Raw genomic sequence first — 72,089 nt, 5'->3', positions numbered from 1 at the left:
CAAGACCAGGGTGTGTGTTGATTACCGTGATCTCAATAAGGCGAGCCCTAAGGACAACTTTCCACTGTCAAATATCCATATTCTGATTGACAATTGCGCCAAACATGAGATTGGGTCCTTTGTGGATTGCTATACGGGCTATCATCAGATCCTAATGGATGAGGAAGATGCAGAGAAGACAACATTCATCACACCATGGGGAACATACTGCTACAGGGTCATGCCTTTCAGTTTGAAAAATGCTGGGGCAACTTACATGAGGGCAATGACAACCATATTCCACGACATGATACACAAGGAGATCGAGGTTTATGTGGATGATGTGATCATAAAGTCTATAAAGCAGTCTGACCATGTCAAGGATTTGAAAAAGTTCTTTAAAGGCTTCGCATGTACAATCTTAAGCTCAATCCTGCAAAATGCACATTTGGTGTGCTATCTGGAAAATTGTTGGGATTCATAGTCAGCCGTCGAGGTATTGAATTGGACCCGTCAAAGATCAAAGCTACCTAAGAATTTCCACCCCCAAGGAACAAAACAGAGGTGATGAGTTTGTTAGGGAGGTTGAATTATATCAGCAGGTTTATTGCTCAGCTTACGACAACTTGTGATCCTATCTTGTTGAAGAAAGATGTTGTGGTCAAGTGGACAGATGAGTGTCAAGAAGCATTTGATAAGATAAAGGGGTATTTGTCAAACCTACCTGTGTTGGTGCCACCAGAACTGGGGAGACCTTTGATTCTGTATTTGACGGTTTTGGATAATTCGTTTGGTTGTGTGTTGGGTCAACATGATATCACCGGTAGGAAAGAGCAGGCCATCTATTATCTCAGCAAGAAGTTCACATCTTACGAGGTTAAGTAAACTCATCCGGAACGGACATGTTGCGCCCTAACTTGGGTGGCACAGAAGCTGAAACATTATTTGTCATCTTACACTACTTACCTCATCTCTCGTTTGGATCCGTTAAAGTATATCTTTCAGAAGCCTATGCCTACAGGGAGGCTCGCAAAGTGGCAGATCTTGCTCACAGAATTTGACATCGTCTATGTGACCAGGACCGCGATAAAAGCCCTGGCATTGGCCGATCATTTGGCTGAGAGCCCAGTGGATGAAGAATATGAGCCTTTGAAGACTTACTTCCCTGATGAAGAGGTAATGCATATGGAGGTGTGACAGCTCTGGCGACTCTGCTGGGGACCGAACCCAGAATCTTTGGTTTAGGGTTCAGAATTCGAACTTAGATGAATTGTTATAGTTGGCTTTATTGATTATCTGATTTTGTTACATGTTTGGGCCTAATGTGCTAAGTGTTGCTTTTACCGCTTTGATATTCTGTGAACTGTATATAAACTTCTACGAAACCTTTCTTCTCTCTGAGTCTTCTAAATCATGGAGGAGTGTGCACTTCGTGTGACTTCTCTTCTGTTAGAGTCATATCCCAAATTTTAGAACGAGGTTCAGACAAGTTGCAAAGCCGGTGAAGCTTCTGTATTCCCGGTACGCTGCCCCCCTAGGCTCGAGTTGTCCGCTCGGATAAGCCAGGTCTAGAACAATAAACCCAGGTTTTAAAACTAGTATAACAAGACCTCATACCAGATCCGAGTAGGAACGTTTGCTTGCATCACATGCATTTGACTTTGGAGACTCAACACAGGGATTGGGTCTGTCTAGGACAGGTGTACCAAAAATGAAAAGACCATCCTGATGCATCTTACTTGCTACTTGTGCATTTATTTGATTTGGATTTGCATGATGACCGGCTTTTGAATAATGGGAGAAAGTTGGGAAAAAGAGAATAGCAATGTGAGGGTTGAGTGAGTTAAATCACCTGTTTTGGAAAGCCAATGTCCAAATAGTACTGAAACTCTGCCGAATTTTTTGAATTTTTGAAAAATAGTTGGTTTTATTTTATTTGCCCGAACTACGCCAGTTTGATTCTCACAGGGTATGAGATACGTAGGCAACCCCCATCGGGTCTAACTTCCTTTTTTGCAAAAATAGTCCAAAAAGAACAAAAATTTTAATTTTATTACAAATAAGTAAGGTGATGTCATTCTTGTCTAAAATAGCCAAATGTCCCCAAAAGGGCACCGGAAGGCCGTTTTGCAAGAATAGCCACCTTTGGTCATTTTTCAAGGTTTTGTCGGTTAGCGAACACAGCCTTAAAATCTTCGTTTCCGGAGTGCTGAAAGGCCGTGTTGGCAAATCCGGATATTTTTGTGGAAATTTTGAAAAAAAAATGGTCGTTTTTCTTGAGTCAAAATGAGTCATAGTTTTCTTTTAATTAAAATCACCTTAATAAATGTGCAGGATGAGCACAATTCAAAATGAACCTTTCTCAGTCTGTGAACAGATCCCGTTGGAGCTACATATGTGGTGGAATGATTTGGGGGACGATAGCAAAAAAGTTATGACAAACGTATTGGGTGATCTTGTCGGGCTCTTGAAGGTTAAGCATAGAAAGGACATAATTGAGGCCTTGATACCATTTTGGGACCCAGCACATAATGTATTTCACTTTGCTGATTTCGAGTTAACTCTTACACTGGAAGAGATAGCAGGCTACGCGGTTTCGAGGGGAATCTTAGAAATCAATACCCGGTAGCACCGAGAACAGTAACCTCTCACAAATTTTTGGACTTGTTAAGCATCAATCGGGACATCCGAGACAGAAATTTGGCCAAAGGGTTCTGTACCTTCTACTTTTTGTACCGACGTTACGGGAATCCCCGTGGCTTCAAGACGCTAGATACCGGTCTTACTCACGCGGGAAACCAAGACAAGTGGGAAGCTCGGAGAGGATTAGCTTTTATAATGGGGTTCTTGGGTACTTTGATTTGCCCTAGAAAAGACGGGAACATAGAGTTGGGACTCGTAGGGATAGCCGATTTTATGATGAAAAGGGCAAATGGGACCATAGTGTCGCTGATCTTGGTAGAAATTTACTGAGCTCTGACCCTCTACCGAGAAGGAGGAAAGTTCTTTGAAGGGTGCAATATGTTATTACAACTATGGATGGAGGAACACCTTTGCCACCGTCCCGGATACTTGAATTGTGGTATGACTGGCCTCGAGTGCATTGAAAAACATGAAAAGCGGGTAGAGAGTTATGAGTTCCCAGATGGTACAAAACAATGGCATGCCCACTCAAGATCCTTGATTGCAAATAAGATCGAATGGACGTTTGGGTGGCTCTCGGTCATAGAAGTAATTTATATGTCGGTTGAGGTGTGTTTTCTGCTGTTTACGGGTCTTCGGAGTATCCAGCCTTATGCTCCGCATCGAGTTTTACGTCAGTTAGGCCGATATCAGACCATCCCACATGATGAGGATTTGAGTCGATAGGTTATTGAGTTAGAACCAAAAGCCGCTTTTCTAGAAGAAAAAGTGTGCCAGATTTGGCACCAGTGCAGATTCTTAGAGCCTAGAACTCAAGCACGAGATCTATCCAGAGGCGAGGTAGAGCCTAGTTACACTGCGTGGTATGGTAAAAGATCCCGAGTTCGTCAGGAGCCCTAAAGGCCAACAAAGAAACCCCATGTCCAACAATTTACCGATGGAGCACAGGTGCAATGGGATTGGTTGACCTAAGAAAATGAGTACCGAGCCACCATAAGCAGGCTAGAAAATCAAGTCACGGACCTTCAGTTTGAGAATGGGTTGCAAACCGCCGCAGATGAAGGCGAGAAGAAGAAGTTAACTTAGGAAAATGAAGCCCTCAAAGCTCAAATCCGGAAGTTGAAAATAGCTGCTAGAAACCCGGAAAGAAGCCGAGCGGATGAGAGGCTTATAAGCAGTCTGAAAAAGAAAGCCCTTAAGTGTCAAGATGACCTAGAAAAGTCTGAGGCCAGTCTGGCGAAAGTTCGGGCTCAATTGGCAGAAAATGCAAAAGGTCGGACACAGTTTGTGCAACAATGGAGAGAAAGTATGAAGGGACAATCACCAGCCTGAAAAGAAAAGTAACTACTCTTGAGAATGAGGCAGCCAAGCGGGCAAAAGATTTCAAAGCTGATAGGGAACACTGTTATGATTTGATGGCTCGATGGAGGAAGAAATGCAACAGTTGCAAAATCAACATCTCCATGATACTAAGGTGTTAGAAGCCCGAAATCAACAGGTCGGGCGTCTGCTTCAGGAAAAGGGTAGAATCTGAGAGCGGGTCAGAGCCATTGCCGACTACATTGTCGTAAAATGCCAAGCATGTGAGGATATGACTCGCACCACTTTCTTCGCGATAGTGATGACATTTGTCTGACAGATAATGAGTTATTTGGAGAGGCTTCAAAGGGATCTTGCATATAGGCTCGTGGCGAGACCGAATGATGTCCCACGGGCCCCAGGAGCATTTGAGGCATTAATGTATTCATTATTTTCATTAGAGTCTGCGAGTCTGTATTTTCTTTTATTGGAGTCTATTAGTTGGTTTTCGAGTCTGTTGTTTTCACCTTTCTATCAGAGTCTGTTGGTCTTGTTTTGAGTTAGAGTCTATTAATTTCCCTTTTCGAGTCTGTTAATTTTATAATTTGGTAGAATGAGTGGTTGTAATCAAAACTGTTTTATTTTATGGAAAAAATTTGAAAATCCCACAATGTTTTGTTATTTATTTTATGCACTTATCTCCAAGAACTACGCTTGGTCTGATTCATGCGGGGTCATGATACGTAGGCAATCTCCATAGGATTCAACCATAACCAAAAGAAAAAAAAAGTGATAAAAAAAGGAAGAATAAAAGAGAGAAGGAAAAGAAAAGAGAGAGAAAATAAGAAACAGTGAGAAGGAAACAATGGCAAAGCAAGAAAGAGTTATGAGAGAATAAAAACAAAGAGAGACCAAGCAAGGAAAGACAAGAATGAAAAAAAAAAGAGAAGAGAGAAGTTGCAAATGGAAATAAGGAAAAGCCGGGATGACGCAAGCAACCGATCAAATGCATAATAGAAACGGTTAAATGCTTAGGTGCATTCACTCCTCAAATGTGCGGTTGCTTATATGTTAAAGCCCTAATCACTAACAAGTTTGTTATTGATGAAATTATAGTTCAAGCAGGTGGTTAGTTTGATTGGCATTCTGGCAACTCACTCCTACAACACCCGGTCCAAAAACAAGCTGAACATGGCTAACCAGGAACTTGAGGCAAGTATTGTCGATCCGTCAAAAGAGGTGGAAGAATCAGAGATTAATCTGAAAGATGAGTTGTATAAGCTAAAGCAGCAGATGGCTGAAATGTACCAAGCATGGGCAAAAGGGCACCCACCACCAGTTTACCCCGCCAACCCTGCTTTTATCCTACCATTGGCTAAGACCCAGGAACCTCCCACTGTGAACTCATCTCCGGCCTTTCCCCTCTACCAATAATGCTACGACACCACTTCCCATACATCACAAGCTCCACCACCCAAACAAGTCCCGTACCCTCCTCCACCAATCACTCATATTTTTGTGGCACCCTTACTTGCTGCATTACACCAATCCTCCAGCGAGCCTCTGTTCCAGACTCACAACAACCAGTATTACCCCCCGAGCCCACTTTCAAGGTTCCCGAACCCTATTCCTACTCCTCATTTTGACCTCCTTGTGGTTACCGAAAAACCATCTAAAAATCCCGAACAAGAGGAGATGTTCAGGAAAGTTAAAAGCCTGGAACAGTCATTTAGGGACATGCGGGGGTTGGGAGGTCAAGTAAGTGTGGCTTACAAAGATCTATGTCTATTTCCAGATGTGCAATTGTCAGCAGGGTTTAAGATACCCAAGTTTGATTTGTATGATGGGCAGGGTGATCCAGTAGCGCATTTGAGAAGTTTCTGTAGCAAAATAAGGGGAGATGGCGGGAAGGATGAGTTGCTAATGGTATATTTCAGTCAAAGTCTGAGTGGTTCGGCGCTGGAGTGGTACACTCAGCAGGACCACGGAAGATGGTACACATGGGATGATCTAGCCCAGGCATTTGCTTGCCACTTCCAGTACAATCTCGAGATTATTCCGGATCGTCTGTCTTTGACAAAACTTGAGAAAAAGCACAACGAGAGTTTCAGGGAGTATGGTTTTAGGTGGAGAGAACAGGCAGCAAGGGTTGACCCTCCAATGAAAGAAAGTGAAATGGTGGATTATTTTTTACATGCCTTAAAACCTACGTATTACGGTCATCTGGTATCAGCTACAGGTAAGTCCTTCAATGAAGTGGTAAAGATGGGCAGTATGATAGAAGAAGGGCTCAAGACAAACAAAATCATGAGTTATTCGGCTATTAAGGCAACCACCTAGGCCATTCAAAGCGGAACTGGGGGAGTAATTGGAAAGAAGAAGAAAGAGGATGTAGCAACGGTTGATTTAGGATCTTGGTTTGGACCGAGGGGCCTATCACATTACTATAATCAACCTCGACCCCACTACCAAACCTACCCTCATACCCCATATAGGCCACCACAACATTAATACCCATCACTAGACCCCTATTTTTCTGTCCACCATGCCCAAACATACAGCCAACCTCCGGCCCACGCACAATGGCATGCACAGTCCCACAAAATGCGTACCTAGCTCCACAAAATGCCTATCCACCCCAAGAGCCTACCGAAACCCTCCTGGATCAAGTTTCCGGCCCAACCAATCATTTAAGAATGAGAGGTTGCAAAAGAAGAAAACTTTCACTCCATTGGGAGAATCCTATGCTAGTTTGATCCATAGGTTGCGACAATTGGGTATGCTGAGTCCGATCGAGCCAAAACTGCCAAATCCTCCCCCGAGGAACCTTGATCACTCTGTGAATTGCGAATATTATTCTGGTGCTCCGGGGCATGACACAGAGAAGTGCTGGAAATTGAAAAGAGCTATTCAAGAGCTCATTGATACTAATCGGATTGAGGTCCAAGCTCCGGAGGCACCCAATATCAACCAGAATCCGTTGTCGACCCATCCTGAGACAAATATGATCGAGATAGTGCATAGGGGAGTGGAGACCAAGAAGCCTTTACAGACCGTCATGATGATTCGGTCCAATGAAGTCAGGCTGGCTGAAAAGCCAACAAGTGAGAAACCAGTGATCCGGTTGAGCAGGGCAAATAGTGAACCATTTACAGTAGCCAAGAAGAGGACCCCAAGTGATGTGGCAATAAAACAAGAAAGAGCAAAAGTGATTGTGCCAGGAGTGGCGAACAAGCCTATTGCAATTGTGGAGGGTGCTCGCACAGACCCGGTCATTATCAAGCCGGTAACTCAATTACCAATAGTCAACAGCAAGGCGGTCCCGTGGAATTATGAACGAGTGACAGTGACTTAAAGGGGAAAGAGGTTAAAGAAGAAGTTTGTGAGACCCATGGTTTGACTCGATCGGGGAGATGTATTGCCCCCGAAGAGTTGAGAAAAGCTAAGATCTCCAAAGATAACCCGGTGCTAGTGAAAAAAGCTATGACCGAGGAAGAAGCAGAGGAATTCTTGAGAAAAATGAAAGTGCAGGACTATTCCATTGTGGAGCAGTTGAGGAAGACACCGACTCAGATTTCACTATTGTCATTATTGATCCATTCAGACGAGCACCGGCGGGCTATGATGAAGATCCTGAATAAGGCCCACGTTCCTGACAAAATCTCAGTAAACCACTGGGAAAAGATAGCTAACAAGATATTTGAGGTAAACAGAGTCACTTTTTCTGATGATGAGTTGCCCGTGGTGGGTACTGAGCACAATAGAGCCCTCTATCTCACGGCGAAATGTGAAGATTCCGTGGATACCCGGATACTGGTCGACAATGGTTCCAGTGCGAACATTTGCCCTCTCTCCAATCTAAACAAATTGAAGGTGGATGATGAAAGAATTCACAAGAACAGTATCTACGTTCAGGGATTCGATGGTGGAGGGAAAGATTCAGTCGGGGACATAGGGCTTGAGCTTACAATAGGGCCTGTTGAATTTACCATGGAGTTCCAAGTGCTCGATGTGGCTATTTCTTACAATCTGTTGTTAGGTCGACCCGGGATTCATGCTGCCAAAGCGGCCCATCTACTCTGCATCAAATGGTCAAGTTTGAATGGGATAAACAGGAAATTGTTGTGCACGACGAAGATAATTTATGTGTTCCCAACGATGCCGTTATTCCGTTCATAGAGTCTAAAGACGACAAGGGGCCATGGGTTTATCAGGCTTTTGACATGGTATCGGTAGAGAAAATTCCAGAAGAGAAGTGCGTTCCAACTCCGAGGGTAGCTGCTGCATTAGTCATGGTAGCCGTTGAAATGTTGAAAATGGTTTTGTACCGGGCAAGGGTTTGGGTGCATCTTTTTAAGGTATCGTACAGCCGGTGTCTCTCCCCCAAAAACTTGGATACATTTGGTTTGGGGTTCAAGCCCACAGTTGCGGACGTGAAAAGAGCCAGAAAGTTGAAACAAAGGGCCTGGGTCCTCCCAAAGCCCATTCCACGACTCTCCAAATTATTTGTCAGGCCCGACACCAAAAAATGCCCAACAATAACAGTTCCCAGTTCTGTGGTTGGTCCTGATAAGGAGTTGCTTAAAAGGTTTGAGAAATTATTCGACGAGGTGAACATGGTGGAAGCTGGAGAGGGTTCTAGCAAGGCGGATAAGCAATTTGTTGGGCCCAGTGCAACGATTAACAATTGGGAAACTACTCCTCTCCCCACCAGGAAGGAGTTTTGGTAGTTTGCTTTGATTTTCTTTCAGTTTATCTGGATTATTCCAGGGTTGTAATTCAAATTCTATGTTCCGTCCATTTGGATGTATAAACCTTGTTATCTTTCAATTTTAATGAAATGCAATTTCCCTTTTTCCTCATTCCTGACAGTTTTATTTTTGTTTTCTTTTCTTCCTTGTACAGTTCTTTTTATGCTGGTTTCAATAACATGACATGCATGAGGAATCTTCGGCCCAGTCTTAAAAGCCAATCTAATTCTGACATAGTAATTCAAGAAATAGAGTGTGATGATGAATCGGAATACGACGAGGATGAGGCTTTTGAAGAGATTAGTAAAGAACTAAGCTATTTTGAAGAAAAACCCAAGCCTAACCTGAGTGATACAGAAGCAATCAATTTAGGATACCCAGATAATATCATAGAAACTAAGATAAGTATCCATCTTGAACCTCAACTCAGGGAAGAGATAATTAAAGCGTTACTTGAGTACAAAGACGTCTTTGCATAGTCATATGATGACATGCCGGGTTTAAGCACTGACTTGGTGGTTTACAAATTGCCCACTGACCCGGATTCCCTCTTTCCAAGCAGAAGCTGAGGAAATTTAAGACTAATATGAGTGTGATGATCAAAGAAGAGGTCACCAAGCAGTTTGATGCAAAAGTCATTCGGGTCACTCGGTATCCCACTTGGTTAGCCAATGTAGTACCTGTTCCAAAGAAGGATGGCAAGACCAGGGTGTGTGTTGATTACCGTGATCTCAATAAGGCGAGCCCTAAGGACAACTTTCCACTGTCAAATATCCATATTCTGATTGACAATTGCGCCAAACATGAGATTGGGTCCTTTGTGGATTGCTATACGGGCTATCATCAGATCCTAATGGATGAGGAAGATGCAGAGAAGACAACATTCATCACACCATGGGGAACATACTGCTACAGGGTCATGCCTTTCAGTTTGAAAAATGCTGGGGCAACTTACATGAGGGCAATGACAACCATATTCCACGACATGATACACAAGGAGATCGAGGTTTATGTGGATGATGTGATCATAAAGTCTATAAAGCAGTCTGACCATGTCAAGGATTTGAAAAAGTTCTTTAAAGGCTTCGCATGTACAATCTTAAGCTCAATCCTGCAAAATGCACATTTGGTGTGCTATCTGGAAAATTGTTGGGATTCATAGTCAGCCGTCGAGGTATTGAATTGGACCCGTCAAAGATCAAAGCTACCTAAGAATTTCCACCCCCAAGGAACAAAACAGAGGTGATGAGTTTGTTAGGGAGGTTGAATTATATCAGCAGGTTTATTGCTCAGCTTACGACAACTTGTGATCCTATCTTGTTGAAGAAAGATGTTGTGGTCAAGTGGACAGATGAGTGTCAAGAAGCATTTGATAAGATAAAGGGGTATTTGTCAAACCTACCTGTGTTGGTGCCACCAGAACTGGGGAGACCTTTGATTCTGTATTTGACGGTTTTGGATAATTCGTTTGGTTGTGTGTTGGGTCAACATGATATCACCGGTAGGAAAGAGCAGGCCATCTATTATCTCAGCAAGAAGTTCACATCTTACGAGGTTAAGTAAACTCATCCGGAACGGACATGTTGCGCCCTAACTTGGGTGGCACAGAAGCTGAAACATTATTTGTCATCTTACACTACTTACCTCATCTCTCGTTTGGATCCGTTAAAGTATATCTTTCAGAAGCCTATGCCTACAGGGAGGCTCGCAAAGTGGCAGATCTTGCTCACAGAATTTGACATCGTCTATGTGACCAGGACCGCGATAAAAGCCCTGGCATTGGCCGATCATTTGGCTGAGAGCCCAGTGGATGAAGAATATGAGCCTTTGAAGACTTACTTCCCTGATGAAGAGGTAATGCATATGGAGGTGTGACAGCTCTGGCGACTCTGCTGGGGACCGAACCCAGAATCTTTGGTTTAGGGTTCAGAATTCGAACTTAGATGAATTGTTATAGTTGGCTTTATTGATTATCTGATTTTGTTACATGTTTGGGCCTAATGTGCTAAGTGTTGCTTTTACCGCTTTGATATTCTGTGAACTGTATATAAACTTCTACGAAACCTTTCTTCTCTCTGAGTCTTCTAAATCATGGAGGAGTGTGCACTTCGTGTGACTTCTCTTCTGTTAGAGTCATATCCCAAATTTTAGAACGAGGTTCAGACAAGTTGCAAAGCCGGTGAAGCTTCTGTATTCCCGGTACGCTGCCCCCCTAGGCTCGAGTTGTCCGCTCGGATAAGCCAGGTCTAGAACAATAAACCCAGGTTTTAAAACTAGTATAACAAGACCTCATACCAGATCCGAGTAGGAACGTTTGCTTGCATCACATGCATTTGACTTTGGAGACTCAACACAGGGATTGGGTCTGTCTAGGACAGGTGTACCAAAAATGAAAAGACCATCCTGATGCATCTTACTTGCTACTTGTGCATTTATTTGATTTGGATTTGCATGATGACCGGCTTTTGAATAATGGGAGAAAGTTGGGAAAAAGAGAATAGCAATGTGAGGGTTGAGTGAGTTAAATCACCTGTTTTGGAAAGCCAATGTCCAAATAGTACTGAAACTCTGCCGAATTTTTTGAATTTTTGAAAAATAGTTGGTTTTATTTTATTTGCCCGAACTACGCCAGTTTGATTCTCACAGGGTATGAGATACGTAGGCAACCCCCATCGGGTCTAACTTCCTTTTTTGCAAAAATAGTCCAAAAAGAACAAAAATTTTAATTTTATTACAAATAAGTAAGGTGATGTCATTCTTGTCTAAAATAGCCAAATGTCCCCAAAAGGGCACCGGAAGGCCGTTTTGCAAGAATAGCCACCTTTGGTCATTTTTCAAGGTTTTGTCGGTTAGCGAACACAGCCTTAAAATCTTCGTTTCCGGAGTGCTGAAAGGCCGTGTTGGCAAATCCGGATATTTTTGTGGAAATTTTGAAAAAAAAATGGTCGTTTTTCTTGAGTCAAAATGAGTCATAGTTTTCTTTTAATTAAAATCACCTTAATAAATGTGCAGGATGAGCACAATTCAAAATGAACCTTTCTCAGTCTGTGAACAGATCCCGTTGGAGCTACATATGTGGTGGAATGATTTGGGGGACGATAGCAAAAAAGTTATGACAAACGTATTGGGTGATCTTGTCGGGCTCTTGAAGGTTAAGCATAGAAAGGACATAATTGAGGCCTTGATACCATTTTGGGACCCAGCACATAATGTATTTCACTTTGCTGATTTCGAGTTAACTCTTACACTGGAAGAGATAGCAGGCTACGCGGTTTCGAGGGGAATCTTAGAAATCAATACCCGGTAGCACCGAGAACAGTAACCTCTCACAAATTTTTGGACTTGTTAAGCATCAATCGGGACATCCGAGACAGAAATTTGGCCAAAGGGTTCTGTACCTTCTACTTTTTGTACCGACGTTACGGGAATCCCCGTGGCTTCAAGACGCTAGATACCGGTCTTACTCACGCGGGAAACCAAGACAAGTGGGAAGCTCGGAGAGGATTAGCTTTTATAATGGGGTTCTTGGGTACTTTGATTTGCCCTAGAAAAGACGGGAACATAGAGTTGGGACTCGTAGGGATAGCCGATTTTATGATGAAAAGGGCAAATGGGACCATAGTGTCGCTGATCTTGGTAGAAATTTACTGAGCTCTGACCCTCTACCGAGAAGGAGGAAAGTTCTTTGAAGGGTGAAATATGTTATTACAACTATGGATGGAGGAACACCTTTGCCACCGTCCCGGATACTTGAATTGTGGTATGACTGGCCTCGAGTGCATTGAAAAACATGAAAAGCGGGTAGAGAGTTATGAGTTCCCAGATGGTACAAAACAATGGCATGCCCACTCAAGATCCTTGATTGCAAATAAGATCGAATGGACGTTTGGGTGGCTCTCGGTCATAGAAGTAATTTATATGTCGGTTGAGGTGTGTTTTCTGCTGTTTACGGGTCTTCGGAGTATCCAGCCTTATGCTCCGCATCGAGTTTTACGTCAGTTAGGCCGATATCAGACCATCCCACATGATGAGGATTTGAGTCGATAGGTTATTGAGTTAGAACCAAAAGCCGCTTTTCTAGAAGAAAAAGTGTGCCAGATTTGGCACCAGTGCAGATTCTTAGAGCCTAGAACTCAAGCACGAGATCTATCCAGAGGCGAGGTAGAGCCTAGTTACACTGCGTGGTATGGTAAAAGATCCCGAGTTCGTCAGGAGCCCTAAAGGCCAACAAAGAAACCCCATGTCCAACAATTTACCGATGGAGCACAGGTGCAATGGGATTGGTTGACCTAAGAAAATGAGTACCGAGCCACCATAAGCAGGCTAGAAAATCAAGTCACGGACCTTCAGTTTGAGAATGGGTTGCAAACCGCCGCAGATGAAGGCGAGAAGAAGAAGTTAACTTAGGAAAATGAAGCCCTCAAAGCTCAAATCCGGAAGTTGAAAATAGCTGCTAGAAACCCGGAAAGAAGCCGAGCGGATGAGAGGCTTATAAGCAGTCTGAAAAAGAAAGCCCTTAAGTGTCAAGATGACCTAGAAAAGTCTGAGGCCAGTCTGGCGAAAGTTCGGGCTCAATTGGCAGAAAATGCAAAAGGTCGGACACAGTTTGTGCAACAATGGAGAGAAAGTATGAAGGGACAATCACCAGCCTGAAAAGAAAAGTAACTACTCTTGAGAATGAGGCAGCCAAGCGGGCAAAAGATTTCAAAGCTGATAGGGAACACTGTTATGATTTGATGGCTCGATGGAGGAAGAAATGCAACAGTTGCAAAATCAACATCTCCATGATACTAAGGTGTTAGAAGCCCGAAATCAACAGGTCGGGCGTCTGCTTCAGGAAAAGGGTAGAATCTGAGAGCGGGTCAGAGCCATTGCCGACTACATTGTCGTAAAATGCCAAGCATGTGAGGATATGACTCGCACCACTTTCTTCGCGATAGTGATGACATTTGTCTGACAGATAATGAGTTATTTGGAGAGGCTTCAAAGGGATCTTGCATATAGGCTCGTGGCGAGACCGAATGATGTCCCACGGGCCCCAGGAGCATTTGAGGCATTAATGTATTCATTATTTTCATTAGAGTCTGCGAGTCTGTATTTTCTTTTATTGGAGTCTATTAGTTGGTTTTCGAGTCTGTTGTTTTCACCTTTCTATCAGAGTCTGTTGGTCTTGTTTTGAGTTAGAGTCTATTAATTTCCCTTTTCGAGTCTGTTAATTTTATAATTTGGTAGAATGAGTGGTTGTAATCAAAACTGTTTTATTTTATGGAAAAAATTTGAAAATCCCACAATGTTTTGTTATTTATTTTATGCACTTATCTCCAAGAACTACGCTTGGTCTGATTCATGCGGGGTCATGATACGTAGGCAATCTCCATAGGATTCAACCATAACCAAAAGAAAAAAAAAGTGATAAAAAAAGGAAGAATAAAAGAGAGAAGGAAAAGAAAAGAGAGAGAAAATAAGAAACAGTGAGAAGGAAACAATGGCAAAGCAAGAAAGAGTTATGAGAGAATAAAAACAAAGAGAGACCAAGCAAGGAAAGACAAGAATGAAAAAAAAAAGAGAAGAGAGAAGTTGCAAATGGAAATAAGGAAAAGCCGGGATGACGCAAGCAACCGATCAAATGCATAATAGAAACGGTTAAATGCTTAGGTGCATTCACTCCTCAAATGTGCGGTTGCTTATATGTTAAAGCCCTAATCACTAACAAGTTTGTTATTGATGAAATTATAGTTCAAGCAGGTGGTTAGTTTGATTGGCATTCTGGCAACTCACTCCTACAACACCCGGTCCAAAAACAAGCTGAACATGGCTAACCAGGAACTTGAGGCAAGTATTGTCGATCCGTCAAAAGAGGTGGAAGAATCAGAGATTAATCTGAAAGATGAGTTGTATAAGCTAAAGCAGCAGATGGCTGAAATGTACCAAGCATGGGCAAAAGGGCACCCACCACCAGTTTACCCCGCCAACCCTGCTTTTATCCTACCATTGGCTAAGACCCAGGAACCTCCCACTGTGAACTCATCTCCGGCCTTTCCCCTCTACCAATAATGCTACGACACCACTTCCCATACATCACAAGCTCCACCACCCAAACAAGTCCCGTACCCTCCTCCACCAATCACTCATATTTTTGTGGCACCCTTACTTGCTGCATTACACCAATCCTCCAGCGAGCCTCTGTTCCAGACTCACAACAACCAGTATTACCCCCCGAGCCCACTTTCAAGGTTCCCGAACCCTATTCCTACTCCTCATTTTGACCTCCTTGTGGTTACCGAAAAACCATCTAAAAATCCCGAACAAGAGGAGATGTTCAGGAAAGTTAAAAGCCTGGAACAGTCATTTAGGGACATGCGGGGGTTGGGAGGTCAAGTAAGTGTGGCTTACAAAGATCTATGTCTATTTCCAGATGTGCAATTGTCAGCAGGGTTTAAGATACCCAAGTTTGATTTGTATGATGGGCAGGGTGATCCAGTAGCGCATTTGAGAAGTTTCTGTAGCAAAATAAGGGGAGATGGCGGGAAGGATGAGTTGCTAATGGTATATTTCAGTCAAAGTCTGAGTGGTTCGGCGCTGGAGTGGTACACTCAGCAGGACCACGGAAGATGGTACACATGGGATGATCTAGCCCAGGCATTTGCTTGCCACTTCCAGTACAATCTCGAGATTATTCCGGATCGTCTGTCTTTGACAAAACTTGAGAAAAAGCACAACGAGAGTTTCAGGGAGTATGGTTTTAGGTGGAGAGAACAGGCAGCAAGGGTTGACCCTCCAATGAAAGAAAGTGAAATGGTGGATTATTTTTTACATGCCTTAAAACCTACGTATTACGGTCATCTGGTATCAGCTACAGGTAAGTCCTTCAATGAAGTGGTAAAGATGGGCAGTATGATAGAAGAAGGGCTCAAGACAAACAAAATCATGAGTTATTCGGCTATTAAGGCAACCACCTAGGCCATTCAAAGCGGAACTGGGGGAGTAATTGGAAAGAAGAAGAAAGAGGATGTAGCAACGGTTGATTTAGGATCTTGGTTTGGACCGAGGGGCCTATCACATTACTATAATCAACCTCGACCCCACTACCAAACCTACCCTCATACCCCATATAGGCCACCACAACATTAATACCCATCACTAGACCCCTATTTTTCTGTCCACCATGCCCAAACATACAGCCAACCTCCGGCCCACGCACAATGGCATGCACAGTCCCACAAAATGCGTACCTAGCTCCACAAAATGCCTATCCACCCCAAGAGCCTACCGAAACCCTCCTGGATCAAGTTTCCGGCCCAACCAATCATTTAAGAATGAGAGGTTGCAAAAGAAGAAAACTTTCACTCCATTGGGAGAATCCTATGCTAGTTTGATCCATAGGTTGCGACAATTGGGTATGCTGAGTCCGATCGAGCCAAAACTGCCAAATCCTCCCCCGAGGAACCTTGATCACTCTGTGAATTGCGAATATTATTCTGGTGCTCCGGGGCATGACACAGAGAAGTGCTGGAAATTGAAAAGAGCTATTCAAGAGCTCATTGATACTAATCGGATTGAGGTCCAAGCTCCGGAGGCACCCAATATCAACCAGAATCCGTTGTCGACCCATCCTGAGACAAATATGATCGAGATAGTGCATAGGGGAGTGGAGACCAAGAAGCCTTTACAGACCGTCATGATGATTCGGTCCAATGAAGTCAGGCTGGCTGAAAAGCCAACAAGTGAGAAACCAGTGATCCGGTTGAGCAGGGCAAATAGTGAACCATTTACAGTAGCCAAGAAGAGGACCCCAAGTGATGTGGCAATAAAACAAGAAAGAGCAAAAGTGATTGTGCCAGGAGTGGCGAACAAGCCTATTGCAATTGTGGAGGGTGCTCGCACAGACCCGGTCATTATCAAGCCGGTAACTCAATTACCAATAGTCAACAGCAAGGCGGTCCCGTGGAATTATGAACGAGTGACAGTGACTTAAAGGGGAAAGAGGTTAAAGAAGAAGTTTGTGAGACCCATGGTTTGACTCGATCGGGGAGATGTATTGCCCCCGAAGAGTTGAGAAAAGCTAAGATCTCCAAAGATAACCCGGTGCTAGTGAAAAAAGCTATGACCGAGGAAGAAGCAGAGGAATTCTTGAGAAAAATGAAAGTGCAGGACTATTCCATTGTGGAGCAGTTGAGGAAGACACCGACTCAGATTTCACTATTGTCATTATTGATCCATTCAGACGAGCACCGGCGGGCTATGATGAAGATCCTGAATAAGGCCCACGTTCCTGACAAAATCTCAGTAAACCACTGGGAAAAGATAGCTAACAAGATATTTGAGGTAAACAGAGTCACTTTTTCTGATGATGAGTTGCCCGTGGTGGGTACTGAGCACAATAGAGCCCTCTATCTCACGGCGAAATGTGAAGATTCCGTGGATACCCGGATACTGGTCGACAATGGTTCCAGTGCGAACATTTGCCCTCTCTCCAATCTAAACAAATTGAAGGTGGATGATGAAAGAATTCACAAGAACAGTATCTACGTTCAGGGATTCGATGGTGGAGGGAAAGATTCAGTCGGGGACATAGGGCTTGAGCTTACAATAGGGCCTGTTGAATTTACCATGGAGTTCCAAGTGCTCGATGTGGCTATTTCTTACAATCTGTTGTTAGGTCGACCTGGGATTCATGCTGCCAAAGCGGCCCATCTACTCTGCATCAAATGGTCAAGTTTGAATGGGATAAACAGGAAATTGTTGTGCACGACGAAGATAATTTATGTGTTCCCAACGATGCCGTTATTCCGTTCATAGAGTCTAAAGACGACAAGGGGCCATGGGTTTATCAGGCTTTTGACATGGTATCGGTAGAGAAAATTCCAGAAGAGAAGTGCGTTCCAACTCCGAGGGTAGCTGCTGCATTAGTCATGGTAGCCGTTGAAATGTTGAAAATGGTTTTGTACCGGGCAAGGGTTTGGGTGCATCTTTTTAAGGTATCGTACAGCCGGTGTCTCTCCCCCAAAAACTTGGATACATTTGGTTTGGGGTTCAAGCCCACAGTTGCGGACGTGAAAAGAGCCAGAAAGTTGAAACAAAGGGCCTGGGTCCTCCCAAAGCCCATTCCACGGCTCTCCAAATTATTTGTCAGGCCCGACACCAAAAAATGCCCAACAATAACAGTTCCCAGTTCTGTGGTTGGTCCTGATAAGGAGTTGCTTAAAAGGTTTGAGAAATTATTCGACGAGGTGAACATGGTGGAAGCTGGAGAGGGTTCTAGCAAGGCGGATAAGCAATTTGTTGGGCCCAGTGCAACGATTAACAATTGGGAAACTACTCCTCTCCCCACCAGGAAGGAGTTTTGGTAGTTTGCTTTGATTTTCTTTCAGTTTATCTGGATTATTCCAGGGTTGTAATTCAAATTCTATGTTCCGTCCATTTGGATGTATAAACCTTGTTATCTTTCAATTTTAATGAAATGCAATTTCCCCTTTTCCTCATTCCTGACAGTTTTATTTTTGTTTTCTTTTCTTCCTTGTACAGTTCTTTTTATGCTGGTTTCAATAACATGACATGCATGAGGAATCTTCGGCCCAGTCTTAAAAGCCAATCTAATTCTGACATAGTAATTCAAGAAATAGAGTGTGATGATGAATCGGAATACGACGAGGATGAGGCTTTTGAAGAGATTAGTAAAGAACTAAGCTATTTTGAAGAAAAACCCAAGCCTAACCTGAGTGATACAGAAGCAATCAATTTAGGATACCCAGATAATATCATAGAAACTAAGATAAGTATCCATCTTGAACCTCAACTCAGGGAAGAGATAATTAAAGCGTTACTTGAGTACAAAGACGTCTTTGCATAGTCATATGATGACATGCCGGGTTTAAGCACTGACTTGGTGGTTTACAAATTGCCCACTGACCCGGATTCCCTCTTTCCAAGCAGAAGCTGAGGAAATTTAAGACTAATATGAGTGTGATGATCAAAGAAGAGGTCACCAAGCAGTTTGATGCAAAAGTCATTCGGGTCACTCGGTATCCCACTTGGTTAGCCAATGTAGTACCTGTTCCAAAGAAGGATGGCAAGACCAGGGTGTGTGTTGATTACCGTGATCTCAATAAGGCGAGCCCTAAGGACAACTTTCCACTGTCAAATATCCATATTCTGATTGACAATTGCGCCAAACATGAGATTGGGTCCTTTGTGGATTGCTATACGGGCTATCATCAGATCCTAATGGATGAGGAAGATGCAGAGAAGACAACATTCATCACACCATGGGGAACATACTGCTACAGGGTCATGCCTTTCAGTTTGAAAAATGCTGGGGCAACTTACATGAGGGCAATGACAACCATATTCCACGACATGATACACAAGGAGATCGAGGTTTATGTGGATGATGTGATCATAAAGTCTATAAAGCAGTCTGACCATGTCAAGGATTTGAAAAAGTTCTTTAAAGGCTTCGCATGTACAATCTTAAGCTCAATCCTGCAAAATGCACATTTGGTGTGCTATCTGGAAAATTGTTGGGATTCATAGTCAGCCGTCGAGGTATTGAATTGGACCCGTCAAAGATCAAAGCTACCTAAGAATTTCCACCCCCAAGGAACAAAACAGAGGTGATGAGTTTGTTAGGGAGGTTGAATTATATCAGCAGGTTTATTGCTCAGCTTACGACAACTTGTGATCCTATCTTGTTGAAGAAAGATGTTGTGGTCAAGTGGACAGATGAGTGTCAAGAAGCATTTGATAAGATAAAGGGGTATTTGTCAAACCTACCTGTGTTGGTGCCACCAGAACTGGGGAGACCTTTGATTCTGTATTTGACGGTTTTGGATAATTCGTTTGGTTGTGTGTTGGGTCAACATGATATCACCGGTAGGAAAGAGCAGGCCATCTATTATCTCAGCAAGAAGTTCACATCTTACGAGGTTAAGTAAACTCATCCGGAACGGACATGTTGCGCCCTAACTTGGGTGGCACAGAAGCTGAAACATTATTTGTCATCTTACACTACTTACCTCATCTCTCGTTTGGATCCGTTAAAGTATATCTTTCAGAAGCCTATGCCTACAGGGAGGCTCGCAAAGTGGCAGATCTTGCTCACAGAATTTGACATCGTCTATGTGACCAGGACCGCGATAAAAGCCCTGGCATTGGCCGATCATTTGGCTGAGAGCCCAGTGGATGAAGAATATGAGCCTTTGAAGACTTACTTCCCTGATGAAGAGGTAATGCATATGGATGAGTTGGAACAAGTTGGAGATCTAGGTTGGAAACTTTTCTTTGATGGAGCTGTTAATATGAAAGGCATTGGGATAGGAGCTATATTGATTTCTGAAACAGGACATCACTACCCTATTACGGCTCAGCTTCGTTTCTACTGTACTAACAACATGGTTGAATATGAGGCATGCATTTTAGGCTTGAGGTTAGCTGCAGACATGGGTGTCCAGAAAGTTTTGGTCTTGGGGGACTCGGACTTTCTGGTGCACCAGATTCAAGGGGAATGGGAAACACGAGATTTGAAACTCATACCGTACTGGCAATGTTTGCATGATCTTTATCAACGATTTCGATCAATAGAGTTCAGACATATTCCAAGGATCCATAACGAAGTTGCTGATGCTTTGGCTACCTTGGCGTCAATGTTACATCATCCAGATAAGGCTTTTGTTGACCCGTTGCATATTCAGATCCATGAGCAGCATGCTTACTGTAATGTGGTAGAAGAAGAACTTGATGGAGAGCCTTGGTTTCATGATATCAAGGAATATACTAGGATGGGGGTGTATCCGGTACAAGCCACAGGTGATCAAAAGAGAACAATTCGGCGATTAGCTAGCGGATTTTTCTTCAGCGGAAGGTTTTTGTACAAAAGGACTCCGGATCTTGGATTGTTGAGATGCATAGATGCTAGACAGGCCACAGCTATCATGACCGAAGTACATTCTGGAGTTTGTGGACCGCATATGAGTGGGTACGTGTTGGCAAAGAAGATCCTCCGAGCAGGTTATTATTGGCTCACTATGGAGCGAGATTGTATCAGTTTCGTGCGCAAGTGTCATCAGTGCCAAGTGCACGAAGATTTGATTCATTCTCCACCATCTGAATTGCATACAATGTCTGCACCATGGCCCTTCGTTGCTTGGGGCATGGATGTCATTGGACCAATTGAGCCAGCAGTATCCAATGGGCACAGGTTTATTCTGGTGGCCATTGATTATTTCACCAAGTGGGTTGAAGCTAAAACTTTCAAGTCTGTGACCAAGAAAGCAGTGGTCGATTTTTTTCACTCAAATATCATTTGTCAGTTCGGGATCCCAAAGGTGATCATCACAGATAACGGTGCTAATCTCAATAGTCATCTGATGAAAGAGGTATGTCAACAGTTTAAGATTACACGTCGTAATTCCACCCCATACCGCCCTAAGGCGAATAGAGCAGTCGAGGCAACTAACAAGAGCATAAAGAAGATACTTCGGAAAATGATGGATGGGTCCAGGCAATGGCATGAAAAATTGCCCTTTGCATTGCTGGGTTATCGCACTACTGTTCGTACGTCAGTAGGGGAAACTCCTTATTTGTTGGTATATGGCACGGAAGAAGTGATACCCGCAGAAGTTGAAATCCTGTCCCTTCGGATTGTCGCAGAAACCGAAATTGACGATGATGAATGGGTTAAAACCCACCTGGAACAATTGAGTTTGATTGTTGAGAAAAAATTAGCAACAGTGTGTCATGGTCAGCTGTATCAATAGAGAATGTCAAGAGCATATAATAAGAAGGTGCGTCCACGGAAGTTTGAAGTGGGTCAGTTAGTATTGAAATGCATTCTTCCTCATCAAGCTGAAGCAAAAGGCAAGTTCGCCCTAAACTGGCAGGGGCCGTTCGTCGTGACAAGAGTGTTGTCCAATGGTGCTTTGTATTTAAAAGATATAGAAGGCAAATGTGTAGAAATGGCCATCAATTCCGATGCGGTCAAGAGATATTATGTATGATTTCTTTGTTTAAATTGTAGTTGTTTGTACTTGGCATGTTTGAATATTGGAATGACGAAGGCATTTTGTTCTGCTATCTAAATACTTTATCCTTTGTTATCCCTTTAAGCCTTATTTATTTCTTTTTCATACCCCTCTTTTGAAATCAGTAGTAAAGTTCAGAAACGCAAGTGCAAAATGTAAGTAAAGGACAAAGAGAAAAAGAGAAGAAAAGAATGAAAAGAGAAAGAAAAGAAAAAAAAAGAAAAAAGAGAAAAAACAATAAAAAGAATAAAAGAAGAGAAAGAAAAAGAAAAGAAAAATTACAACAAACAAAGTAATTTCTATGACATGAACTACATTCGACCTGATTCCTTTTAAGGATACGTAGGCAGCCTCACGGTTCAGTCCCATCAAAATAAAATCCCAAAAAATCCCCAAGCAAAGAAACTGGGGCAGAAGTTGTGATTGTTGCAAGAAATCGGATTCCAAAAGTTGTAATTTTGAACCCATTTGAATTGTTTTGAGCCATTGATACCCATTCTTTCTAACCCTATCCAAAAGCCCACGTTACGGTCCAAAGAAAGACCTTTTGATCAGTCTTCGAGAGATGCCAAGTCGAGAAAGTAGAAGTCATTCATATCAGGGGCAACAATCTGGTCCAGGCAGGAAAATAAAAATGAGAGAGTCTTATTGGTGAAAACTCTCACGAGCACTATAGGGCGACGGGAGCCGCGAGAAATCAAAAATAAGAGAGTCTTATTGGTGAAAACCCTCACGGGCATCGTAAGGCGACGGGAGCTAAGAGAAATCAAAAATGAGAGAGTCTTATTGGTGAAAACCTTCACGAGCACCTTGAGGCGAAAGTGAGTTGAGAGATGAACAAATGAGAGAGGTCTATCAGTGAAAACCCTTCAAGGCACCGCATGTCAAACAAGGTCAAGGTTCTGGCAAAGAAATTGGGTTTTGAAGACCTCAGAACAAAGTATGGCAACTGAAAGATTGATTGGTGGGACAGATTGTGCCGATTAATTCGAAATGCATGTCATGATCATTGGTGCTAGTTGCTCCACTCAGATAAGTCTCTTTTCTTTTTCCCCTTCAGATAGTCTTCCAGTTTTGGATTTTTCTTATCCTTAACTCTGAAAGTCATTGCATTTCATTTCTTTTGAGTTTATTTCTCTACGATGTTCCCGATGTCAGTTCTGTTTAAGCAAATAAGAGGGAATTTCAAAGCTTACTCCCAACTTCCAAAATTGCACAAGGCACAGGGCGGCCAAGGCATTGCTAGATATAGTATGATATGAAATGGGGTATAAAAGGCCAGAGGAAGTTCCATCGGTGAAATGGTTTGGTAATTTCGTGGGAAATGCAGAGGTTCAAACAGATGGGGCAGAGATGTAACACAACGGTTTAGGTATAGAACACTCGGGTCATCCGATGTCACGGGGTTTGAAAGTCAGTCGGAAAGTCAAGCGGTTCTTGGCCAGTTCAGGGGAAGACAGTCAAAACAAAGCACGACAGCGAGGAGGCCACTTTCAGCAAGAATTCCACAAACTAACCACCACATTTAAAACTGATAAGATTTTTCTTTGATTGGAACAGGAAGTTTTCGATTGTTCGGGGAAACTCTCCGTAAGGAAAAGCAAGCACCATACAGGTTTGACTTTTGATTTTCAAGACCCTCCTGGAAAATGGGACCTAGTTTAAAATTCAAAACAGTCCTGAATAGCAAAATATAGCATAAATGTATCCCAAGGAATATAAGTCGATTTCAAAATTTTGCATGTTTAAGATAGGATTTAATTAAGAGTTGTCAGGACCCTCCTGAATAACGGGACTTAGCTTTAAGATTTCCATTAGATAACAAGATTTAGCGTAAGTTCTGTTGAAGGGTATTATAATTCAGCCGTAAAAATTATCACTTTTAAGATAAGACCTGATTGTTGATTTTCAGGACCCTCCTGATAATGGGATGTAGCTTTAATGCTTTCTTAGATAACAAGATGTAGCGGAAGTAATACCTTCAGAAGATATAACTTAGATTTAAAATTGTCGTTTAATTAAGAGTTGTCAGGACCCTCCTGGATAATGGGATGTAGTTTTAAGATCGATTTAGATAACAAGATGTAGCGAAAGTAATACCTTTAGGAGATATAATTTAGATTTAAAACTGTCATTTAACTAGGAGCTGTCAGGACCCTCCTAGATAACGGGATCTAGCTTTTAAATTCTTAGTAATATTTGGTAAATATGACTCAGTTTAACACTCACATATGTGCCCAACTACCAAACTGGGGCAGAAAATTTTCTTTGTTTTGTCTATTTTTGTTGAAATCAGGTACCCACTTGGAGAATAGGGAGAAGCAACTCAAATTCAACAGTCAGGCGCCCACCTAGAGAACACGAGAGTACAGTTCAAGTTCAGAAATCAGGCGCCTACCTGGAGAGCACGAGAATACAGTTCAAGTTCAATAATCAGGCGCCCACCTGGAGAGTACGGGAATACAGTTCAAGTTCAGCAGTCAGGCGCCCACCTAGAGAGTACGGGAATACAATTTAAGTTCAGCAGTCAGGCGCCCACCTGGAGAGCACAGGAATACATATCAAGTTCAGAAGTCAGGTGCCCACCTTTAGAGCACGGGAATACAATTCAAGTTCAGCAGTCAGGCGCCCACCTGGAGAGCACGGGAATACAGTTCAAGTTCAGTAGTCAGGCGCCCACCTGGAGAGCATAGGAATACAGTTCAAGTTTAGCAGTCAGGCGCCCACCTGGAGAGCACGGGAATACAGTTCAAGTTCAGCAGTCAGGCGCCCACCCGGAGAGCACGGGAATACAATTCAAGTTCAGCAGTCAGGCGCCCACCTGGAGAGCACGGGAATACAGTTCAAAGTTCAGCAATCAGGCGTCCACCTGGAGAAAAGGGAAAGCATCTCAGATTACAATTCAAGTCAGCAACAAAGGAATTTCATGCGGAGAGGACGGGTCGACAAAGCAACAAGAACTGCAAGATCAAATTTGAAGATATAGATAGGATTATTGTAATTCATAGATCATAGGTTAGTCTAGCTTCTTTTTATTTTGTCATGATGTAATAAGGGGTTCAGTAAGCAGTAGCAGCAACTGTAAAATCACAGCTTCCTGGTAGTCCCAGCTACCAAAACTTCCCGAACTACACTGACCTGATTCCTTTATAGCCAAGGATATGTAGGCAACCTTAGAAGCAGGGTGCGGTCAAATCTTTCAAAAAATGCTTCCCACGGAATATTCAAACGGGCAAAAATCGCTCGTATCCGCTCACTTTATCTTCGCACGAAAACTCTTCGTGTTTCCGAGCAAAGAGGGGAAGCTGCGAGCACGTGATTTTTGCCCTATATGAATTACTCCCACAAATTCAAAACAAAATAATATTTTCCGTTGTTTGTAATTTTGTGGATTTTTGCAGCATTTTTGTTAATTGCTTGCATTTGTCTGTGCACGTTTATTTTATTTAATTCATGAAAATACATTGCATGTGCATTTAGGATTTAATTTTGCATTTTAATTAATTAGTAATTTAGTTGTGTTACAAAAATAGAAAAATCACAAAAAATAACTCATTTTTTGTATTTAGTGTCGAATTTTGCGGTTTTCTTTTTAATTTGATAATTAATTAGTTGTGGCAAACATTATTTTTAGTTAATTAATTTAATTTGGCAGGATGATTTGGGTTCGGATTTAAGTTAGATTTTATTTTTATTTTTGTTTTTAAAAGACAAAGGAATTAAAATAATTTTGAAATTAAAAGAGAAGGCAAAACAAAGAGAAGAGTCTGAATTGGGCTAGAACCATTTAATTTCCCCCAGCCCAATGAAATTTCCGTTCAGTCCAGCCCAAACCCATACCCAACCCGGTCCGATTTCTACACTTAACCAAACGACACCGTTTGAGATCTCCTCATCTCAACCATTGGATCAACAAGATCCAACGGATCAGAACTGATCACTCCCCCCATATAAAAATGTCGGAACTCTCCTCTTACCCCCCCTCCCCCCGCCTTCATCATTTCTCTCTCACCCTCATCTCTTCAGAGACCAACCCCGAAACCCTAACCCGCTACCCTTTTGCCCCACCTCGAGCCCGGCGACGCCGGTCCCAAATGACCTCAAATCCACACCACAGGACCCCCTTCACCTCCTCTTCCCTAATCCCTGATTCTTTGCCCTCGAATACCCCTAGAAATCGTCGAATTTTGAATCATAATATGAAACCTAAAATCCTAAAATCGGCAAGCTTAGTGAAGATTGAGGGCGAAATTGACCTTGTTTATGTGTTTTCGTTTGAGAACACATGATTAAAACCCATTTCGGTCAAAATCGAAGGCTCGAGGAATGACTTCAAGGTCTGGCCAGCCCGGTTAGGTATTTTCAGCTTTTTTTTTTCTTTTCTTATATTTTTCTATTTATTTTTCCTTCTTCATCTCTTTTTCTTCATTATGTGTTCGTGTTCAATTTTGTAAATGCATAAGTAGATTAATAATCAAACATTGTTTATTTTGTTTTGATTTTTGTTAGTTCATTTCCCTTTTCTTTTGGGTTTTGGGTTTCGTCTTAAAGGTTCTGGGTTTTTCTCCTAACCCGTTAAATTGGGATTTTGGATTAGGGCTCGATTTGAATTCGGAAATTAGAAAGCCCAAAAAGGGATTTGACCTGAGACCCCTGGTAATTTGATTTGGGTCAACTTGACCCATACTTGTTTGGTCTCCAAAGTAAAAATAGGGCTCTTAAGGGATAATCTAGGAAATCTAGGTGAGGGAATAATCTATAACTAGCTGAGGGAAGCTTCCTAGAAGCTGTCATTGGGACCTAAACAAAATCTGAAATTTAAATTAAGGGTATGTGAGCAAAAACCAAAAGGGAAAAAGGTCTTAAGTGCAAAAATGAGCTTACTTCTGCAGCCCTAAAAACTTCGCTTATAAAGGCATCTTACTTCAAGCTCAAGTCAGAGAAAAAATAGGGATTGAAAAACACAATAATTTTGAAAACGGCTAGATATTTTCTCTCAAGTAAGAACACTGAAAATTATTTAAAGTTTTGGCTTGGTTTTAGGGTTTTCTTTTCCTTTGGAAAATCAGAATTTCAAGGGTTCAGTAGAATGGTTCAAACTGGGTTTTAAAAGTCTGGAACTGATCAAGGCTTTGAAACTTGTTTTTCTGATTTTATACTGTTTCATTGCTGAATTTTAAGTTGGTTTCTGCTGCTGCTCCTTACTAATTCTTTGCCTCTTTGTTCCCTTTTAGTTCCCAGGTACATGTTCTGAATCTTATCTGATGTGAAGCTCAATTTGAAGATGGAAATGAAAAACAGAGTTGAGAGCGTAGTAATAGCTTTATTTATGATTCAGTTGTGTTTTCTTCATGATATTTGTGTCTCTATCAACCTGATTCAATGTATATTCTAGTTGATTTTGTTTTGGATAGTTGAACTCTTATAATCGTATTTGACTTTGGGACTGTTAAAACGTTGTGTTAAAAGACTCGGTGAATTTACATATGTCTTAGATTTGCTTTAGTCTCGGACGAAATAGGCATTCATGCTTGGTGACAATTTCATGTTGAACTGACTATGGAGGAGTTAAGGATGAAATGAGGATGTGTAGTATGCTACTTGAAGGCACTGTGATGGATTGTTTTGCTCAGAATTATTTGTCTTGTGAAGTGTGACTATAAACTCATGTTGAGAATAATTTTATTTGCCTATTAGTCTATGTTAAAGTTTGGCATGAATCAACTTAGTACTTGATATCTTGTGAAATGAAAGTTTAAACCTATTAGTTTTTTTAGATGTTGTTGAGAATCTTTGTGCGACTTTCGGGATCCAAATAATTCACCTGCTAATTTTCTGGATGGATAATTGTTGGTATTGAGAAGAGTTTAATTGATTTAAGTTTCTTTGGTAGTAGCTAGTGCAAAATCATGTGAAAAAAAAGGGAAAAATGTTTTAAAATGCCTCTTTGAGAATAGAGGCAGACATTGATCTATTTTGGTTTTGCTTAGGAGCATGTTTAGGATAGATTTGGTTGCTTAAAATTCAGAACGTCAGTTGGTTGTTCTGTGCTCGAACAGTTAAAATTCAGAATCAAAATGTTAGTTTAATCATTTGTTCCATACAGTTCTAGTTGATTGGCATCTAATGGATTTTGTACAATTCTTGGTTTGAAAGTTAGGCCTAAAGCTGGCCCAACTAATAAGAGTGCAATGTCAGACCTGAGTGCATGATTCTATGTCGTTTGGTCGTCCATTCTCTCGTCATAATTAGGCTCAGTTTGAGCCCAAGTCCGAGGGTATTCCTGAATGAGATTCGAACCTGTTTTGTTTGGTTGAGCCCAGTCTTCCATTAAGTGTTTATGATGGCATAAGTCACTTATTTAACTGATTGACCTTTTTTTTCTTTTAACGCAAGTTTTTTTAGACAAAATCTCAATTCCCTTAATGGTTAATAAAATAGATTTCAGCAAATAGATTTGAGGTGTGCCATGGCAAATAAAATATATTTAATGGCTCTCAAAGTTTAGTCTGAGTTTTTCCTTAAAAATTGGAATCGAGGTGTGCCGTGCCAAATAAAATCTCAAAATGCATGTTCCTCGCTTAATTAATATTTTAATCCTTTAGAAATCGAGGTATACCATTTAGTTGAATTTTTCATGGCCCTCGCAAAGTTGAAAGAGCGTGGTTGCTTTAGGCGCGCTATTTAAAAACTACTTTCCTAAACTCGGGTGTGCATTTCATGTGACCCAAATCCAATTCTCAACAACGTTAAATAAATTGTGTCGCGGACCGCATGTGCATTTCATGTGGCGCAGTTCAAGACGCATTTTAGATGACGTTGAATCTTCCTAAAATTAACTAAAAGCGGCTAATAAGTTAAAATATACCATAGGCTAAAGCATGTATTAAAATCAGATAATAGGCTAATTATAACAGTTGAGCGACCGTGCTAGAACCACGGAACTCGGGAATGCCTAACACCTTCTCCCGGGTTAACAGAATTCCTTACCCGGATTTCTGTGTTCGCGGACTGTAAAACAGAGTCAATCTTTCCTCGATTCAGGATTTGAACCGGTGACTTGGGACACCATAAATTATCCCAAGTGGCGACTCTGATTTTTGTTTAAATAAATAATCTCGTTTCGATTGTCACTTTAAATTGGAAAAACTCCCTTATACACCCTTACGGGGGTGTAGTAAAAAGGAGGTGTGACACTGCAAATATTAAGAAGCCTGCCCGAAAGATGGTACAGGAAGAAATGACCCAAAGTGTGAAAAGCTTAGAACAACGGTTGAAAAACATGCAAGGGTTGGCAGGTCAAAAGAGTGTTGCCTTCAAAGATCTATGTATGTTCCCCGATGTCCACTTGCCTCCTGGTTTCAAGACTCCCAAATTTGAAAAGTATGATGGACATGGAGACCCATAGCTCACCTGAAAAGGTATTTTTCAATCAACTGAGAGGTACGGGAAGAAACGAAGAATTGCTGATGGCTTATTTTGGAGAAAGCCTTACGGGAGTAGCATCCGAATGGTTTTTGGATCAAGACCCATCTCGCTGGTACGTCTGGAATGACATGGCACTGGCCTTTGTTAATCAGTTCCAATACAACATCGACATTGCCCCAGACCGCATTTCCCTTTCAAACCTAAAGAAGAAACCAAGTGAAAGTTTCAGGGAATATGCCATTAAATGGAGAGAGCAAGCAGCTCGAGTTAAGTCACCCATGGATGACCACGAGCTAATCACTATCTTCCTTCAAGCGCAAGAGCCAGATTACTTTCAAAACATGATGTCCGCAGTTGGCAAATCCTTCTTGGAAGCAATCAAAATGGGAGAAATGGTAGAGAATGGTCTTAAGACATGCAAAATTATAAGTCAAGCAGTTTTTAAAGCCGCAACTCAGGCTGTCCGAGTTGAGTCTAATAATTTTAGCGACACAAATGAGAAGGTTGAAGAAATCATGATGACATCAGGGTCGAGAAGAGGTCCCAGTAGAACATCTCGAAGGTATGAGCAGCCTCCTCAAGTTTTCCATGACTCCCCTGAGCAGTATTATCCACCTCAGAACCTTCAATACTCTGTCGCTCCACCTCAGTATGTTGTCCAGCCAACAAAACACCCCAGAAGGTGAGCACGAGCATCATGAAATCTCCAACAGCCTCCACAAAATTTTCAGGTACCTTATAAGCCACATCCAAGCCAGAGGTATAAAAGGGAACAAAGGTTGAAAGATAATTTTACCCCAATAGGAGACTGTCGGGATTTGAAAAGAGAAATAGAAAGGATGATCCAGGAAAACCTAATTGTGATCCAAGACAGTGACATCCAGAATATCGCGCAGAATCCTTTACCTGCACATCATGATGCACACTTTGTAGGGATGATGCCTGGTGACATGGAGTATGAGAATCCTCTCGGGAACTTGCTAACTGAAGTTAATGATGTTGAATTGGAGAAGGCTCTACTAATTCTGATGAGCAAATTTGTGGCTAAATGCCAAGCCTAGCAATTGAAAAGTCATTTCCTCCTCATTAGGAAGGAATCTTGGTAGCTTGTTTTGATGTTTTTTCTATTATCTATGTTATTTCAGGGTTGTGATTTAGATTTTATTTGTTTTATTGAGTCAAAGCCTTCTATCCCTCCATTCTGTTTGTGTAAGTCTTGTCTGTCTATTTTGTTGTTTTTTTCATTATTCGGGTTATTTTAAGGTTGTAACTCGTATTTTAGGTTGCTTGTTTAGTTGTAAAACCTTTCATCCTTTACTCAATAAAATACAGTTTGTCCTTTTGTGTCATTTTGTTCCTAGTTCTTTTCTCGCTAGTTCTAATGACATGACATGCATGCAGAAATTTTGGCCAGATCTTAGGAACTGATTTAATCTGGAATTCGATAACTAAAAAAAATACTTTTGAGGATGAATAAAGAGTTGGAGTACTTTGGAACTAAGGTCGAGTAAAATTCACCTTCAAATCATTGTAAAGATTGGGTTTGAGGATGTTTAATCAATTGAAGTTTGTTGGAAAGTTTGTCACTAAGGGATGAAAAAATGTCTTGTGACCACGGCACACCAAGAAGACAGACATGTTCGTTAATACTGTGATCGTGAAAAGATACCATGTCTGACGTTCTTAAGGTTGGGAGGTCATTTTTCTGCTACCCAAACACTTTATATCCTTTGCTACTCCTTTTGAGCCTGTGTTATTTTTCGTTGACTGCCCTCTTTTGGAATCAAGTTTAGAGTCAAAAAAAAATCTATGTCCCAAGAGTACAAACTGGGGCAATTCTTAGAAAGTTCAGAGGAAAAAAAAGAATTGTCAAAGGTCCATGCTCTCTAAAATAGAAGTTGGGGCAAACAAAAAAAAGAAAAAAGAAAAGGAAAAAAAAGAAAAAAGGAAAAGAGAAACAGAAAGAAAGATAAAAAATAGTTTAGGTCAGATGTTTGAACTACGTTAGACCTGATTCTTTTAAAAAAGGATATATAGGCAGCCTCACAGTTCGGTCCAACCAAATAAGAATTCAGAAAAGAAAAAAAATCCAAAAAATCCCCAGTATCTGAAACTGGGGCAAAGATTTTATTTTACTTTTGAAAGAGTCGATTCTAAGAGTTGTAAGTCTATACCGCTCCCCCCTCCCCCTTTATTTTGAGTCTACGTTGAGCCTTCATGCCGATCCTTCTGTCCAACCCTATCCAAAACCTTCTAAATAAAGACCTCCCGATATGCCTTTAATAATGCCAAGAGAAGCATGCAATGAGCAACGGTTGTCACGCGACATAGAATACTGTCAAGTTGCTCGCGCAAGAAAGCAAAAGAAAATGAGAGTCTTACTAGTGAAAACCTTCACGGGCACTGTAAGGCGATGGTAATAATAGATAAATAAATGAGAGAGACTTGTTGGTGAAAACCCCTCGAGGCACCACTAGTCGAAAGTGAGTTGTGAAGCTGATGCAAAGGATTGGCAGGAACAAGCCCGACTTCAAGGTCATAAGAATGGTAAAAGGGAAGATTGGATTAGTTTGATAGATCAGGTCGTTGACTCCAAAATGCATGTCATGATCATTAAGGCTAGTTATAAAAAAAAGAAAAAAAAAAGAGAAAAAAAAACCTTCCTTTTATCCTTTCGATAGGGGGCATTTCTTTTAATATCCATTTCTTTACATCTTTGTGTCCTTCACTCTGAGTCAATCCTTGTCAAAACAAGCAAGAAAAGATTTCAAAATCTGCTACCAGTTTTTCAGTTGCATAAAGTAAATTTGGCCAGCACACTCAATTGTTACTGTTAATGCACCTTGAGAATTCATGCAAAGGCTATCTCAAAAGACTCTTGTCAGCCAACTTGGCACAAGCAAAGATAACTGGTAATTATCTCTCACACACAAATTGCTCAAAAGTAGGAAGTCATTCAAGATATCAGAAAAGGTCACATGAGCAAAGATCTCCCATTGGGATAAGGCTGATTGAGCCACAGATACAAATGGTAATGGGTGTGAAACAATCAGGGTTGATGCAGAATAAAAGTCTCTTGCGACCGACTCAAGCTGATTGAGCACAAAGCCAAGATTCCAAAGACTCAAGACCACAAACCGACCACCACCTTTTAAAACTAACAAAATTTTCTTTGTGTGAAATAGGAACAAAGCATTGCAAGGAAAGTGGTTCAAAAAAAACAAAAAAAAAGAAGAAAAAGAAGAGAAGAGTCGACAAAAGGAAGTTTCTCAAATCTTTGCCTTTATTTGCCTTGCTATTGTGCATAAAATCTTTCCATTGATCTTCACATTTTTCCTTCTAGGATAAAAAATTCCTAGTCTGATGGATTTTTCTCCCAATAGAAATCTTAGTCTGATGAATCTTTCTCCTAAGATAACAAAAAAGGGACCTAGTCTGATGAATTTTCTCCTAGGATCAAAATCTTAGTCTGATGAATCTTTCTCCTAAGATAGAAGACCTAGTCTGATGAACTTTCTCCTAGGATCAAAATCTTAGTCTGATGAATCTTTCTCCTAAGATAGAAGACCTAGTCTGACGAACTTTCTCATAGGATCAAAATCTTAGTCTGAAGAATTTTTCTCCTAAGATAGAAGACCTAGTTTGATGAACTTTCTCCTAGGATAGAAATCTTAGTCTGATGAATTTTTTCCTAAGGTAAAACCTAGTCTGATAAATTTTTCTCCTATGATAGAAAACCTAGTCTGATGAATTTTCTCCTAGGATCAAAATCCTAGTCGGATGAATCTTTCTCCTAAGATACCAAAAAAAAGAGAAAAAAAAAAGGACCTAGTCTGATGAATTTTCTCCTAGGATTAACGTCTTAGTCTGATGAATATTTCTCCTAAGATAGAAAATCTAGTCTGACGAATTTTCTCCTAGGATAATAATTTTAAAAAAAAGAAGGGGGAAGTCTGAATTTGAAAAAAGAGGGGTCAATTTTTAGTTATCAATGTCTAGTTTTCTTGAAATCAGGGGCCCCGCCTAGAGAATAGGGTCAGTCTTTACTTTAGTCAAGCTTAGTTTATAGTTTTTCAAGTCTATTCATTAGTTTACTCTCATCATTGCATCAATAATACAAGTGGTTTACAATTTTGCTAACAACTCACAAATCTTCCTAGTGCAAACTGGGGAAGAAAAAATTTCTTTTGTTTTGTCTGTTTTGTTGTAATCAGGCGCTCACCTGGAGAACAAGGGAAGACAACTCAAGTTTCAAGGGAAACCAGTTTCGAAGGAAGACAACTCAAGTTTCAAGGGAAAACAGTTTCGAATGAAGACAGTTCAAGTTTCAAGGGAAAATGGTTCAAGGTGCAAGGAAAAACAGTGTCAAGTAACAAGAGAAGACGGTTCAAGTTCAGCAATCAGGCGCCCGCCTGAAAAATAAGAGAATTCAATTCAGAATGCAATACAGGTCAGCAACAAAAGAAGCTCGCGTAAAAAATACGAGTCAGCAGTCCGAGATAATCAACAGAAGTTAGTCACAATCCAAAATAAAAAGAAAAAAAACAAAATGAAAGACAAGAAGTGAATCCAAATGCAGAAGTTAATGAAAGATGTGAGCTGCTCAAGACATGACTGAGGTCACAAGCTCTGCATGTCCCGTCTTGATTTGAAAAGCTGAAGAAGATTGAACCAACACCTGTAGCTAACAAGCATCAAGATTCAGATTAGAGTCCGCATGAAGAACCAACCAAGACTCAAAATCAAGCTTCAGAAGACTCATAGATAGGAATCTTGTAACTCGTAGCTGATAGGCTTAGTTAGTCTTTTTCATTTTTGACTTTGATGTAATAATGGGACCGCGGACCGGAACCTCAGCGGAACGGCATGTCGCTCGGCTCTCAACCTCGGCACACTCCATCATCTTACTCACTTCTGAACTACACGTGGCCTGATTCCTTTATAGCCAAGGATGTGTAGGCAGCTCAGATACCAGGGCTCGATCACATTTCCCTTTTCTCTTAGTTTTAGTCTCTCCAAATAAGGGTCGGGTCAAAAAACCTATCTAGTCGTTCTTTGTCTGAAAATACTTCGTCTTTCCAGTCAAAGAGAGCAGCTGTAGACATGTGATTTTTTACCCTCCCCAAGATTTTTTATACTTTAGCATGTAAATATTTAACTTAGGTCTAATATCGCTATTTCAATTAATTTTGACTCTTTTACCTTATTTTATTACAAGAAAATAAAAATTACAAAAATATTTTATTTTATGTACCTTTCATAAAGTAAAAAAAAATACAAAAATAGTACCTTATTTTTATCTTTATATAATCTTGAAAAATACAAAAAAAAAATATAATAGTTTCATGTTTTAATATAGTTTAGTTTAATTAATTAGAATTTGTTTTTGCATCATGTAGTATAGTTATCTTATATTAAAGGAATTTAGCTATGGTTTTGAATAATAATTTTGGAGTCTTCTTAGCCCAAAATTGAGACACAAAAAGACATGGTCCAACGCAATTACCCTTAGCCCATTCTTCCCAACCCATTAACCCATTTAAGTGCAAGATTTAATCTTAGCCATCTATTTCCTTCTAATCCAATGGACATCATCCCTTCCCACTTTCATATAAAGTACCCAGTTATAGAAACCCTGCCCTAAGTTTTTCAATTCCTAGACCTAAACCCTAGGGAGATGAGCGTCGTTTTCTGATAATAGAGCCCTACCTATCGTTTTTTCTTCTTCAGGGAACCAAATACACGATTTCCTCCCATCGTTCTTCACCATCTTCAGCATCTTCAAACCTTCAACACACACTCAAATAATGACCCCACCCCGCCGGTCTTCTTCTTCGTCCTCACGTCCACCAACGACCATTCTCATGCATGAACCAAACAGTCATCTCCACCTTTCTCCTTTAACCATAACACACCCAAAACTTAGAAAAGCTTCAGCCGTTTGGACCCTTTGTTTCTAACAGAAAACAGATCCTAAGACTTTAAGAGCTAGAGTCGTTTGGTTTCAATCATTTGGACACCCTGGAGCATCCCTTCTTCCTCTCTTAAAGAACAGATCGAGTAACAGAAAAACCGAGTAGGGAACGGAAACTGAGGTTCGAGGTTCAAGTCAGTCGCCGGTTCGAGTTCGGGTCCGGCGCTGTCAACTTGTCGAGGTTAACGTTCATAACTCCGATGCTGGTTCTGTTTACTTTTGGTCAGTTTTTCTTACCTCCGATTATTCTGTTCAGAAGTATTATTCATGAGTTTAATGTACCGTTTGATCAATTTTCTTGTTTGGATTAGTTAGTTTATTTGCTTCAATTTAATGATGATTTTGAACTTTCATAGATGTGTTTTTGAGCTTCTGTCGTTTTCTGCTCTGGAAGGCATTCCTTGGTGTGATATTTTTCATTGTATAATTGGCGTTGTTGCTTGAATAAGTTTATCAGGGAACTTTGTGGATAGTTTTCTGTTACTAGGATATGTTTTGTTTCTTTGTAAAGAGCACTTTGTTGGTTGTTGAGTGTTTCATATTTTCGTTTCTTATGGAAAATTTATAATCTCAAAACCTATGGCCCTCGCTTATTAATTTTAATCCTTTAGAAATCGAGGTATGCCATTTAGTTGAATTTTGCATGGCCCTCGCAAATTTGAAAAAGTGCGTAGTTGCTTTAGGAGCGTAATTTAAATTACTTTTCTAAACTCGGGTGTGCATTTATGTGACCCAAATCTAAATCTCAATAACGTTAGATAAAATGTGTCATGGATCGTGGGTGCATTTATGTGACGTGGTTCAAGACGTGTTTTAGATGACGTTGAATCTGTCCTAAAAATATTTAAATAAAAGAGATTTTAAAGTTAAAATTGCACCATAGGCTAAAACATGTACTAAAATCAAGTAAATAGGCCAATTATAACAATTGAGCGACCGTGCTAGAACCACGGAACTCGGGAATGCCTAATACCTTCTCCCGGGTTAACAGAATTTCTTACCTGAATTTTTGTGTTCGCGGACTGTAATACAGAGTCAATCTTTTTCTCGATTCGGGATTTGAACCGGTGACTTGGGACACCATAAATTATCCTAAATGGCGACTCTGAATTTTACATAAAAATAATCCCGTTTCGGTTGTCACTTTAAGTTGGAAAAAGCTCCCTATACCCCCTTTCGGGTGTAGGTAAAAAGGAGGTGCGACACATATGCCTCGAGAGTGGTAAGGGCCTTAGTTATGACACCTAGGCTCAATTCTTGACTCTTAAATACGTGCCCTAAATCGTATGATTAAAACTGTTCTTAACTACTTTGACTAAGAGTGTCTTGATTAGTCCAATCCTGAGTGAGTTATGTGCCATGTGTGTCTAAGGTTTTGTGTTATTCTGTGCATTGCATTTGATGCCTATAACTTGTCCTAAGTGTTTACAAAGCGAAATAGTAGTTTTGTTCGGTCTTGGAAGTGAGATAGGCATTTCTTTGTTGAGCCATATATACATATTTTACCCGCCTATGTGATGTATCGTAGTTAACCCCTTTGAGCCTATAATCATGTTTCTTTGGCAAGCACATTATAAGCCTTACCCAATTTTTTTAATTGACCATATATTTGAACCTTTTCACCTCTCATGAGCACTTGAATTGTTATGAACTTTGCAAAAGTTAAAGTGTGGGGTGGTTGGTTGGGCTTTTGAGTGGAACTAATGGAATAAAGAGAAAGGTGCATTGTGTTAAAAAAAAATAAGAGCCACTTGAATTGAAAAAGAAAGAAAAGAAAAGGAAAATATATATATATATATATATATTCTTTGATAGTGGTGGCTCCGGACATAACTGTGCTTAAAGATGTAGGGAGTTAATCTAGATTGATGTGAAGGTGGATTTTTGGTTTGACATAAGTGGGGTTTGAATGTTAAAGTATATGTATTAAAGTGCTTAGGGAGGTGTAGTCACTCTTACATCTAAATGTATCCTACCCGTCCTACAGCCTACATTACAACCAATTAAAGTCCTACTTGATCCTAGACTAAATGAGCTTGATTAGTAGAGTAGTACACTACGGGCAAGCCTATGGTGCATCTTTTGTGGCATATGAATGTTATTTCTGAGAGTGAGTGAATTCTTTCTATCTCGAGTTCCTAAATATTCTTAAATTTTATTATGTGGGACTACTCTCTTTTGTTGTGTGAGGGCACTTGATTCATGAAGGAGAGGTAATGTCATTGGGCGAGTGACTAATGCATGGTACTTTGAGTCGAATCTTGAGGGTGGGATGTTATTATAAGGTGCTCAGTCTACTTTAATTATTCTTGGCATGATGTATCAGGGAAGTTATTTGATGAAAGGTTATCCCTAGGTGCAGTGTAGTTCAAATGCTCGAGGACGAGCAAATGTCTAAGTATGGGGTGTTGATGTTAGGCTAGAAACCCGTGTTTTAGCCGTGGTATTACATTCCAATGATTGCATTTTTACGTGCGTTTGAGCTCAAATGATAGTGAATTACACTTAGTACATGTTTTATGCCTTGCAGGAAGCGATCCGGAGCTCAAAAGTTAATTTGGAGCTAAATTGATCAATTTGGGGCTTTGAAGTCTGAGTAAAAGCCCAATACATTAAGCCGGGATCGTGTTTGGGGGTCGTGTACCAAGTCTGGATGTTAAAAGAGGACGAACTAAGTTCACTCTAATAAAATTGCACTGCTGCGCCGCAAGGCGCGGCGCAACAGTGTAAAATTGTGCCTAACTCGAAATTATGAGGCTGCAGATAAAATGCACTACCGCGCTGTATGGTGCGGCGCGGCTGTTCAATTTTTACAGAGTTAAGTCCTAGTTCGCACAGGAAAGGGTTTTTCCGTCTGGGCCCGACCCTATTTGGTATAAATACATGTAAAAACGCCATTTTGAAGACATTGACATATCTTAGACCTAGGGAGGCTATTGCGGAAGGGAGAAAACGTTTGGAGCAATTTCCGGAGGAGATTGGCATCAAATTCTTCATTCCTTCATATTTGCTTTGTAATTTAATGATGCAATTTATTTGGAAAATTATGAACACGATTATGAGTAGCTAAATATTCATTCTAAGGTTTTGATGGAACCTATTGAAGGATGAACTTTTTGTTATGTTAATATAGTTTGCCTGGTTTAATCTCTATTTGTTTAACTACGTTCTTGTTGTAGTTAATTGATAGGATCCTCAATTAGCTATGCCTATTTAGTATGCATAACTCGGAAGAGAGTGTATATTTAGGTAATTGTTGAACAACACCACTCCCAGAGTATATGAGGGATCAATAACCGAGGTTCTAAAGGTGGGATTAGGGTTAACGAAGACTTGGGTGCAATCAAAAGTGAGCTGTAATAAACAAAGTCAGCTAGCGTAACTCGGGAGAGTGCATCTAGTGAATTGTCGTGATTACTCAGGAGATATTTACAGTAATAAGAGTGCTCTTGATTGATAGAGACGATTAGGCAAATCTATGTGAAACATAACCGGAAGGGATTCCATCAATAGGGGAAATTATAACCTTAGAACCTTCTCTTAATTGTTTACAACTTAATCATAGTTAGTTTTCAGTTGCTTATTTACTTTCATTCTTAGTTAGTAGAAATACCATCAATTGTTATTGACAACATTTGGGAAGTTGATTCTGGAGAATTTAGTAAATCCAACGAAAGTAATTGATAGGTTAATTCCTTGTGGGTTTGATTCTGGGCTAAATACTCAGATTATATTTGCAACGTCCACATGTCCTTTTAATAAGGCATAGTTAGGCGTGATCACGTCCCTTTTTCCCGGGCCCTGCATCTCACGATGCAGGTAATGATTTACAGGTTGATGATTCAGAGCGATAGGATTCTTGTACCAGCTATTTGGTGATCCCCAGTTCTTTCGGGGCATTATCATTACCTTACAGTCTTTAGTATTGTCAGATAGTCAGTGTTTTCAGTATTTCATTAGAGGCTTCATAGACTAGAGTAACAGTTAGACAGAGTCTCAAGTTTTTCATGTTAAGCTATATTTGCTACAAATACGTTTCAGAAATTGTATTAGTATTTTCCTACTTTGATTTATATCATTCAGACTTTCAGTATATCAGCATGTGTTAGTTTATCTTCCGCATTCAGTATGTTATGATATCACATGTTGATTTGGCCAGCCAGTTGGTTCGCTCGGTCACATGTAGTCAGGCACCGAGTGCCGTGTTACTTCCAGGCCCAAGTTTGGGGCGTGACAACAACAATTTGTATCACCCCAAGAGCATGATCATAGAGTGGAATCAAAACTTGGGGTCCAATTCATAAGTTCGAAGTGGAAGAAGAAAGTGATTCACGTCGTGCTGCAACGTTAAATCAAGCGCTTGTTGGGAGACAACCCAGCTTTACTAATTTCTTTTATTTTATTTTATTTTATTTTTTAAATTTGATTATTTTTGTAGTGTCGATTTTTAATTTTCTAGGAGCATGGAAAGTAAAGTTATTGGAAGGATGCAACAGCAAACCAGATTGTTGGAACTAAGTGTAAGGTACCGGCACGAAGGACCAGACCTAGGAGAAGTCTGAGTACCCCATGAGCTGCTAGTGCTTTGGCATTTGGCCTACCAGGGAGTTTCTTTTACCTTCTTATTAGTTATGGTGTGCATTGGGGACAATGCACAATTTTAAGTGTAGGGTGAGGAGATTGTCTGAGTGACTTTTTATGCTATTTTAGCTGTGTTAGTTTAATTGTTTTAGAAAAATAAAAAAATTAGACTTTTCCCGACGATGGATATCCTAGACAATTTTCTTGAAGGTTTAAAGTTTGACAAAAAAATAGAATAATCCAAAAATATTTTTTTTATTTTTGTAGGTAATAATAATCCCCCGTGATTTTTTTTTTTTTTTGTGCCTAGGTTCTTTTCCATGGGATGTAGTTTGAACCAGGTCATAGTTTTTTTTATTTTTAGAGTAGAATAGGATTTAGGGAATAAAAGAAGTAAGATGAAATTCCTAGGCACTTTTTGACTTGTTTGATAGTAGCGTATTTAGCCTCTAGCATTTGTATTACCTTCCCTATAGTTTGAAATCTCTTATGATGCTTTGTTGAGTTAGATAGCATGTTTATTGACGCATATGTCTCGTTTTCTTGGCTTGTGTTTACTTTGTACTTAATGCTTAATATATTGTGGCTCTGTAAATACTTGTAATTGTTTAAGAATCTAAATGGAGTCGTCCTTAGTGAGTCATGTGCCATGTGTGGTGAGAAATTGTATAGTCCATGTCATTGCATTAGAGTCTAGAACTTGCCTGGCACGCATGTGAGTTGAAGCAAAATTTTAGGTTTTGCTCTGTTTGAAAAATGATTTTAGGCTTTCTTCGATCCTTTTGAACTTAATGTCTACCACAAATAAATCTATCCCTACTAAACCCTTTTGAGCCTATAGACTTTTATTTGGCACCCACATTACGAGCCTATACCCTTTGTTCGTAATTGTCACTGTTTTGATCCTTTTACCTCTTAAAATACTTTTATTTTTTTGATCCTTGTACCTCTTAAAGAACTTTAATTGTAAAATGAGCGCTGGAAAAAGTAAGAAGGGAACTTGGGTGGTTTTTAAGTGGAACCAATGAAGAGAAAAGGTGCACACGTTTTGCAAAAGAATATACTACTAGCGGGAGTCGCAAAGGAGAGAAAAATTACAAAATAAATAAATAAATAAATAAATAAATATGGACGAATAAATTGATATAGTATCCTTGTTAGTAGGTGTGAAGTAAAGTAGTGCTTAAAGAAAAAAGGGAAAGCTCTTGGGATGACATTGTTTGTGAAATTGAAGTGGATTGAAGAATTTGCGTTTAAAGTTTATTTTGTGATGTGTTAAAGTGCTTAGGAGGGTTAGTCAATATTCCTAAATTTATCCTACCCGTCTTTTAGACCACATTGCAATCATAAAAAGTTCTAATTGATTTTAGATTGAGCAAGCCTACATTAGTAGAGGTTTATATAATGGGCAAGCCGATGGTGCTTTGTGCATGCATGTGACTTCTTTGTGAGAGTGAGGAATTCTTTGATATATGTGAGTCCTTAAAACATATTTGAGCATTTGATTCGAATGTGTGGATTCAATTTACTCTCATGTTCTTGTTGTATGGACACATGGTTTCGAAAAGGATAGGTGACATTGTTAGATTTCTCTATGATGTTAAGTGTTCAAGCCATGAATGCATTGTGATACGGAGTCGGTTTGTGAGGCTAGGATTGTTATAAACATGTTGCCTTGTGTTGAATAAATTTTTGAAGTATGGCATAAAGTAAAGGGAAATATGTGTTGAACGTGTATGCTAAAGTTTAATTGTTGCTATCAACCATAGTCATAGGTATGGTGTGCTTCGGATGTGCTAAAAGAAAATAAAGTGCTCAAGGTTAGTGTGAATTGGTGGTTGACTCGAGGACGAGCAACATTTAAGTGTGGGGTGGTGATGTTAGGCCAAAATGTTATACTTTTAGTACATTACACGCCCTATATTTTGTTAGTTTAGTGGTTAATTGTGCGATGTTTGAGCTAAATTACGTTGTTTTATGTGTAGGAGTATTGGAATACAAAGAAGAATGAAAGTTGCACAAAAAGAGGACAAAATGCAAGAAAAGAGCACAAAAGTATCAAGTACCCAAACCGTGCTACACACCAAGTAAAGCTAGCTCTATAGCCTGCTCTACCGTGCTACAGACCATGCTTCGCGAGGTCTATAGCCAGCTTGACCACGCTACGGACCAGGCTTCGCGAGGTCTATAGCCAGGTTGACCACGCTATAAGCCTGGCCTCGCGAGGTCTATAGCTCGGTAATTAAAAGTCGCAGGTTAAATTCCGACCCGGATTTGAACTCAAGGACTTCAACCCTATCTTAGAAGGGGAGACGTTTTTTAGAGCAGATTCAACCTAAAGAGGATGTTTTCGAAGAGGGGATTCGACCTAAGGAGGCAAGAACACACTAGGAACAAGGCAGAGAATTCTTCTACGAGTTTTTCACTTCCTTCTTCCTATTTTTATTATTAGTTGTGAATTCTAGTATTGCAGTTATGCATACTATTATGAATAGCTAATTTGTTATCTAAGGTTTTGATGGAACCTTTTGAAGGATGATTTTTCTGTTGCGTTTAATATTATTTTGTCGTTGGATTTTCTCTTCTTGTTCAACTACGTGATTATTTTAGTTGATTGAAGGGCCCTTAATTGACTGTGCCTATTTAGTGTGTATTGCTTGGAAAAGGATACATATTTAGGTAGTTGTTGAACAACATCACTCCTAACGTATGTGAGGAATCAATACAGAGGGTTTAAAAGTGAGATTAGGAATAATGAAACCTTAGTGCGATCATAGTGAGCGGTGAATTAGTACCAGCTAGCGTAGTTCAGACGAATATGTTTAGTAAATTGTGGTAGTTGCTCGGAAGAGAACTAAGACATCCGAAGTACTCACAATCGGTAGAGAATACTTAGGCAAAATTATAAAAGACGTAGCGTAAAGGATTTCGATAATTGGGAAAATCATTCTAGGCCTCCTTAATCTTGTCTTCAACCCTTAGTATCCCTAGTTGTTAATCTACTAAGTTAATTTGTTAGTTAATTAGATACAAGAATCTTAATATTTATAACTTAGGAATAGCTCGAGTTTATTTTCTTAGTGATAGTAAACAGTTGTAGCTAAACTTTAGTTCACTATGGGATTCGACTCCGGACTTTTAGACCGGACTATATTTATAGCGACTGTTTATCCCTTTTAAGACTAGAGTTAGGCGTGATCACTGTCTATAATGCTTTCCTGAATGGTGATCTAGTAGAAGAAGTCTATATGCAGCTTCCTCGGTGTTTGCGTGACAAGGGGAGAATCTGAAGGTCTGCAAACTGCATAAGTCCTTGTATGGGCTTAAACAAGCACCAAGATAATGGAACAAAAAGCTGACAGAAGCTCTAGTTCAAATGGGGTTTCAACAAAGTCATTATGACTACTCTCTTTTCATTAAGAAGGCAGGTTGTGATATCACCATAATACTAGTATATGTTGATAACTTATTGATTACAGGCAATAGTCAACAGCTTCTAACTCAGACAAGGAAAGACTTACAAACCAAGTTCAAAATGAAAGACTTGGGAGAATTGAGATTCTTTCTTGGCATTGAGTTTGTAAGGTCCAGAGAAGGAATTGTTATGTGTCAAAGGAAGTATGCCTTTGAGCTTATTGCTGAATTAGGATTAGGGGGTGCAAAACCTGCAGGTACTCCTCTAGAGTTCAACCAAAACCTCACTTCTGAGGAATATAACAAGTCTATTCAGAAGGGCACTCAAGAGGATCTCCTCAAGGATCCAGGGCCTTATCAGAGACTTGTAGGAAGACTACTTTATCTCACTATGAATCGACTTGACTTAGGATTTGTTGTTCAAGTACTAAATCAGCTTATGCACAGACCAAAGGTTTCACACATGGCAGCTGCCCTTAGAGTGGTGAGATATGTTAAAGAGGCACCAGGTCTGGGCTTGTTCATGCCTGCTCAGAACACCAATCATTTACTGGCCTATTGTGACTCAGATATGAGAGGCTTGTGTACAAACTAGGAAATTAGTAACAGGGTACTTAGTAAAGATTGGAGATGATCTAATCTCATGGAAGTCAAAGAAGCAATGGACAGTGTCCAGAAGCTCTGCTGAAGCTGAGTTCAGAAGCATGGCATCGTGCACAGCTGAGATTATCTGGTTAGTAGGACTATTCAAAGAGCTGGGAGTTGAAGCACAAGTGCCAGTGAAGCTAATGTGTGATAGCAAGGATGCAATCCAAATTGCAGTTAATCCTATTTTCCATGAAAGGACAAAACACATAGATATAGATTGTCACTTTGTAAGAGAAAGAATAATGCAGGGCCTATACAAATTGAGCATGTGTCAACTAATGAACAACTAGCAGATATTCTTACAAAAGGTTTGGGAAAGGCACAACATGATAACCTGCTCCAAAGACTTGGAGTGAAGAATTTGTATTCAACTATAAGCTTGACGGGGAGTGTTGATTATGGTTAAAGCTAACAAGCTGATGTAAGTAGAGTCAATTAGCAGTGAGTAGGTGGTTAATCTTATTTAGTCAGTTAAGCAAGTTAGCTAGCAGTTACTTAGAAGGTTCCAGAAGTTAGTTAACACTGTAGGTATATATACACTGAGTGTACATATTAAGTTTTGATATTTTACAAAATCGCATCCTCTCCTCTCAAGCTCGTCTCGCTTCTAGCTCAAAAGTCAACAGATTGATAAGTCTCAATTAGCAAATACGAGTTATAAATCTCAATGCCGACTTATAAATCTCAATGCCGACTTATAAATCTCAAGCAAATTCTAAATAAGTCGACATTTCTCAAATGCGACTTATTCCGAATGCAGTAATTTTTCAATTGTTCTGAAGTCTAAACAAAGTGGATATAGTTGTCCGACATTTCCAAAGAAAACATTGTCGGTCACTCTCCATTCTCAACATAACTGAAAGTTAAAAGGAGCAAGATGGAACAAATAGAGCACAAATACGTTGAAGTAAATTGGCTAAATCTTCATGTAGCTGAAACCGGAAGTGGGAATTCCCCGGTTGTGGTGTTCTTGCATGGATTTCCTGAAATATGGTATACTTGGAGGTACCAAATGATAGCTGTGGCCGAAGCTGGTTTCAGAGCTATTGCACCCGATTTCAGAGGACACGGGTTATTGGATCAGCCACCCGAGCCCGAGAAAACCACTTTTCTTGACTTGGCTAATGACACCCTTGCACTTCTTGATGCTCTTGGCATCTCTAAGGTATTCATCTTCTCAAAATTTTGAGAAGAAGAAGTTATTTTCTTACTGTGTTAAGCTTAAAGTTCTTTCCTTTTCCCTTTTCCTGGTGGCTGCTGCTAAAGATCGAAATTCATGGATTAATATTTTATAATAAAACATAAGTATAGTTTGAAATTACTTAAAAGAGTAGTACTTATAAATCAAAACAATTATCAGTTTAAAATATTTGTTGAAAAAAATTGAAAGGAAAAACCGATTGACTCCTCAAATAGCGATAGGAAGTTTCTAAGTGCTGAAAAAAATTGATTTATGGTTCAAGGGATGACTGCTATCCTTATTTAGATAGGAACCTAAATCGGGTAAGCAAATTAGTGTATTTGAAGTAGGTGGAACATGTTTAGATTGCTTGAGTTAGCATAAATAGAATCTAGCCTTCTTTAGCTTCTAATAATTAAATACACTAGGATTTGCAGGTGAATCTATACGCATTAGTTAGTTGCCACATTATTTTAAGTTTGTACAAATCTCTAGTCATTCTTGTGTTTTATGAACTTGCATCTTTTTCAGCCAAAAAAAAAAACATTGCATATTTTGTTGTTAATGTAACTTGAAAGGTTTTATTTTTGTTAGATTTTTTACCAACTTCCTTTTTTGTTATTTTCCTCAAAGAGCTTCAATTTTGACGTAAGTGAAGAAATCACAACTTGTATATTGGATGAAAAAGAAAACGCAATGATTTTCGAGCATTTTTGTGCTTGCAAATGATTCTACATTACATGGTCTAAGCTCATAATCTTAAATACATTGGTAGTTGTTGGCTAAACTTCATGGGAGTATGAAAATTTGAAGAAGTATAGGTGAAACGGTAATATCCTGGCAGTATTAGGAGTTTCTAGTGGAATTTAATTTAGAGCCTGTGTTGTTATAACTCAACCAATTGATCTTTTCATATTCTGCGTGAAATAAGAACTTGATATAGGCTGGTGTTTATATCCTTGTTTCTTTGCACTCTCTCTCTTTCTTGGCATGTGTCGTACTGATATCTATATATGTGCAATAATGTAGGCTTTTCTCATTGGCAAAGACTTCGGATCTGCTGTCATTTCCCTATTTATCCTTCTCCACGGGGAGAGAGTCTCTGGATTTATTACCATGGGAGTACCATTCTTGCCCCCACAACCTTTCAAGTACACTGAATACCTCCCTGAAGGCTTCTATATTTCGCGATGGAGGGTACGATTTTGCTCTCTGATTTACATTCCATGATATCAATCTTAGTTCTCTTTGATCTCCAAGAAATTTTCTTTCCAGGAACCTGGTAGAGCTGAAGCTGATTTTGGTCGCCTTGACGCTAAAACAGTAGTGAGGAACATCTACATTCTTTTTTCTAGAAGTGAAATACCAATAGCCAATGAAAAGCAGGAAATCATGGACATTGTGCAACCTTCGACCCCTCTACCCCCTTGGTTCTCTGAGGAAGACCTGGAAATATATGGAGCTTTGTATGAGAAATCTGGTTTCCAGACTGCATTGCAGGTTCCCTATTGGTACAACGACAATCTATGTCTATTTGAGCTGTAAAGTCCCTTTTTTGACAGCTTTTTCTCTATTTTACACAGTTATTATATGTAGCAGACCAACAAAGGATTTTATTTTGATGTCATTTACGGCTGTGGTGAGGAAGAGGCAGACTTAATAAAGTAAATAAGTACTATATATTAAGCTGAAGTGCTAACTTCAATCACTGTGTGTGTTCACATTCGTAAGATGACATCAACTTCGAGTTATAGGAATTACTTCGATGGTTAATTAGCTACTGAACTCTTCTTTTTCTCTCTTTTTCCTGGTTGTCTATGAATTTCATCATGCAATAGGTCACTGCTTGAACAAGCCAACATTAAAGATCCAAGAGTTCATATTCCGGCACTGTTTATTGTGGGTGACAAGGATTATTTCCTCAAATTTCCAGGAGTCAAAGACTACATAAGTGGAGGACTCAAAAGTTTAGTCCCTAATCTGCAGATGGCTAACTTGCCAGAAGGAACCCATTTTGTTCAAGAACAATTACCTGACGAGGTCAATCAACTCGTGCTTGACTTCCTTACGAGGAATAGCCAATCTTGAAAATCATCAATAAGGCTTTGTCCGAAAGCTTTCAACAGTTCGGTTGTTGCATCTATTCGGATGTGTGAATGAGTAACTCCATCTGTGATGTTCTATCAAGTCCTAGTTGTTTTCTACATCTAAAGTTGTACTGCAGTAAGCAGTGACCCTAGAGTTTTTAGTCTACATCTTCAATATGAGCCACTAATACTGCATTAGGGTAGGCTGTCTACATCACACCCCTTGGGGTGCGGCATTTCCTCGGACCCTGCGTGAATAGGGATGCTTTGTGCACCGAACTGCCCTTATCTTCGATACGAGAGTGTCTGTAATAATGTCCAGTGTACTTTCCTGGTAAAGCTGAAAAGGGTTGAATAAATGTAAAAAGCTGAAAAGGGTTGAATAAATGTAAAACTGAATGCTCTTGAGACCCTAGGCTGAAACTGGATGTTCTGTCTACATATTGTCACGCCCCGGACCTGGGCCTGGACGTAACACGGCACTCGGTGCCTGACTACATGTGACCGAGCGAACCAACTGGCTGGCTGAATCAACATGTGGTGTAACTATGAGCTAGAGGTAAATATAAAACCTAATAATCTACTAAAGAGTCTGACTGAAATATCATAGATGCGGAAAATACTGAAAGGTCTACAAGTATAAACAAGTAGCCGACAAGGCTAACACATGAAAACCTGCTAATATCTGACTGACTCGTTTATAGTCTGCGAAGCCTCTAAAAATACTGAAAATGCTAATTGTTTACCGGGACAGGGTTCCCGGTATACCTTATTAACTGAAATACTATAATGACTAAAACAAAAGAGAGATAAGGCCCCGGAAGACTGGGGCTTACCAATAGTTGATACGAGATGTCCTAGCAAGCAGAATCGTCAGCCTGCAAATCGTTACCTGCATCGCGAGATACAAGCCCCGGGCAAAAGGGACGTCAGTACATTTGAATTGTACTGGTATGTAAAATAGCTAAACAAAAGAACTGTCAATACTGAAACTGAAACTGAACTGCTAGCTGATAAACTGATAACTAAACAAGGAAGTAAGGATGTGAATACTCCCTCTTCTGAATGATGAACAACCTGTTGAACTGAATATTAAACTGCGGCCACAGGCCCAGCAATATGTATGTATATATATATATATATGCACAACTGCGGCCTCGGGCCCAAGTATACGTATACATAACTGCGACCTCAGGTCCAAAATGCATAAAGCATAAACTGCGGCCTCCGGCCCAAATGTTGGTGTTCAACATTCAAGAATATAAGATCAGGAACTGAGAATCATATTACAATACATGATACTGAAATAATGAGTCATACCAAGTTACATGATACTGAATTAGTGAATAGGATTAAACTGAGATGAGTATTCATAATAAGTAGATTTATCATAACTGAAACTCATAGAATATCGAATGATTATGAGACTATGCCATATAGAGAATAGAAGTTCTACTACTATTCAGGGAACCGAGGCATAGTTACTTTCTCAGGGAAACTGGTAATGGTCATAATGAATGGGACGTAGGGAGAATCATAGATATTCCCAAACGTAAAGAGTTAGCCTTACATACCTCAATTTCTCCCCTTAGTGATACTACAATGATCCACAATACTAAGAACCTTCAATCTACAATAGCAACATCCAGTGGAACCCAATATTAGTAACAAATTCCATAACTTAAGCCATTTAGGCATATTATCAAACACCTTGTAAGCCTAAATCTCTACATCTCATCGTCATATAATTAGTTCATCTAACTACTACCATTCATCAACAATTTATCCCACCATCATGATTAGCCAATTTATAACTCCCAAAATCACATATATGACCATCCATCCACACTCAACCAACAAAGTTCCATTAAATAAACATCTTTCAATCTCTATAATAGTTGTGTAATCAAATTGGGAACTTATGGTTTCCAATCATCATACCAAGAGTTCCAATACTTATTCATACTCATATTCCCTTAATAAATCCATACATGTAAGTATAAGGGTGTAGGATTAGCTTTTTGGAAGAAATCTTGCAAAACTCTCATTTGAGTTCTTGAAGAAATCCCTTGAAGATCTAAGTATTTTATGTGTAGATTTCATCAATACCAGTGTATAAATGATGAAATTCATAGCAAGATAATGGGGATTACTTACCTTGACGATGGGAGGGGTTGGAGGTCTTGAGAGGGTGGAGGAAGACCCTAAAATTCATCCAAATAAAGTGGGGAAAATAACTCCCGAAGGTTTTATATCAAAATAGGGTCGGGTTGACAAAAAAACGCAGATTTGCACAGCCGCGGCGCATGGGGCGACGCATGGGACGGCGTGGTAATGAAAAATGTGTTTAGAAACGAAATTTGGAGGTGCTCTGTTAATTTACACAGCCGCGCCGCAATGGGGCGGCGCGGTAGTATAAAAGTCTGCGCTGCTTTTGGTAATTTGGTCATAACTTCTGGTAGGAGTTTCCAAATGATGAATGGTTTGAAGCGTTAGAAACTAGACACAAAGACCTTTCATTTGATGGATTGTGAATCACATAATACTTTATATAAATGTAGATATGCTCATGCAAAATTTGGTCTTGTGCGTGCTCATTTGGAATTTTAGTTTGTCATGAAATTTTCAAACTTGACTTAGATTTAGGCCTCTCCTTGGACCCCAAATCACTTATGATATGCCTCGTACACTTATTATCATAACCAATTGATAACTATCACATGAATACTCATTTAATACATCCACAACGGATTCAAATTTACGGGGTGTTACATTATCTCCCCCTTGGGATCATTCGTCCTCGAATGATGGTCCTGACTGCAACTACGGCTGTCTATGGTCATTAAACGGGTGTTATGGAGATATGAGAATACTGAAATATTATGAATACATGTATATCAAACTGAACGGGCACGTGATCACTAAATACTACTCTGAGTAAATACTGAAGGACATAGAGATTATAATATAAGACCTGAATGGAAAGGTTAATTACCTTCCACGTTTTCCTTTTGCTCTTCAAAGAGATGGGGATATTTGGACTTCATGTCCCCCTCGACTTCCAATGTAGCCTCTTCAACCTTTTGATTCCTCCAAAGCACTTTTACGGAAGCAATTTCCTTAGTTCTGAGCTTGCGGATTTGTCGGTCAAGAATAGCCACTGGAATTTCCTCATAAGACAGGTTGTCCTTAACCCCTATAATCTCCGTAGGAACCACAAGTGACGAGTCTCCCATGAATTTCTTCAACATGGACACATGAAACACTAGGTGTACATCATCTAGTTCTTGTGGCAATTCTAACTCAAAAGTCACATGTCCGATCCTTCGCAGGATTCTATATGGACCAATATAGCGGGGACTAAGTTTCTCCTTCTTCCCAAATCTCATAACGCCTTTCATGGGCGATACTTTCAGAAACACCCAATCATCAACTTGGAACTCTAAGTCTCTATGTCGTACGTCCGAATAGGACTTTTGGCGACTTTGAGCCGTCTTCAAATGCCTTTGTATTAAATTGACTTTCTCCATGGCCTGATAGACCAAATCAGGTCCTAACAACTCCACTTCTCCGACTTCGAACCAACCAATTGGTGATCTACACCTTCGCCTATACAGAGCTTCGTACGGTGCCATCATCTCCCCTTGTTCAAAAGCCATAGTCTTGTGTTTGTGAATTCCTTCCTTCAGCTGCAATAAGTAGGAATCACTAAACTGTTTTTCTTTTACTTCGGCTACTAAGGAGGATTCAGCCCTGTTTTGGAGAACAATGCCACCATCTTCGGAGTCCAAAAGTCGAACTCCTAGATTTGCTAGGCGATGGACTTCCTTTATCATAGTTCGCTTGTCTGCCTCAACATGAGCTAAGCTCCCCATAGAACGCCGACTGAGAGCATCGACTACAACATTTGCTTTCCCCGGATGATAGAGGATATCAACATCGTAATCCTTAAGTAATTCGAGCCACCTTCTCTGACGTAGATTTAATTCTCTTTGCTTGAAGATGTACTGGAGACTCTTGTGATCTGTAAAAATGTCAACATGTACCCCATACAAATAATGGCGCCAAATCTTAAGCGCGAACACCACAGCTGCTAATTCAAGGTCATGAGTCGGATAATTCTTCTCGTGAGCCTTAAGCTGTCTCGACGCGTAGGCTATGACTTTACCGTGTTGTATTAATACACACCCAAGACCAACCCCTGAAGCATCACAATAAACAACGAACCCTTCGGTTCCTTCTGGTAGTGTCAGGACTTGAGCTAAAGTCAATCTCTTCTTTAACTCCTCAAAACTTTTCTCGCATGCGTCCGACCATTGAAACTTGACTTTCTTCTGAGTTAATCTAGTCAAAGGGGACGAGATAGAAGAAAATCCCTCTACGAAACGCCTATAATAGCCTGCTAGACCCAAGAAACTTCTTATATCGGATATTGAGGTGGGTCTAGGCCAATTATTCACTGCCTCTATTTTCTTAGAGTCCACCTTCACGCCTTCCCCTGAAATGACATGGCCCAAAAACGCTACTGATTTCAACCAGAATTCACACATAGAAAATTTTGCATATAGCTTGTGATCTTGCAGTGTCTGCAACACAACTCTGAGATGTTCGGCACGGTCAGTCTCGCTACGGGAACAAATCAAGATGTCATCAATAAACACGATAACAAACAAATCAAGATAAGGCTTGAAGACCCTATTCATAAGGTCCATGAAAGCTGCTGGTGCATTCGTTAAACCGAATGACATTACCAAAAATTCAAAATGCCCATATCGAGTCCTAAAAGCTATTTTTGGAATATCGACTTCCTTAACCTTCAACTGATGGTATCCCGATCTGAGGTCAATCTTGGAATAACACTGGGCACCCTGAAGTTGATCAAATAAATCATCTATTCTGGGAAGAGGGTACTTGTTCTTGATGGTGACTTTATTCAACTGACGATAGTCAATGCACATACGCAACGACCCATCCTTCTTTCGGACAAACAAGACCGGTGTGCCCCAAGGTGAGACACTTGGCCTTATAAATCCCTTATCTAGAAGGTCTTTCAACTGGACTTTTAACTCTTTCAACTCTGCTGGAGTCATTCTGTAAGGCGGAATAGATATTGGCTTAGTGCTTGGAAGTAGATCAATTCCAAAGTCAATCTCTCTATCGGGAGGAATTCCAGGGAGATCTTCAGGAAACACTTCTGGAAACTCATTTACAATTGGTACCGACTAGAGAGTGGGGATCCGAGCATCTGCATCCTTAACTCGAACCAGGTGATAGATATATCCCTTGGAGATCATCTTTCTGACTTTAAGATAGGAAATAAACCTACCCCTAGGCGCTACTACATCACCCTTCCATTCTAAGACTAGTTCACCAGGAAATTCAAAACTTACTATTTTGGTTCTACAACCCACTTTGGCATAACATGACTCTAACCAATCCATGCCCATGATCACATCGAAGTCTAACATCTCCAATTCTACTAAGTCTGCTACAGTAAGACGATGATGCACTTTGACTGGACATCCCTTATAGATACACCTTGCTATAACTGATTCTCCAACTGGAGTGGACACTTCAAAGGGTTCACACAACTTTTCTGGTTCTATCCCAAATTTCTTTGCAATATATGGGGTTACATAAGATAGGGTGGATCCCGGATCTATAAGAACATAGACATCAAAAGTGAATATTGTTAGCATACCTGTGACAGCATCTCTACGAGCCTCTGTATCCTGACGGTCTGCCAGTGCATACAAGCGATTTCGACCACCGCCTGCATTATTAGACTTTGTTGCACCGTGCCCTTGTTGGGCCTGAGAGTTATGATGGGCTGCTGAATTAGTGGACTGAGCTGCATTGCCTCTATTGTTCTGCTTTGCCGATGGACAATCCCTCAAGAAGTGGCCCTGCTGACCGCACCCAAAGCAACCATTTGTGCCCAAACGACACAACCCTAGGTGCCTCTTACCACACGTGTTGCAAATAGGGTAATCAGGGACTCTGTATCCCACACTCGCCTGTGACTGCGAGTTTGCTGTTCTGAAATTCTGATATTTCTGGTTAAACTTCGACCTCAGAACCGGTGCACTAGCTGAAGATGGAGCAGGTCCTGATTTTGATTTCTTGAAAAATTGGTGATTGCCTCCTGCTTGAGATCCCCCATGGTTGAAATTTTTGCAGACTTAGCTCTCTTGCTGAATTCCCTCTCCTTCGCTCTCCGTAGCCGCTCTTCTTCCTTCAACCTGTCTTTGTTCCCTTGAACAAAGGCAACCATCTTAGTGATGGTCATGTCATTATTCTGAGCAGCTATATTGGCATCAGCAAACAAATCATCTGAAAGCCCCAACACAAACCGCCTAACTCTGGCCCTCATATCACGTACCATTTCCGGAGCATACTTGGCCAGAGAGACGAACTTGAGGTAGTACTCATTCACACTCATATCATTCTGTCTAAGTCTCTCAAACTCCAAAGCCTTAGCTTCCAAGACCTCAATGGGTAGAAAGTGCTCAAGGAACGCATCTGCAAACTCCTTCCAAGTCGCAGGATCCGCATCCTCCCCTCGGGACTCTTCCCATATTTCATACCAAGTGTTGGCAACATCCTTCAGCTGGTATGCAGCAAGCTCTGCTGCCTCAGTGTCTGTAGCATGCATCACTCGAAATATCTTCTGAAATTCATCAATGAAGTTTTGCGGATCCTCATCCTTTTTGGACCCTATGAAGACGGGAGATTTCATTTTGAGGAATTCCCTAGACCTGGAACTACCCGTCTCATGAACATCACTTGTTCCCTGCCTTTGAGCCTGATTAGCAACAATCTGGGTGAGCAACTGGATAGCTCCCCTGACATCCATGTCTGAAGCACTGGGCACTGAGCCCGATGCAACGCCTTGGGCTGGAGTGTCCTCCTCCTGAGCAGCATTAGTTGTGGCCCCCTGGATAGTAGCTGAGGCCCTCCTGGTGTACTTTTTTTTTGCAGGCATTTTTTTTAAATACGCAATTCGCACGGGTTAGAAAGATTCCTGAAAGCAAAGCTCTAACTGCACCATCTAGAGTATGAAAGAAATGAAACAATCTTAGATGTCTTGGTGGTCAACAGTTTACATGTGTGGCGCGCACACACACATAAAAGAGACCCCACTAGACACGGCTTCGTAGACTCCCTAGGACTCTTGAACCTAGGGCTCTGATACCAAGCTTTGTCACGCCCCGGACCTAGGCCTGGACGTAACACGGCACTCGGTGCCTGACTACATGTGACCGAGCGAACCAACTGGATGGCTGAATCAACATGTGGTGTAACTATGAGCTAGAGGTAAATATAAAACCTAATAATCTACTAAAGAGTCTGACTGAAATATCATAGATGCGAAAAATACTGAAAGGTCTGCAAGTATAAACAAGTAGCCGACAAGTCTAACACATGAAAACCTGCTAATATCTGACTAACTCGTTTATAGTCTGCGAAGCCTCTAAAAATACTAAAAATGCTAACTGTTTACCGGGACAGGGTCCCCGGTATAACTTATTAACTGAAATACTATAATGACTAAAACAAAAGAGAGATAAGGCCCCGGAAGACTGGGGCTCACCAATAGCTGATATGAGATGTCCTAGCAAGCAGAATCGTCAACCTGCAAATCGTTACCTGCATCGCGAGATACAGGCCCCGGGCAAAAGGGACGTCAGTACATTTGAATTGTACTGGTATGTAAAATAGCTAAACAAAAGAACTGTCAATACTGAAACTGAAACTGAACTGCTAGCTGATAAACTGATAACTAAACAAGGAAGTAAGGATGTGAATACTCCCTCTTCTGAATGATGAACAACCTGTTGAACTGAATATTAAACTGCGGCCTCAGGCCCAAATATATATATATATATATATATATATATATATATATATATATATATATATATATATGTACACAACTGCGGCCTCGGGCCCAAGTATACGTATACATAACTGCGACCTCAGATCCAAAATGCATAAAGCATAAACTGCGGTCTCAGGCCCAAATGCAGGTGTTCAACATTCAAGAATATAAGATCAGGAACTGAGAATCATATTACAATACATGATACTGAAATAATGAGCCATACCAAGTTACATGATACTGAATTAGTGAATAGGATTAAACTGAGATGAGTATTCATAATAAGTAGATTTATCATAACTGAAACTCATAGAATATCGAATGATTATGAGACTATGCCATATAGAGAATAGATGTTCTACTACTATTCGGGGAACCGAGGCATAGTTACTTTCTCAGGGAAACTGGTAATGGTCATAATGAATGGGACGTAGGGAGAATCATAGGCATTCCCAAACGTAAAGAGTTAGCCTTACATACCTCAATTTCGCCCCTTAGTGATACTACAATGATCCACAATACTAAAAACCTTCAATCTACAATAGCAACATCCAATGGAACTCAATATTAGTAACAAATTCCATAACTTAAGCCATTTAGGCATATTATCAAACACCTTGTAAGCCTAAATCTCTACATCTCATCGTCATATAATTAGTTCATCTAACTACTACCATTCATCAACAATTTATCCCACCATCATGATTAGCCAATTTATAACTCCCAAAATCACATATATGACCATTCATCCACACTCAACCAACAAAGTTCCATTAAATAAACATCTTTCAATCTCTATAATAGTTGTGTAATCAAATTGGGAACTTATGGTTTCCAATCACCATACCAAGAGTTCCAATACTTATTCATACTCATATTCCCTTAATAAATCCATACATGTAAGTATAAGGGTGTAGGATTACCTTTTTGGAAGAAATCTTGCAAAACTCTCATTTGAGTTCTTGAAGAAATCCCTTGAAGATCTAAGTATTTTATGTGTAGATTTCATCAATACCAGTGTATAAATGATGAAATTCACAGCAATATAATGGGGATTACTTACCTTGACGATGGGAGGGGTTGGAGGTTTTGAGAGGGTGGAGGAAGACCCTAAAATTCGTCCAAATAAAGTGGGGAAAATAACCCCCGAAGGTTTTATATCAAAATAGGGTCGGGTTGACAAAAAAACACAAATTTGCATAGCCGCGGCGCATGGGGCGGCGTGGTAATGAAAAATATGTTTAGAAACGAAATTTGGAGGTGCTCTGTTAATTTGCACAGCCGCGCCGCATGGGGCGGCGCGGTAGTATAAAAATCTGCGCTGATTTTGGTAATTTGGTCATAACTTCTGTTAGGAGTGTCCAAATGACGAACGGTTTGAAGCGTTAGAAACTAGACTCAAAGAACTTTCATTTGATGGGTTGTGAATCACATAATACCTTATATAAATGCAGATATGGTCGTGCAAAATTTGGTCTTGTGCGTGCTCATTTGGAATTTTAGTTTGTCATGAAATTTTCAAACTTGACTTAGACTTAGGCCTCTCCTTGGACCCCAAATCACTTATGATATGCCTCGTACACTTATTATCATAACCAATTGATAACCATCACATGAATACTCATTTAATACATCCACAACGGATTCAAATTTACGGGGTGTTACACATATCCAAGAATTTTATTTCATTTCTAGTTTTAATTGTTTCCAAATGGTTTAGTAGAAACATGTTTCAAAGATATTGTGGAGAAAATGAAACTGATCGATGAAAGTTTTATGTCTTCTTTCCTTATATAAAACCAAACAGATTTTTATATTCTTGATTATAGGTAGGTATATCAACTGAAGAGACAATAGAAATTGTGGAACATGATGAACAAAATTACTATTCCGGGGATCCTATTTTATATGATGTAATTCGTATTCTCTTGGTTGTATGTGTATCAATAGCTTCGAATTGACTATATAACTACATTAGAAACAAAACAAGTAGGCACCAAGACGGCTAGGTGTACTTTTTATTTATACAAAAGATAAACTGATTATTAGCAAATATAAGTACATACGAACTCGTCTTAAACAGGATAATTAAAAATTCACTTACTCTTGTAAAATTTTCTAAGCCAGTTAGTTAGTTATGTTGATTCTATTTATATGTACTTTTCCACAAAAGGAACTTGTTGAAGTTAGGTACGTAACCAAGTCAAATTATGATTCTTTAATCATATCCTAAGTATCTTTTTTGAGACATGACAACAAAGAAGATGACAGATATACTGTGTCACACCCTTATTTACTCATCTCTAATAAATTTCGGCCAGCAGGCAGTTAATCAAGAAAAAGGATAGTGGAATATAAGATAATACCAAGAAAGAATATTAATTATAATATACTACTCATTGATTTATGTTTATCCTTAAAAATCAAGCTAATAATAATGGCAGACATAAATTATCACATAACAGGAAAATTTCAACGGACTATTATATGCTTATTTGTCGATAGTGGTTTAGCAAAGATGCTTTTTCTGCTTAGCGAGAATCACTCTCCTGCTCCAAAATTTAAGGGGTCAAATTTGACTAGAAATATTTTTGTATGTAATACAGTATGATGCATAATTTGTATTTATAATACATCTAAAAGATGCTTTTCTGCTTTGCAAGAATCACAAATTCACAATGAAGGAACAAATTTGAAAAGAGAAATTTTGTATTTTCTATGATGCATAATTAGTACTATTATGATATGAGAGTGTAACACATTCTTTACACGGACCGTATATATAACTAACTTATTTGGATGATTATTAACTATTGTATTGTATCGTATTATTACTTTATATATAATATTTGTTTTGATTGTTACTTAAATTTTATTGTATCGTATTATTAAATCCGTTATTACATAACGACGAAAAGTGTCACTTTATGGAATTACCGATTTGGTGTGGTCGCGCCATTACCTTATTTTTTTCTCTCATCTTGTTTTTTTTATGATTAAATAATCCTATTTTATTTTATTTTTATATAATAATATTACCTCGTACCTTACTTTTTCTTTATAATATTGCAAGTTTATTCTTCATGTTGTAGGTGCATGACATCATAAGATGACAATAAATAATATAATCTATCCAAATAATAAAAACAATACAGCATAATATAATACAATATAATACTACACTATACATTATGAAACGATACGTAACAACCATCCAAACAAGCTTTAACTTTAAAAAAAAATGACTTGCTTTGACCTTCATACATGAATTCCTGAAGTATAAAAATCCCATACGTATTTCATCATTTCACTCAACTCCCAAAGGGAAAAACTCAAAGAGAAAGTGAGAAAAAGCAAAAGAGAAATTCAACAGTCAGAAAGATGGAACAAATAGAGCATAAATATGTTGAAGTGAATGGGATAAAGCTTCATGTAGCTGAAATTGGAAGTGGAAATTCCCCAGTTGTGGTGTTCTTGCATGGATTTCCTGAAATATGGTATACTTGGAGGTATCAAATGATAGCTGTGGCCAAAGCTGGTTACAGAGCTATTGCACCCGATTTCAGAGGATACGGGTTGTCGGATCAGCCACCCGAACCCGAGAAAACCACCTTTCTTGATTTTGCCAGTGACACCCTTGCACTTCTTGATGCTCTTGGCATCTGTAAGGTATATTGATCTTCTTAAATCATCAGAAATGAAGTGTTCCTTTTTTTTGGGTTGGAATTTGGACTAGTGTTGTAGCCTTAAAAGAATTAAGTGGTTTGAGGGATCCTAATCTTTAGAATTAAGACAGATAAAAGAGCTGCCCAATGCACTAAACTTCCCACAGCGGGGTTCGGGGAAGGGTCGGACCACAATAATCTATTGTATGCAGCTTCATCCTGCATTTTGCAAGAGGGTGTTTCAACCTCGAACCCGTGACCTTCTTGTCACGTGGCAGCAACTTTACCAGTTACGCCAAGACAGAAGTAGTAGGAGAAAATGACGGCTCTTCTACGAAACTTGCATCAAAGACACAGAAATTGACCCCTTTTACTTGGCCATAGTAGCGTTGGAGGTTATAGAATCTAATGGTGTTGAGTCAATACATTTATCTTAAGATTGTATAGTCATTGTCAAGTATTGGTATATTTGTGTCTTTCTCATCTCCGTGTTTGCTCACAAATGTAGGCTTTTCTCATTGGTAAAGACTTTGGATCTATTGTCATTTCTCGTTTTGTCAATCTCTATGAGGAGAGAGTCTCTGGATTTATTGTTATGGGAGTGCCATTTTGGCCCCCACATCCTCTCAAGTTTAAAGAAGACCTCCCTGAAGGCTTCTATATTTCAAGATGGGGGGTACTGTTTTTTTAATCTCTAATTTAATTTGTTTTCGTCATGAAATATAGCTCCTATTTCAATCTTAGAGATATCTTAAATTCTTTCCAGGAGCCTGGGAGAGCTGAGGTTGATTTTGGTCGCCTCGACGCTAAAACAGTAGTGAGGAATGTATACATTCTTTTCTCCAGAAGTGAAGTACCAATAGCCAATGAAAATCAGGAAATCATGGATATTGTGCAACCTTCAACCCCTCTACCCCCTTGGTTCTCTGAGAAAGACTTGGCTGCATATGGAGCTTTGTATGAGAATTCTGGATTCAAAACTGCATTGCAGGTTCCCTACAGGTATCACAAACATCAACATATTTTATTACTGGAAAGTCTGCTTTCACTTCTCTCACACCCATACATCAAATCAACAATCGTGTTATAGTCATTCACGACTTAGTCAGAGCCTGAATGTTAAGTTTATGGGTTCTGAATTTTCCACTGAACTCATATCTTGTCTTAGTTATTGAGTGCACAATTAAATATTTGTACATATCGAATGTATTTCCTACTACAAATACAAAGTTTTAAGCAAAAGATACTGGTTTCGTCTGAAGTTGTAGCTAATGATCTAGCTCCGCCCCGATTCACGGCCTTGGTAGGGGAAGGCAGACTTTGTTTTGATAACCCAGAAATAGCCAAGGGCGAGTGGCACACGGTTTGAACTTAGTTGATAATGGACTCGCCCCTCCATCAGGAGAGGTGAATTTAAAAAATCGTAATATAATCTACTAAGTGTTAACATTAGAAAAACTACTAATCTACAAGCAAATTCAACTTATAGGAATTGCACATGAGAGTTAGCATGTACTGAGAGAATGCATATACGTTGCGAAATAGTCAAGGTGTGTGCAAGCTGACAATGAAAAAGTAATAGAAATTGTTTAGTTGTTTGATTACCTACTGACCTGATATATTATTTACTCTTCAATTTTTTGGGTTGTTTATGAATTTCATGATGCAATAGGTCATTGCATGAACAAATCAACATTACAGATCCAACAGTTCACGTTCCAGCGCTGTTTATCGAGGGCAAGAAGGATTATGTCCTCAAATTTCCAGGAATGGAAGACTACATTAATGGAGAACTTAAAACTTTAGTACCTAATCTGGAGACGGCCTCTTTGCCAGAAGGAAACCATTTTGTTCAAGAACAACTACCTGACCAGGTTAATCAACTCGTGCTCGACTTCCTTACTAAGAATAGTAAGCCTCAGTAAGGCTTTGTTGGCAAGCACTTAACACTTTGGTTGTTCTATCTCATATAGCTGACCCCAACTTGCTTGAGGTTGAGGCGTTTGTTGTTCCCTTTACTTAAAAGTGTGAATGAGTTCACCATCAACATGTAATATTTGCTGCAGTCACCCTGCAATTTCTATTGAGTATCTTGAATACGTAACAGTATCTACTGTAAGTAATTTGTTAAATTGTCCCAATATATAAGTATGTCCAGTATACTCTCCTAGTGAAGCTCAAAATGAATGAATAATGTATACCCTGATGCATAGAATTGGTTGTTCCACAACATAAGTTGTGTGTTTTTCTTGTATTCAAAGAAAAATTTCAGATGGTTTTTTATATTAAGACTGGTGCTATATGCAGAGGCGGACCCAGAATTTGAAAGTGGCGAGGGTATATGAGCGAATTGCTTAACCAATGCCCTCATCGCTCTTTTGATCGTAAGGGTTCCAAGCAAAATATATCACCATTTTTCATATATATACACTTATATATTCAGAACTTTTATTGAAGTTAATGGAGTCCAGTGACTCCTCTCCCCGAGCATAGGTCCGCGGTCTGCCTCCGCTTCGTGCATGTCAGTGATAATTTGGTAAGAATTGTCACACCTCCTTTTTCGCCTGCGCCGCCCAAAAGGCGCTCAGAAGGGAATTTTTTCCAATTAAAGGACAATCGAACTAGGATTTATTTATTTGTTTCAGAGTCGCCACTTGGGAGATTTATGGTGTCCCAAGTCACCGATTGAATCCCGAATCGAGGAAAATATTCGACTTTCCAAATGAAGTCTGCGAACCAGAAATTCTAAGTAAGGAATTCTGTTGACCCGAGGGAAGGTGTTAGGCACCCCCGAATCCCGTGGTTCTAGCACGGTCGCTTAAACTGTTGTAATGGCTAGATATCTGATTTTAATACATATTATAATTTATGTGCTTTTATCAACTTTAAACCGCTTTTATTATTATTATTTTTAGAATTGCAACGTCGTGAAAATGCGTTTCGAACCACATCGCAATCAATGCACCCATGGTTGTTGACACGTTTTGACTCCGTTGAGATTTGGATTTGGGTCGCATAAATGCGCACCCGAGTTTAGGGATGTAGTATTATTAAAATCGTGCCTAAAGAATCTAATGCTTTATTACTTTGGAGAAGGCCGTGAAATTTGCTAAACGGCTCATCTCGAAATCTAAGTATTCAATTAAACATTTATTGAGGGCCCCGTAATTTATGCGTTTTATTGGGCGAGGCTCATCTCATTTATTTTAAAAGGACAATCCTAAAATGCCTACATTTTTCTCTATTAAATTTGTCTCTACAAAATGAAAGAGAAAATGTCTTAATTTATTTACATGCCTGAGTTGTTATAGTTGGGTTTCGAATATGATTCATAAAATCTGAAAATGAAGCAATCAGGGCAGTCCGTTGCCAATGCGGGCCCAAGCCCAACGTGTATGGCATAAAACTGGACCTGGGTCATCTTATTCACATGTTACTACCTAGTTACATTATACTATGCATGTTCACAGTTTGTCAAATTAAAAAAAAAAAACTTGGCAATCTAATTTTAATCCTAGACCATTTACATGCTGAAATTGACCAATAGTATTTAACTAAACAATATTTCTACAAGTTCCGAAATGGTCTATTCGTTTAATGAACTAACTGTTGAATGTTTAAGAATAGTCTAAATCAGCTAACATGCTTTTTGAAACATGATAATCGTCCAACAATAACGAATTAACTATACAGAGTTACTACACCATTTATTTATTTAGGCAATACATAGATAGTTCGTTCGTTAAGCTATCGTCAGATGTTCCACTATATATATTAAACAGCTACATGATTCTGATTAGAGTAAGCTAAATAATTTATATATACAAATAAAATTCAGAATATAATTAAAATAAATTCAGAACTTCAACTCTTCATTTCGTATTCATGCTTCATGTTTCAGTTTACAGTAACCAGCGTGTCAGTTGTATACCTGATATTGGAAACAAAAGAAAAGGGAGATCACCAGAAATTCAGTAGCATACAACAACAGCAACACCCAGCAACCAGTAACAACCAGCAACGAGAAACCAGTGACAGATTTTAAAATCAAGATAAAAATCCAGAAACACCGACAACAATCAACGGACAGAAGCCAAGGGAATCTTTTCAGATTTGAAAGACTAATTAATGTTTAACCCTTAATTTCTGAATCCGTATATCAGAATATTTAGATTGTATATCAGCTGTATACTACTCTCTCTTTTAATTTCCAGAATGTTTTTATTTGTATTTTTCGAAGTCTTAATATTTTCGGAATTTTTTCTCTCTTCAATATTCAGCTCCCTTTTTTTTCCTCTGTCCAAGTCCCCTCTATTTATTACCAACTTTCAGCATTTTTAAAATTAAAACCCACTATCTTCCACTCATCCCCCTTTTAATCCCACTACCTAATGTTTTGTCCCCTACTACATTAAACATATACATTATTCCCTCCATTATATCTTGTCCCCCATGTCTACATTAAACAATTATATTATTCCCCCACTACATTATGTCTTGTCCCCCACCATGTACTATTTTAATATTATTAAAATATTATTTAATCTTAATGGACAGAGCACTCAAAATAATTAATTGTTCAGATTTTCAATTCCAAAAATACCCCTCCGACCTTACTGAAATTACCATTTTACCCCTAAAAATACTGCAATTTACCAATCTACCCCCATCAGCTATAACCAATTCACCTAATCAATTCCAACCAAAATACAGCAAATATAACCAATTCCTAAACAAATTTTATTAACAAACTCAAACTAAATGATGAACAACAAAGAAACAACTGGAATTATTTTGACTGAACAATATTTTTAAACAACAAATCTACTTTCAGATGTCAACAGCAATTACAAAAAAGTATATCCAAATCATTGAGCATCAAATTCAAATTAAACTTAAACAGAACAAATAAACAGATTCAAATCACTAAATTAAATAACCAATTGAACCTCAAACTAAATCTAACAATTTTACAAACAAAGTAAAGGATTCAATTGACTAATACATCTCTATATTAAAACTAAACAAGAACAAATGAATAAAAACAAACTGAAGAAATAATCAAAGTGAAAATAACGAACAAGAAAAGAATCAAACTTATACTAATTTCAGATCTGAAAATATCAAACAAAATACGGACAAAAAATGAAACTTAAACCAACTAACCGGAAATGAACAACGACGAGCTCGAACGGAAACGGACAACTCGAACAAACAACCTCGACATACCGGATCTCGACGAACAACGAAAACCCACCTTCCTTTTAACCTTGACAAACTAAAATGACAAACGACGACTTCGACGGATTGAAACTGAAGAACGACGAGGCAGCGGCTGATCGTGGAAGTTGCTACTGGTTTGCTTGCTATGGAGGCGACGATAGTCGTTTGGATGTGACGACGACGGGGCTGGGGACGATGAGCTGGCTCGTAGCAGACGAAGGAGCAGCCATGGGGTTCGTTTGGATGTGAACTGAGTGGTCGTTTGGGTTGTTCATTGGTTGAAGAGAGATGGACGATGGCTGTTGTGGCTATTGCTCGACAGAAGAGGAGACGACACAGGGTGGTCGTTTGGTTAGTTATGGCGACGTGGGTATGGCTGGTTTTTGTTGGGCTGTCGTGAGGACGATGAGGAAGATGAGGGAGCAGGGATGGCTATGTAGCTCGATGGACTAAGTTGTGCGATGAAAAAGAAGAAGAAGCCGCAGCCATGAGAGCTCGAGCTCGAGCTCGAAGAAGATGGCGACGACGAAGGCTGTTGGTTCGACGAAGACGATGACATGATGATGGGCAGCTCACGCGATGGCTGCTGGAGCTCGTCGAAGAAGAAGAGGCAACGGCCATGGCAGACTGGGGTTCGAGGTCGTTCATGGCGCAGGTTCGCGGCGAGGGGTCGTTTGGTCAACGAGGCTGTGTGTGTGTGTATGTGTTGCGTATGTTTGTGTGGCATGAAGGGGCAGGGGTGTGAGAGGGGAGGCAGCCATGGCTGCTAGGGTTTGGGATGAAGTTTGGAGAAGAAGAGAAAGAGAGGGGGGCGGGTAGTGTTTGTTAGGTTTAGGGTTAGGAAAATGCAAGAAAAATGAAAAATGAAGAAAGGGGTTGGGTCTTTGGGGTTATGACTGGGTCGACACGGTTTGAAATGGACCGGGTCGTAGGGGAAGGTTGGGTATAGGTGTTTTGGGTCTAGGTTCAAAATTGGAGAAGAGGCACAATTTCGATTTTCTTTATATTTTTTGCTCTTCTTTTATTTTTCTTAAACTGAAACTAAATTCTAAAAATCCTTAAATTATCATATAGAACTAAATTAATTTATAAAAGTGCAAATTAACTCCCAGTAACAATTAACACACAATTAAATAATAATTACAATAAAATCACACAATTTGGACATTAAATGCTAAAAATGCAACGTACATTATTTTTACGATTTTTTTCTTTCTTATAAAACAAACTTAATTACTTCTAATTGTGGAATTAAATCCTAAGTGCAAATGCGACATATTTTGTATTTTATTTTTATTAATTTAACAAATAAACATGCACAGACAAAAATACAAATAATTATCCAAAAATGCCACGAAAATTCAAAAATTGCACACAAAGGAAAATTGTTTTATTTTGAATTTTTTGGGAGTAATTCTCATATAGGGCAAAAATCACGTGCTCACAACTGCCCCTCTTTGTCCGAAAACACAAAGAGTTTTCGTGCAAAGATAAAGTGAGCGGATACGAGCGATTTTTGCCCGTTCGAGTACTCCGTGTGAAGCATTTTTTTAAAAAAAAGATTTGACCGGACCTTCGCTTCAAAGGTTTCCTACATATCCCTAGCTAAAAGGGAATCAGGTCAATGTAGTTCGGGAAGTTTTTGTAGCTGGGACTGCAATTTGCTGTTACTGTTGTTGCATGCTGTTACCACTGCTTTTCGATCTCCTTATTACACCATTGCTAGAAAGAAAACAAGAAGTTATACTAAGCTATGATCTATGAATTACAAAGATTTATTCTCGAGCTTGGTCATGTGATTGTTGCTGCCTTGTTGCTTTGTGTTTCCTCTGGTATTTCTTTACTTCTAGCTCGACTTGTGGTCTTCCTTCTGATTTCTGCTGGGGATTTTTGTTGTAACCCTCTGCTTTACTGACTTCAAACTTCAATGTATTCCCCTGTTCTGCAAGTGGGCTCCTGACTCCACCTTGACTTTTGAAAGATGACACAACCTCCATTCTCCAGGCGGGCTCCTGACTTCTTCAACAATCTTAGAATTTAACTCCCTCCATTCTCCAGGCGGACTCCTGACTTTCATCAGCAACTTTGAAAATAAAATGCATTTGGTAATGATTTATGAAAATATATATTTTGGAAATGTTTATACAAGCAGGACCACTCGGGTCGAAATAAATAAAATATCCTATTCGAGGGCGGATGAATCCAAAATATCCTATTCGAGGGCGGATGAACCCAAAATATCCTATTCGAGGGCGGATGAACCCAAAATATCCTATTCGAGGGCGGATGAACCCAAAATATCCTATTCGAGGGCGGATGAACCCAAAATATCCTATTCGAGGGCGGATGAACCCAAAATATCCTATTCGAGGGCGGATGAACCCAAAATATCCTATTCGAGGGCGGATGAACCCAAAAATATCCTATTCGAGGGCGGATGAACCCAAAATATCCTATTCGAGGGCGGATGAACCCAAAATATCCTATTCGAGGGCGGATGAACCCAAAATATCCTATTCGAGGGCGGATGAACCCAAAATATCCTATTCGAGGGCGGATGAACCCAAAATATCCTATTCGAGGGCGGATGAACCCAAAATATCCTATTCGAGGGCGGATGAACCCAAAATATCCTATTCGAGGGCGGATGAACCCAAAATATCCTATTCGAGGGCGGATGAACCCAAAAATATCCTATTCGAGGGCAGATAAACCCAAAATATCCTATTCGAGGGCGGATGAACCCAAAAATATCCTATTCGAGGGCGGATGAACCCAAAATGTCCTATTCGAGGGCGGATGAACCCAAAATGTCCTATTCGAGGGCGGATGAACCCAAAATGTCCTATTCGAGGGCGGATGAACCCAAAATATCTTATTCGAGGGCGGATGAACCCAAAATATCCTATTCGAGGGCGGATAGACCCATCTTCAAAACTTGAAATTGTCTTACCTCCGACTGTTTTTCTTAAAATCGTGCTGTCTTGCTATCTCTTAAAACATGAATTGATTTCCTCGTTCCTCCGAGAAAATTTTCGACAATGGCAGAAAATTTTCTGCCCCAGTTTTGGTGCTTTTCCTTGTGGCATGTTTTTTTCGCCATTAATAAGATTTCCTTTTCCTGCTTCAAATCAAAGAAAATTTGTTAGTTTTAAAACATGGTGAGTGGTCATGCCACTCCTGCTGGGGATGGTTTTTCCCTTTCTCCCTTCCCTGCTCTGTGTTTCATTACGCTATCAAAACTTGCTAGGGATTATTTTGCTGGGGATGAATTTTCCTTTTCTTCCTTCCCCACTCTGTGTTGTCCGACCCTCTTGGAACTTGGTCGAAAATCTGTCGGGGATGCTCCTACATCTCGATGATCTGCTGGGGGCCCTCTTGGAATTAGGTCCACAATTTTCTCAATTGTTGTTTTCCTGTTTTTCTCCAACTTCCCTTGGAAATTTGGTCCTCTTGGGATCTAGACCCATTCGTCATTTGGTCTTGCGACCAACTTCTTTTCGCTTTATCGCCTTATCTTTGGCCTGTCCTATTCGCATTTTGCTTTGCATCATTTTGACAACTGGTAGTAAGCTCTGAAAATCCTTTTCAAAAACAAATTGCTGGGTAGGTAAAGTCTTTAAACCAAGAAATGAAAAAGTGATGATCTCAAAAAATAGAAAAAGAAGAAGTCTTTCTGAACAAATGCTGGGGAAAAGGAAAGAAAAGAACTTATCTGAATGATATAACCGATCCCAACAATCATGTCACGCATTTCGGTCTAATCAACCCAGTATATTTGTATCAATCAACCTTTCGGACGGCCTCATGTTACTGGGGATAAACAGGCACTCAACTCTTTGCCAAATGCGGATCTTTTCCGCCAATCTTGTCTTGTCGCCTCATAGTGCCCTTCGAGGGGTTTTCACTAATAAGACTCTTTCATTTCTCTCAACTCCCGTCGCTTACGGTGCCTGTGAAGGTTTTCACCGATAAGACTCTCTCTTTTTATTTTATTTTTCAGCTGCATCGGAGTGTTACCGATATGACTTTCTCTGTTGGGGATTCTTTCGGCTATCAATTCATTTCCAGCTTATGATCTTCTTCTTTGCTGGGGATCAAAGTGTTATTCCCGACTTCCATTTGCATTGATTTAGCACTTCTCGGATACTGATCGGGAGGTCTTTTTTGGACATCAATATGGGTTTTTGTGTATGGTTAAAAGAAAAGGGGTAACAAGAGGTTCAAAATAATTTTGATGGGTAAAACATTACAACTCTCGGAATCAACTTTCTTTCCCAAAATTATAAACACAAACTTCTGCCCCAGTTTTTCTTGCTTGGGGATTTTGTTTTTTGTTACACTATGACCGAGCTGTGAGGCGCCTACGTATCCTTCTTTGAGGAATCAGGTCAAACATAGTTCCCAATTCCTTTGTTTGTTTTTTTCTTGTGACTTTTCTTTTGTTTTCATTATCATTATTATTATTTTTTTCTCTTTTTCTTTCATTTTCATTACTGATTCCAAAAATAGGGGTATGAAAGAATAAATAAGGCTCAAAAGGGGAAGCAAAGGTTAAAGTGTTTGGATAGAAGAAAGAATTATCTCCGTCATTTCATTCTCCGATAAATGCTAAGTACAAACAAACAACAATTACAATTATAAGAAATCATACATAATATCTCTTAACTGCGTCAGAATTGATAGCCATGTCGACGCATTTCCCTTCGATATCTATTAAACATAAAGCATCATTGGGCTTGCTCTGTTCAGATTGCGATAATCAACACACACCCGGATTTTTCCATCTTTTTTTTGGCACTGGAACCACATTAGCCAACCAATCAGGATATCGAGTGACCCGAATAACCTTAGCATTCAGCTGTTTGGTTACTTCTTCCTTAATCTTCACACTCATGTCGGTTTTGAACTTCCTCAATTTTGCTTGACGGGAGGAAATGCCGGGTCAGTGGGCAATTTGTGAACCACTAGATTGGTGCTTAAATCCAGCATGTCGTCGTATGACCATGCAAAACGTTTTTGAATTCAATAAGTGCTTTGATTAGTTCTTCCCTGATGTTTGGTTCAATGTGGACGCTTATCTTAGCTTCCCTGATATCATCCACATCCCCTAGATTGACGGCTTCCGTGTCATTTGAGTTGGGTTTGGTTTTTTTTTCTTCTTCAAATTGGCTCAACTCTGTGTTAATTTCTTTGAAGGTTTCATCCTCATCGTATTCCGACTCATCATCACAATCTTGTACTATAAGTTCGAAATCAGATTGATTTTTTAGACTAGGTTGAAGATCCGTCGTGCATGTCATGTCATTAGAACCAGTATAAAGAGAAATGTTCAGAAGAGAAAAAGAAGAAGAAAAATTAAAACAAAATAAGGAATGAAGAAAAAAAAACTTTCACTTTATTAAAATACGGGATAGCAAGGTTTCACACTTTGGTGAGCACCAAAAGAAATCTGGATTACAACCCTGGAATAATCCAGACAACAAGAAAGAAAATCAGAGCCCACTACCAAGACTCCCTTCGGATAGGAAGAGGAGTAGCCATTCAATTGTTGATTTTTGCTTTCAACCCCACAAACTGTATATCCGCCTTGCTGGACCCTTCCCCCATCACCATAACTGGCTTGTCATCTACCTTTTCCAACTATGCCACCGTTTTTCCACTGGTCGACTTTTCTTTTGAACCGGCACGGATCATCATCACTGTTTGTGAGGGTTTCTTTAGCTCCCCTCCTTCGTGCACTAGCTCAATCATGTAGGCTTCATGGTGTGCCGGCAACGGGTTCTGATTGATGTTGGGTGCCTCTGGTGTCTGAACCTCAATCTTGTTGGTGTCAATAAGATTTTGCACTGCATGTTTCAACTTCCAACATTTCTCGGTATCATGTCCGGGAGCCCCCGAACAATACTCACAGCTTACCGAGTGGTCCATATTTTTGGGAAAGGGATTTGGCAATCTGGGCTCAACAGGACTCAACAAGCCTAACTGCCTCAATTTGTGGAACACGGCAGTATAGGTTTCTCCCAACTCAGTGAATGTTCTCTGTATTCTTTCATTTCTGAAAGCCTGATTTCCCCGGAAACCTGCCCCTGGAGGGTTCCTGTAGGCCCTTGGCGGCGAATAGGTGTTTTGTGGAGGTGGGTATGTATTTTGTGGAGCCGGCGCGCGCCATTGCGAGCGAGCCAGAGGCTGAGTATATGTCTGGGCTTGGTGTACGGAGAAGTGTGGTTCTTGTGGCGGGTAGTAGGGTTGTGGAGGGTAATTTGGAGTGTGAAGGTAGTTTGGGTGATGGGGTCTGGGTTGGTAGCGAGGGGAAGGACCTCTCGATCTGGACCAGTTGTCTGCCTCTATTGTCGCAACCTCTTCTCTATTTTTCTTTCCAAGCGCACCTCTCGTGCCGCTCTGAATGGCCTGAGTCGTTGCCTTGATTGCCGAGTAACTCAGGATCTTATTGGACTTAAGTCCCTCTTCTATCATAACTCCCATTTTCACTACTTCATTGAAGGATTTTCCAACTGACGTCACCAAGTGACCAAAGTACGTTGGCTCTAGAGTTTGCAGAAAATAGTCCACCATTTCGTTTTCCCTCATTGGAGGATCAACTCTGGCTGCCTGTTCTCTCCACCAGAACCCAAATTCCCGGAAGCTCTCCCCAGGCTTCTTCTCAAACTTTAGCAATGTGAGACAGTCAGGGACTATCTCAAGGTTGTACTGGAAGTGACCTGCGAAAGTCTGTGCTAGATCGTCCCAAGTGTACCACCTGCTTGGATCTTGTCTTGTATACCATTCCAGTGCTGACCCACTTACGGCTTTGGTCAAAGTAAGCTATCAACAGCTCGTCTTTGCCACCAGCTCCTCTCATCTTGCTACAAAAACCCCGTAGGTGTGCCACAGGATCGCCATGCCCTTCGTATAAATCGAACTTGGGCATCTTGAACCCTGCCGGCAATTGGACGTCAGGGAAAGGGCATAGATCCTTGTAGGTCACGCTGACCTGGTGGCCTAACCCGTGCATGTTCCTGAAGGATTGCTCCAGGCTTTTGACCTTTCGAATCACCTCCTCATGTTCTGTGTTCTTAACCGGTTTCTCAGCTTCCTCTAGGATCCCAAATTGGGGTGTATATGTGTATGGCTCAGGAGCTTTAAAAGTGGGTTCAGGAGGAAAATATTGGGTGTCGTGAACTTGGAACAGTAGTTCACTAGACGATCTTTGTAATATGGTTGGGGGAAGTGCCACAAAGACAGGAACATTTGGTGGTGGAGGGTTCTGATTGGGTGGCGGAGCTTGGGGATCATAGGCATCTCTCCCCTGATAGTAGTGGTGGCTTGGGAAGCTTGTTGAAGGGCCGGGGGAACAATATTTCGGCGTGTGTCCCGGTGGGTGAGTAGGAGTGACGGGTGGTTCAGGCCCCTTTTGCACCTTAGCCATGGCTAGCTGCATTTCATTCATTTCCAATCTCATTTTTTCCATATTGGCCATTGCCTCCTTTAGCATCTGATGTGCCGTCTTTTCCGACTCAACACTATTTTCTGAGCCAGTCATGCTTTCTGGTATAGGCCCTTTTGATCTTGTTTGATAATGGTATAGTGCCAGTACGCTCTAACAAACTAACTGGTATGAGAAAACAACAAACTTGTCAGCGTTAGAGTTTTAAACAGATATTGCAATAGCACGTTGGGGGATGCAATGTTCTTAGGCAGTTAACCATTTCTAACATGCTTTTGCTCCGACCGCATGCATCATCCCAACTTATTTTATTTGTGCCTCTTTCGAGTGTTTCAGAAACCTCTCTTTTTTCTTCTTCTTTTTTTCTTTTTTCTTTTTCTCTCTCTCTCTCTTTTTCTTTTCTTTTATTCACTTTCTTTTTTTTCTTTTTTTTAGCGGTGGTCGAACCTTGTGTAGATTGCCTACGTATCATGTCCCCGCATGAATCAGACCTTGCGTAGTTCGGACCAATAAAAGATAAATAATAATAAAATATTTTTTTTAATTTTCAATTTTCATAATAAAAGAAACTTGATTACAAAAGTTTAAAAACTGACCATACTAACAGACTTTGACAAAAGACAACAAACGGTCTCGAAAATCAAATAACCCGCATACTCTAATCAAAGAATTACAAACTCAAAAACAAACAGCCAGATTCCTTCCCCTATATGCCAATTTTAACCAAATGGTTGTTTTTCAGACGTGGCCCCTTCTCAATTTCACATGAATTTTAAGGCCGGGAAGGACTATTTTACGACCTTTCACAAACTTGTTCGTTCTTTTACGAAAATAGCCCTTCGACAACTGAAATATACTCTAAGGCTATC

At 40.0% G+C, this 72,089-nt stretch overlaps 3 protein-coding genes and 1 pseudogene across 5 annotated transcripts; 3 read left to right on the top strand and 1 right to left on the bottom strand.

Moving 5' to 3' along the window:
• The first annotated feature begins 44,323 nt into the window (after positions 1–44,323).
• Positions 44,324–47,388, top strand: LOC107793674 (epoxide hydrolase 2-like). Of its 2 annotated transcripts, none has more exons than XM_075241992.1 (4): positions 44,324–44,901; positions 45,946–46,113; positions 46,192–46,427; positions 46,755–47,388. In XM_075241992.1, exons 1-4 carry the CDS (start codon positions 44,614–44,616, stop codon positions 47,002–47,004), a joined length of 942 nt encoding a protein of 313 aa, XP_075098093.1. In that variant the 5' UTR covers positions 44,324–44,613; the 3' UTR covers positions 47,005–47,388. The 2 variants fall into 2 exon arrangements, with proteins under 2 accessions (XP_075098093.1, XP_075098092.1); XM_075241991.1 differs by having other exon boundaries at positions 46,192–46,457.
• A 2,602-nt stretch (positions 47,389–49,990) lies between these two features.
• LOC142178428 (uncharacterized) lies at positions 49,991–53,988 on the bottom strand. Its single transcript, XM_075247846.1, has 4 exons — positions 53,146–53,988; positions 52,705–53,059; positions 52,437–52,662; positions 49,991–51,629 (listed from the first exon to the last, which is right to left on the bottom strand). The coding sequence occupies exons 1-4, from the start codon at positions 53,986–53,988 to the stop codon at positions 49,991–49,993; spliced, it is 3,063 nt and encodes a 1,020-aa protein (XP_075103947.1).
• A 4,194-nt stretch (positions 53,989–58,182) lies between these two features.
• LOC107805019 (epoxide hydrolase 3-like) lies at positions 58,183–60,720 on the top strand. Of its 2 annotated transcripts, XM_016628989.2 has the most exons (4): positions 58,183–58,554; positions 59,059–59,226; positions 59,317–59,552; positions 60,223–60,720. In XM_016628989.2, exons 1-4 carry the CDS (start codon positions 58,267–58,269, stop codon positions 60,473–60,475), a joined length of 945 nt encoding a protein of 314 aa, XP_016484475.1. In that variant the 5' UTR covers positions 58,183–58,266; the 3' UTR covers positions 60,476–60,720. The 2 variants fall into 2 exon arrangements, with proteins under 2 accessions (XP_016484475.1, XP_016484476.1); XM_016628990.2 differs by lacking the exon at positions 59,059–59,226 and having other exon boundaries at positions 58,184–58,554.
• Positions 60,721–63,833: 3,113 nt separating this feature from the next.
• The window catches only part of LOC107798178 (epoxide hydrolase 3-like), an 11,220-nt pseudogene continuing 2,964 nt past the window's right edge, over positions 63,834–72,089 (top strand).

Source organism: Nicotiana tabacum, chromosome 3 (assembly GCF_000715075.1).
Source record: "Nicotiana tabacum cultivar K326 chromosome 3, ASM71507v2, whole genome shotgun sequence".
NCBI classification, from domain to species: Eukaryota; Viridiplantae; Streptophyta; class Magnoliopsida; order Solanales; family Solanaceae; genus Nicotiana; species Nicotiana tabacum.
This window is presented reverse-complemented; position numbering and strand designations above follow the sequence as displayed.

Bases quoted from the DNA above. Each gene is read 5' to 3' on its own strand.
- LOC107793674 (XM_075241991.1), top strand. From the start codon at position 44,614: ATGGAACAAATAGAGCACAAATACGTTGAAGTAAATTGGCTAAATCTT. The intron at 44,902-45,945 runs GTATTCATCTTC...GCAATAATGTAG, and splicing joins ATGCTCTTGGCATCTCTAAG to GCTTTTCTCATTGGCAAAGA. The intron at 46,458-46,754 runs GTAAAGTCCCTT...ATCATGCAATAG, and splicing joins AATCTATGTCTATTTGAGCT to GTCACTGCTTGAACAAGCCA.
- LOC142178428 (XM_075247846.1), bottom strand. From the start codon at position 53,988: ATGCCTGCAAAAAAAAAGTACACCAGGAGGGCCTCAGCTACTATCCAG. The intron at 53,060-53,145 runs GCAATCACCAAT...AAGTTTAACCAG, and splicing joins TGGGGGATCTCAAGCAGGAG to AAATATCAGAATTTCAGAAC. The intron at 51,630-52,436 runs GTTAGAGTCATG...TTGTTCCCGTAG, and splicing joins GTGATCATGGGCATGGATTG to CGAGACTGACCGTGCCGAAC.
- LOC107805019 (XM_016628989.2), top strand. From the start codon at position 58,267: ATGGAACAAATAGAGCATAAATATGTTGAAGTGAATGGGATAAAGCTT. The intron at 59,227-59,316 runs GTACTGTTTTTT...AATTCTTTCCAG, and splicing joins TCTATATTTCAAGATGGGGG to GAGCCTGGGAGAGCTGAGGT. The intron at 59,553-60,222 runs GTATCACAAACA...ATGATGCAATAG, and splicing joins GCATTGCAGGTTCCCTACAG to GTCATTGCATGAACAAATCA.